At 33.3% G+C, this 72,089-nt stretch overlaps 1 protein-coding gene and 3 long non-coding RNA genes across 4 annotated transcripts; all 4 read left to right on the forward strand.

Annotated features, from left to right (window-relative positions):
* Positions 1-10,453: 10,453 nt before the first annotated feature.
* LOC120081902 (uncharacterized) lies at positions 10,454-11,802 on the forward strand. Its single transcript, XR_005482992.2, has 2 exons — positions 10,454-10,803; positions 10,907-11,802. It is a non-coding gene; the product is annotated as an uncharacterized LOC120081902 (long non-coding RNA).
* A 1,296-nt stretch (positions 11,803-13,098) lies between these two features.
* LOC150038394 (uncharacterized) lies at positions 13,099-13,569 on the forward strand. Its single transcript, XM_090312994.1, has one exon. It carries the CDS (start codon positions 13,099-13,101, stop codon positions 13,567-13,569), a length of 471 nt encoding a protein of 156 aa, XP_090169120.1.
* Positions 13,570-17,564: 3,995 nt separating this feature from the next.
* On the forward strand, positions 17,565-18,813 carry LOC150038395 (uncharacterized). Its single transcript, XR_016525281.1, has 3 exons — positions 17,565-17,866; positions 17,963-18,088; positions 18,597-18,813. It is a non-coding gene; the product is annotated as an uncharacterized LOC150038395 (long non-coding RNA).
* Positions 18,814-24,050: 5,237 nt separating this feature from the next.
* LOC120091160 (uncharacterized) lies at positions 24,051-28,387 on the forward strand. The gene is made up of 3 exons (XR_005485669.2): positions 24,051-24,228; positions 26,548-26,595; positions 27,973-28,387. It is a non-coding gene; the product is annotated as an uncharacterized LOC120091160 (long non-coding RNA).
* Positions 28,388-72,089: the final 43,702 nt, after the last annotated feature.

Genomic DNA, 72,089 nt, shown 5'->3' on the forward strand with positions numbered 1-72,089 from the left:
AATCTAAGGATAATCCCGAATAAACAGGAGTTCATAGTTAGCTCGGGATTAAGATTGAGTTACCTAGGTCATCTAAGCGAAATAGTCAGTCTTAAACAGTAAACAACGTTATAAAGTAAGAGTGACTTATTTCTTGGTCCGATGCCTTCACTCCTCATGTCAATACATGAACGAATCTGGATCACTTGGTTTGTAATATCTTTACAACAACTTGTAACAGCTACAGAGTAGGCCGCATCCAATAGTGTTACCAGAATAAGATATCCAACCTTAATCATATACTATAGACCGTTTTGGCTATTTACTCGAACTTGATTCATCTTTATGTCTCTACATAAAGTTCAAGTATTCATATAATAGTAGTGGATCTTAGTTTATTGGATTTAAACTTTATGAATGCAATTAATAGATTCAATAACAACTTTATTGAAGAAATGTTAAATAACATCTTTATTGATAATGGAATATGTTCAACTTTACAAACTACGAGTTTTAGGACATACAACCTAACATGATATATGTTTGTGGGACAGATGGTAAAGAGATTTGAAACAAAAATCCATTATATAATGCAAGAAAATAAACTATACAAGGATAGAGTACCATGCCAGAGGCAATTTTGAATCAAACATACTACTTGGTGGTTTTCCAAATCAAATAGAAGCCAAATGAATGTAGCAAAGAAAATGAAGTAAAAAAGAAAAGTGAACCACGATCTCAATCATAATTCAAGTCAAGCAGGCATGAATTTTTGTCTAAAGAGAGAAGCAAATATTAATCAATTACATTCTGATAGCCTTGACCCATCACAACAACCATCCTGTAGACTTGCATTAAGAGCCAAATAGTTCAGTATGTGCAACGGGATTCAACTCAATGCATACAAATATCATTTATCATTCAATTCAAATCTTCAAGAAGACTAATCTAGTGTTGCTATCTTGCCAGCCATACTCAAGAATTTGACTTTCCTAAGAAAAAAGACGAGTCGAAGAGAAAATTGGCATATCAAAACCATATTTGTTGCATCAAACTAAGACGATTTAAAAAAAAACAAATAAACAAGAGACAATTCAACAACTAATGTTTGTAATGATCAATTGGTTAGAAGCACGTTTGTTGGATTTGATTTACTTCTTCATCTAGTCTATGCTTTCTTCTTAAAAAGAGTTAAAATGATGAAGGGGTTAATCGCTTATCAAAATTCCATGCTTCATGAGTTCGATTCTTGTTTGGTTGTCACTTGTTCGATGATACATTATTCATGGTTTTGACACATTTTGATCCACTTCTTCCCACTTCTTTCACGAAACCAATGTGACGAATACTGTACTCAACTAAATATGATACCTCCATTTATGTAATAGAAACTTCCATTCTGCTAAAAAAAGAACAAGGCATGTTTTACTTTCACTCGAGCAAGATCCATACCTCATGATTGATGTCTCCCTTCTCTTTGCATACTTCTAAATAACTCCAAAAATGTCGTGAATGGCTTATCAACAAGATTACCATACTCTTCAAGGGTAAAAATTCCCTTAAAACACATAGAACAAAACAAAACAAAATAAAAGATTTATTAGTAAAAGTCGAGTATCAACAACCTATCAATCTATTTCAAAGTTATATCCATTCAAAATCAAAGCTAACAGACAACACGAAATAATAGAACTTAAATATACTTAGCAAGAATATAAATTGAAGAACTAAATTTTACTTTTTGCCTTCTTGTGCTGCTTCCTTAAATTGCTCCAAGGTGAGCTTAGAAGACAGATTGTGAAATATGTTAGGTAAAGTACTTCTTGCATTTGGAGTTTGCGTTAATGGTGTCCTTCAACAGATAGTGCAACTTGCCAGTCATCAAATAAATTAGGATATTCTACGAATTTGCAGTCACTGTACTCCCCATGAATATTATCCAATCAACACATTAGCTAGTTTGTCTTCTTTCTTTTCGTTTTTCCTTTTTTTTTTTTTTTTTTTTTTTAAATATGCTAGTTTGTCAATTGTGTCAGGGAATAACTTTGCACGTATAAATGACATAGTGTAAAATAGTTAAAAACAAAAACTCAAATGATCATTTTTCCTATATGAACTTTCAAGGACAATATATACTTCAACAATCAAATTTATGTATGAAGAGACATTAAGACAATCATCTTTCTTATAGTATATGCAAAAAAAAAAAAAATAATAATAATAATAATAATAATAAAAAAAAATCAGATCTTAAGAAGGTCTCTTCATGAATGGAGCCATTATTGCGTAATTATTGTTTTATTTTTAACCTTTTACCTAAACTTGGCTTAAAATCTATATATTCTAAGTTTTCATTAAATGAGAAACATTAAAAGAAGAAACTATACTAGTAATCTTTAAGAATAATTAACAAGGTACCTAACACTTTGTATGTCAAACAACATTTAAATTTTAGAAAAACACAATAAACTTATAGGCGTTATAAATCAAAGGCAATCACTTACCTCACTCATTCAAAATTAAGACCCATTCATTTATCACCATCTTGAACGGCAAAAAGCTAATCAAATCAAGGAAAAAAAATAGAAAAGAATGATTAAATCACCGGCATATGTAATCAATCACATGTTTTCCAATAGAGGCCACATAATCTTCCATTCAAATAAGAGATGTTTGTGTATGGTTTGGACTTTGTTTCAATGGGGTTGATTTTCTAGGTTTGTTTCAATCAAAAAAGAAAAAGTTACCTTGAAAGTGGTTTGGTTTGAAGAGAGAATTGGACCATTGCCTTCTTCACGCCCCACCGGTCACACTTAACAAACACAAACCCAAAAAAAAAATAAATAAATAAAACATAAAAAATAAAAATTGGAAATTCATAAATTTTCAAATAAAAGCTGTTGCGAACATATCGGGTCAGTCTGCCTGTATTGTCTTCCAAAGTTAAAAGCCAAATTTCATATAAAAAACTAGAGTTTCTGGACCATAAGAACTAAAGTTATTCTGAGAATCGAAACCAACAAAAATTTTACAAAACGCTTGAAAATAACCAGTCACCGCACTATAAAAAGTTTCTCATCCAAACTTTATGATCAGCTCCAATAAGGCTCATTCTCACAAAACAAGCCTAAAACTCGTTCTCCATCTAAAAATCAAAATTAAATTCTCCTTACCTCTGAAAATCGGAACCAACCGCAACCCACCTCTAAAACTCGAAGTTGCGGGTCTCTTCTTAAAATCGGAACCAATGCCTAGTCTTCCTCTAGAAATCGAAGATGTAACCTTGCTCCTCTAAAAGTTGAAGCCACCGCCGTAACCCTCTTCCTCAAAAACCAACAATGAAACCATTCCTGTCTTCTATATAGAAAAATATGATGAAAAAACAACAGATTATATAATCACCAAAAGCTTTGTCATAAACGTAGGTCTTCTTCTTATGCTTCTTGGCATCTCCCCTGGAACGAAGGACAAGGTGGAGACTGGAGAGTGAATTTCTTCAAGATGTTGTAGTCGGCTAGGGTTCGTCTGTCTTCTCCCTATTTTAAGCTAAAGAAGTTGGAGATTGAGAGAGTGAGACTAAAAGGGAGGGAAGAAGAGAAAACGAGAAGTCAAGTGACACCTTTTTTTCCGTAAAATTTGAGGGTTGAGCACGACTTTAATTCTTTTGAAATAAAATTTCTGCCTTTTTTCCTCTATCTATTATAGCCTATTTAATAAAAATATATAAATATAATCAGAAGCTATAGAAGATCATATTTTGTGGTGACAGTTTGTTACTTCCGAAGATATGGCTGCAAGTACTGTAATTCCTAATCAGTTCATCATCAATTCCGGATCGCTGTGTTGGAATTTCTAAGCTAATTCGATTGAGGGGACATTTTCAATGGTTGCCTTCCGTCAGGTATACTAATCTTTCACTGTCGTTTACTCTGAATACTCGAGACTTTTCTTGAAGAATGAGAACTGAGCATAAGAATTAGTTCAACTGTTAGAGCTGAATTTAGGACATGGACTGTTATTGGTTGTCGGATCCGGAAGTAATTCATTGTGCGTTGAAAGTAAATTCCACACGACCGTGGTGTAAATTGTTCCTGTCGGTTGCTCTAAGGTTTACATAGATGCACGTCAAACGGAGGAATGGAATCAAATCGAGAGAAAATATGCTCAGCTTTGGAAGGACACAGAGATCAGAATTTTTTATGAAACAAATCTGATAGCTCGCTAGGTTTTTAAAAGGAAGAAGAAGATGAAGATAGAACGGCCACTGACGTTTTTTTTCTTCTTGGAAATTAATGCCAGATCTAAAAACACTAAGGGCACACAATAAATCTTAAAACCTTTTTTAATCCAAATAATTGAGACTTCACCAGTTTAAAAAATATACAAAAAGAAATAAATCTTAAAACTTTTTTTTCTTGCAAGTGTGGTTGCCGAAGTCTGCCATCGTCTGACCAGTCTTTAATTCTCCGATGTAGGACAAATGAAAAGGAAATATTTGGGTATATAAGTTCTCAATACATACAGATGCTCTTGACTTGTGACGTTAATCTAATCATTTATACATACTAGTCAAGAAACACAAGGAATGCATGTGAAATCTTTTATCTCTAATTACAATTTTGTTTATTCAATACATACAGATGCTCTTGACTTGTGACGTTAATCTAATCATTTATACATACTAGTCAAGAAACACAAGGAATGCATGTGAAATCTTTTATCTCTAATTATTTTTTTTAAATAGTAATTTTTAGCATATATAAATAAATATTATACAATTTTGTTTATGTTACCATCAACTTTTAACTTTTAAAAATGAGATAATGTAACCGTTTTTATTTTAATGTTCTCATATTATAGTTTTCTTTTTTTTAAAAAAAAAAGTTCTTCTATCTACTATGAAGAGAGAATTGTTCTAGTAGTAAAATTATAGAATTATTATGTAAATACTCTAGCATTGTAATATATATAATGCAATATTTATTATTTTAATGTTATTATATATATCTACTGTGAAGTCCATTAAATCCTCTATTGTTTGTATTTTCTCTAAGCTTTGGATCTCCATGAAATTATTATTATTATTTAAAATATAAATGCAAATATTTGTTTTGTTTCTTACACGTGCATCTCACATATACATTGGAAGAATCGATGCCCTAATTCAAAGTGTGTCAATATCAGCTACACTTACTCGCCCTAATCCACTGTCTTTCATAACGAATACTTACACTCAAAAAATCAAAACCAGTCGATAAAGGGCAATATGAAAATTTTAAAAAATGTAAGGGGAAAAGGGACATGTTACCTAACCCTTTCTTATATACATAAGAGAAATATTATGAATATTATAATATAAAATAGATGACCATTGCTTAGTGTCTCAAAAGTCATGTGTCACTATTCATGTTGTTCATGTGCCATGTAGTTATTTATGTTTGATGTTCATGTAAATTCACATCTTACTTGCAATTCCACTTCTACCAATTTCATGATTTTTAGTTATTTTATGTTTTAGTTATTTTAATTTATAATTTTAGTTTTTATCAAATTCTTTTTTTTAGTCTTTTTATTTTTTTCTTTTCTTCAATTTTTGCTTTTTCTCTCTTTTTATTTTATTCCATTTTTTCATTTTCTTTCTCCAATTTTTACTTCTTCCTTTTTATTTTATTCTTTCATTTATCCGATTTTTGCTTTTCCTTTATAATTTCTTTCTTTGATTTTCTGCTTCTTCTCTTTCTTTTTCTTTTTTTTTTAATTTTTCTTTCATTTTTTTTTTTTGTTTTTGCTTCCTTTTTTCTATTTAATCTGCTTTCCTTTCTTCAATTTTTGCTTCTTCTCTTTCTCTTATTTTTAAAATTTTTCTTTCCTTTATTTGAATTTTTCTTCTTCCCATTTTTTTTTCACAAGAATTATGAGGTTGAATTTCGTACTCAAGACTTGAAAGTACTCAATTCATAAGTGACTTAACACCAATAAGCCAATCATCAAGTTTGATTATTATAATAAATAATAAATATAAATAGCAAATGAAATTCTTTCAGTGATAGCCACTAATACTTTTTGTCACTGATAGCTTAATCCTTGATTATATTTTCATAGTTAATAACCACTTATATAAATCTATCATTGATAACCAACTTAGTGAATTTAATTATTAAAGATGAATCTCGAATTAAAATGTAAGTGGAATGTCTAGAAGTTATCACTAATAGAATTTTATCAATGATAGAAGCTATCATCGAAAAGAAAAATGATTTATAAATGTTTGGGAAGGACAAGAAGGGGTAAACAAGTGTCCAGTGGCAATGATTGATAGAAGCTACTACTGATAGCATGTTACCAGTGATAGAAGCTAATATTAATAGCATGCTATCGATGATAGAAACTACCCGATAGCACGTTATCAGTGATAGAAGCTACCCGATAGTACGTTATTGGTGATAGAAGTTACCACTAATAATACCTTATCGATGATAAGAACTATCACTGATAGCATGATATTAATAATATCATTGATAGCATCTTATCAATGATGTTATCAGTGAAAGAAGTTGTCATTGATAACCCCAATATGAGCGATGTTAGTGATATCGGTGATAGAACTTAGGTGATATCTATATGTCGAGTTTCTTTCAAAGATGATAATAAGTTATAGAAGTCTATCATTGATAGCCTTAAGTGTTAATATTTCAAGGTTGATTCTAATTGATGAAAGTCTATCAGTGATGGCGACTAATAGCTGCTATCAACGATAGCCATGATACAAGATTATTAGTGATAACTACTATGGTATTCAAAGTTGTTAGTCTTCTTTCAAAGTTAATCACTATTTATAAATCTATCATTGATAGCCATTGATAGTCTTACGTATTGATATTTCAAGTTTGATTCCAATTGTTGAAAGTGAATCAATGATAGCTTGATCCTTGATAGCAAATTAAAAGCTAATATTTCAGGATTGTATTAATTTTTCTCAAATTGAAAGTTATCGCTGATAGCAACTATCATTGATAGAAATTGATAGAAGCTATCAAAGATAGCAGTTGATAGCTGCTATTAGTGATAGCTTTTAATTTGAGAAAACTGGAAAGAAGCGAGAAAAATAGTGGCTAGGCATGGGTTTTTTTAGTCTTTTATCATTTTTTGATCTATATATGCAATTATTTTATCATTGTACTACATATTCTATTATTTTGGGTTTGAATTTATTTATGCAACTAGCGCTTTTATTTATTTATTATTATTATATAAAAATATTATTATATTATATTTTTCATATCAATATTCCCGTTGTGCTCTTTAATTTTTATAACATCTTATCAGCACGAGCTCCTATCGTTTTCCCCGCTAAAGGTAGATCCTAAAGGTATGTTGGTTTTTCCCTCTTCATTATAATCAATAAATTTAATATTTTTCTGCATATTCAATATCTATTAAATGTCTAACATAAGTACAATATTTTATGATAGTGCTGCCATGACAAATCTCACAAAAAATAGAATTTGTCCTCCTTGATATTAACGACAATAATTATTTGTCATGGATACTTGATGTCAAAATGCACCTAGATGCTATGAATCTTGGGAAGACTATTAAAAAAAATATGACATCCAGTCATAACAAAACAAAAGCTATGATTTTTCTTCGTCATCATATCCACGAGGGATTGAAAATGTAGTATCTTATAATAAAAGATCCCCATATCTGGTTGAAAATTTAAAAGAGAGATATGATCATAAAAAAAAACAGTTATTCTTCTTAAAGCTTGTTATGAGTGGATGCACTTGAGGCTACAAGATTTCAAATCAGTAAGTGATTACAACTCTGCATTATTTAAAATCAGTTTAAAATTGTTGTTATGCAGAGAGAAAATTACTGATGTTGATATGTTAGAGAAGATATTTTCTACATTTCATGTCTCAAATATGCTCCTGTAGCAGCAATATCAAGGAAAGGTTTTAAACAGTATTCTGAATTAATTTCATGTCTTCTCGTGGTCAAACAAAATAACGAGTTATTGATGAAAAATCATGAATCTCGACCAACCGGAACAACATCATTCCTTGAAGTGAATAGTGTGAATTTTAATAATAATTGTGGTCGCAGTCGAGGTCGAGGTTGTGACCGTGGAAGAGGAAGAAATAATTATTATTTTCGTGGTGGTCGTTCTAATCATTTAAATTTCAAAAGAACCACATAAAATGATGATAAAAAATGAAAAGCTTCACAAGATAAAAGTTCAAAGAGTGTTGAAAATAAATGCTTCAGATGCGGAATGACAGAGCATTGGTCACTTACCTGTTATATGTCAAAACACTTACTTGACCTTTATCAAGCCTCCTTGAAGGAAAAAGAAAAATATGTGGAAGCAGATTTTGCATATCGAGATAATGACATATTTGACCCATCCCATATGACAATTTTAAATGTGACAGACTTCTTTGAATCTCCTAAAGAGAAGATTGACATAATTGGTGGCATCAAGTGCTTCATTTGACTTTGAGAATACTTAGACTTAATGTTGTTGTTTTCTTTTATCGATCTTCATGTTTTTTTAATGACTTTTGTGTATTTTAAGTGTTGTTTTTCTTATTGTAATTATTTTCTTTTAATGAAGAAGCATGGATCATTTTCATACGTTAGGTGTTTCAAAAATGAGCAAAGAAAATCCATGTCTGGCAGACAGTGCAACTACACATACAATACTTACAAATAAAAAATATTTTTCCAAATTGACAATGCTGAAAGCAAAAATAAATACAATATCAGGTTCTACAAATTTGATCAAAGATTTTGGAAAAGCAAATATTATTTTTCCTAGAGAAACAAAATTTACAATTGACAATGCATTGTTCTCTATTCAATCAAAGAGAAATCTTCTAAGTTTTAAAGATATACGTTGCAATGGTTATCATATTGAGACTGATAGTAAGAATAATGTGGAATATCTATATCATATCCATATCTCAAATGAAAAACATATATTAGAAGAGTTGCCCGCTTTATCTTCTAGATTGTATTATACTCATATACGAGCAATTGAAACATATGCAACAATGAACCAAAAGTTCATGAATCCAGACATATTTATAATTTGGCATAACCGATTGGGTTATCCAAGATCTATAATGATAAAAATAATTATTGAAAATTCAAATGGACACCTATTGAAGAACTAGAAGATTCTTCAATCTAATGAATTATCATGTGATGCTTGCTTTCTTCTAAGTTTTAAAGATATACGTTGCAATGGTTATCATATTGAGACTGATAGTAAGAATAATGTGGAATATCTATATATCATATCCATTATCTCAAATGAAAAACATATATTAGAAGAGTTGCCCGCTTTATCTTCTAGATTGTATTATACTCATATACGAGCAATTGAAACATATGCAACAATGAACCAAAAGTTCATGAATCCAGACATATTTATAATTTGGCATAACCGATTGGGTTATCCAAGATCTATAATGATAAAAATAATTATTGAAAATTCAAATGGACACCTATTGAAGAACTAGAAGATTCTTCAATCTAATGAATTATCATGTGATGCTTGCTTTCATGGAAAATTGATAATTAGATCATCACCATCTAAAGTGGGGACTGAATCACCCACATTTTTAAGAACGAATTCATGGTGATATATGTGGACCCATGACCCACCAAGTGGACTATTTAGATATTTTATGGTATTAATAGATGCATCTAGCAAATGGTCACACGTATGCTTATTATCAAGTCGAAATCTGGTATTTGTAAGATTATTTGCTCAAATAATTAAGTTAAGAACACAATTTCCTGATTATATAATTAGGACCATTCGTCTTGATAATGCTAGTGAATTTACATTCCAAGCTTTTGATAATTATTGTATGTCACTTGGGATAAGTGTTGAACATCTTGTAGCTCATGTTCATACACAAAATGGTTTAGCATAATCATTTATAAAACGTTTGCAATTAATTGCAAGACCATTACTTATGAGAGCTAAGTTTCCTTCATCTGTATGGGGACATGCTATTTTACAGAGAGCGTCACTTGTACGCATTAGGTCAATAGCTTATCATAAGTACTCGCCATTACAATTAGCTTATGGTCATGAGCCAAATATTTCCCATTTGAGATGTAACATCCTGATTTTTATTTTGTAATTAAGTTTTTTTTTTTTATTGTTGGCTACTTGGATAAATTATATGAGATTTATGTTTTTGGGCTAAGCTAAAATATGATTGAATTATTTGGAATTAATTGAGTTTTATTTTGGCTTATATTTTGGGAGATTTGATTATCTATGGAGATAATTAAATGTGTATATTAGATTTTTTTTTAAAGGAAAAGGAAAAAATATATATATAACTATATATATTTTGGGAGATAATTAAGGAATTTTTTTTTTAAGGGAAAAGGAAGAGTTTAATTTGGTTATATATATTTATGGAAAGGGTTAAAGGAATGAAAAAAAAAAAAAGAAAATTAAATTTACTTCTCTCTCCTCAACCCAAACGCACGCAACCTTTTTTCCTTCCCTTCTTCTTCTTCTTCTATTCCTTTCAGCCCTAGCCATCGTCCGCCTTCCAGCCACCAGCCTTGTCATTTCGATGCCGCCGCAAGCAACGTCGCCAGATCTCCTCGCCAGCGCCGCTGCAAGCAGCCTCACCTCGTCGGATATCCTCGCCAGCGCCACCGCAAGCAGTGCCTCGCCGTTCCGTCGTCGCCGCCATGAGTTCCAGCTGCCGCCGTGAGCTCCTCGTTACCGTGAGCAGCGCCGCCTCCTTGTCGTTTTGTTCGCCGCCTCTGCCTTTTTGAGATTAGGTAAGAATTGGATTATTTTGGGCAACGTTTGGTGTTAAGTCTTTTTAAAGTACCTCTTGGTGTTGGAAACGATTTTAGTGTTACCCATTGTGTCGACTTTCAGGATTTGGATTTCGAGGCGTTGCTAACAAAGAAAGGACTATTCTCTTCATCGGAGAGTTTTAGTTTGGGTAAGTTTTATGTAAGTTGGTCGGTTATTCTTGGAAAAAAAATAAGTTATTGATTTTGGAATTAATTATTGATCAGATTGGCTACTTGAATAAAGTTTTGAAATTTTTCTTGGATCAAGCCACAACTTTGGGTTGATTCAAGTTTTCCAAAGGTTTTAAGGAATTATTTGCGTGGACTTTTGTGACCAAGTTGAGATAAGTGATACTATTATTGGCAATATGTTTTGCTAGATGCATGGTAGTTACAAGTATTATGAGCATGTTAAAACTTCTAATCAGTACTGATATTATGTATGTGATGCATGAATAGACCAGTAGAGCGGTTTATTGTCTTGCTTTGACGCGTGTTATTATTATGTTTGACGGTATGTCTACAGGCCACTAGACATGCGTGAACCGATAGGTTAACGTTCATGTTATTATCATGTTTGATAGTGTGCCTACGGGCCGCTAGACATGCGTGAGCCGACAGGTTTACGTTCATGTTACTTTTATTTTCATGTTTCATGTTTTGACAGTGTGCCTATGGGTCGTTAGACATGCGTGAATTGATAGGTTAACGTTCATGTTATTATTATGTTTGACGGTGTGCCTATGGGCCGCTAGACATACGTGGGTCAACGGGTTCACGTTCATGTTATTATCATGTTTGACGTTGTGCCTACGGGCCGCTAGACATGCGTTTCAAGGCAAGATAATACGTCTTTTAGTTTTCCTTTCATCATCAAAAACCGATGTAACTGTATGAGTCACAGGCTATTTTTCTTTGCTCATGGATGATTATCTATTTATTTATTCATTTTTTTTATAAATTATTTCTTGTTAAAAAGGATGGCCCGGGTTGAACGATTTAAGATTTTGAGATATGTTAGAACATTTTTTTTATATACTTAATGCAGTTTAAGATTATGATTATTTTCTTTAATTTACTTTATTTTCTTCAATGAGAATATTTATGCATGTATGCAGTAGCGATCCCTTTTCAGTAGTCCTAGAAAGTGGGGTTGTTACATGAGAATTTTTTGATGTGCAGTATATGTTCCAATTGCTCCACCACAACGCACTAAGATGGGTCCTCAAAGGAGGTTAGGAATATATGTTGGATATGATTCCCCACCAATTATTAAATATCTTGAGCCCCTGACGGGTAATGTATTTATTGCATAATTTGCTGATTGTCATTTTAATGATACAAATTTTCCAACATTAGGGGAGGAATTAAGAAGTTGAAAAAATAAATTACATGAAATGCATCGTTATTGTCTCATTTAGATCCCCATACAGATCAATGTGAACTTGAAGTTCAGAAAATAATTCATTTGCAAAATATAGCAAATCAATTACCAGATGCATTTATAGATGTAAAGAAAGTAACTAAGTCACATATACTAGTTGCAAATGTTCCATAAAAAATTGATATCCCAACACAACAAGTTGTCACTAATGAGCCTGGAACAACGCGTGGTAGACCAGTGGGTTCCAAAGATAAAAATCTTTGAAAACGAAAAATAATTAATTGTGAAAAAGACTTGATTGAGGATGTAAATACCCATAAAGAAACTCTCGACATGACTAGTGAGGAATGTGAAATACCTAAAGATAATAATGAGATTTCAATAAACTATGTCAGAAAAAAAAAAATGAAATCAAACTAATATAATTATTGATAACAATTTTGCATATAATGTTGCTCTTGATATTATATCTGAAAATGAGGATCCTAAAAAAAATCTGTTGAAGAATGCTGACATAGAAAAGATTTGCTTCAGTGGAAAGAAGCAATCGAGACCGAATTAAACTCACCTTCAAAATGTCAGATTTTTGGACCTGTAGTCCGAACACTAGAAGGTGATAAACCTGTGGGATACAAATGAGTATTTGTGAGAAAAAGAAATGAAAATAATGAGGTCACAATAGTTGACTTCTCCCTTCTAGTGGATGATTATAGGAATATATTAGGTAACTACATGTTTAAAATCATTAAATAAATTATTTTGCCCCTATTTTTTAGCATCATAAAAGAAAAAAAATATATATAATTTTCTTCTACTTCTTAGCATCAAACGTTAATAGTATTATATATTTTTAAAAATTAGTTTCATTAACGTGAATGGTATCCTAGAACATGATCAAGAACCAAAGCATGTCAGGCCTTTCGGTGAAGGCCAAGCATTTGCGAGATTTCAAGAAGTACAACCCCAACACCTTCAATGGGTCACTAAAGAACCCGACCAACGCAGAATTATGGATATCCTCAATTGAAACGATTTTTCGTTATATGAAATGCCCAAAAGACCAGAAGGTGCAGTGTGTCGTTTTTATGCTTACCGACAAGGCTCAGATTTGGTGGCAGTCGGCAGAAAGGATGTTGGGTGTAGGAGGGGATCCAGTGACTTGGGAGCAGTTCAAGGAGCGCTTTTACGCAAAGTACTTCTCTGCCAACCTGAGGTACAATAAGCAGAGGGAGTTCTTGGAGTTGAGGCAGGGACACAGGTCAGTGGAGGAGTATGACCAGGAGTTTGACACCTTATCCCGTTTTGCCCCGGAGTTGGTCACCATGGAAGCCATAAGGGCAAAAAGGTTTGTTCAAGGCTAAAAGACAGTATACGAGGTATCATGCAAGCATTCAAACCAACCACTCATGCTGAGGCACTTTGTTTGGCAGCCGAGGTGGACCCACAGTCAGGAGATGAGTTTTCACGAGTATTCAGGGCGAGACCTTCCTTAGGTCAAAAGAGGAAGACGGATCAGAAGGCTTTCGAGCCTCACCCCCCATCAGAAGGTTCAAGGTTCAGACAGATCGCTTCGACATTTTAGGCAGCAGGTTGTCGAGGCGATACGGTAGAGAGAATGTGATCGGTGTGTAGCTCGTGTGGAATACATCACTGGGGTCGATGTTTGGCAGGCACCAGAGTTTATTTTCATTGCAAGCAGGAGGGGCACTCGATAGATAGATGTCCTGCTAGAGGCACGTTCGGTTTTGGGAACCAGTTTGTAGGTTGTGATCAGAGAAGTTTGGGTAGGCCTTAGCATCAGCAAGGTCGTGTTTACTCTACCACCCGACAAGAGGCCGAGAAAGCAGGTACTGTTGTAACAGGTATGCTCCCAATCTTGGGGCATCTTGCGCTAGTATTGTTTGATTCGAGTTACACTATGTGTTGTCGGCTTCCACTCCGTCTGGAGAAATTATGTTAGCAAAGGAGAAGATAAAAGCATGTCAGATTGAAGTAGCGAGTCATACCCTGGATGTGACTTTAGTAGTCTTGGACATGTGGGATTTTGATGTGATTTTGGGCATGGATTGGTTAGTAGCTAACCATGTCAGTATAGAATGCTCTTGCAAGGAGGTGATCTTTAACCCTCCCATGAGAGCCAGCTTTAAATTTAAAGGGGCAGGGACCGTGGTCCTGCTCTAAGTGATTTCTGTCATGAAAGCCCAGAGGTTGCTTAACCAGGGTGCCTGGAGTATCTTAGCTAGCGTCGTCGACACTAGAAAGCCTGAGGTCTCCTTGACTTTGCAGCCAGTAGTACATGACTACCCAGATGTCTTTCCAGAAGAACTCCCAGGTCTGCCGCCGCATCAGGAGATAGACTTTGCTATCGAGTTGAAGCCAGGCACAACTCCTATCTCAAAAGCTCCATACAGAATGGCCCCAGCAGAACTGAAGGAACTCAAAGTTCAGGTGCAAGAGTTGTTGGATAAGGGTTTCATACGCCCTAATGTGTCCCCTTGGAGTGCGCCGGTGCTATTTGTGAAAAAGAAAGATGGGTCATTATAGGTTTGCATTGGCTACAGGGAACTAAACAAGGTGACTATAAAAAACAAGTATCCGCTTCCCAGGATTGATGACTTGTTTGACCAGTTGTAGGGAGCTACAATGTTTTCTAAGATTGATCTTCAGTCGGGGTATCATCAGTTGAGGATAAAGGACAGTAATATTCCCAAGACAGCTTTTCGTTCGAGGTATGAGCATTATGAGTTCGTCATGATGTCATTTGGGTTGACGAACGCTCCTACAGTATTCATGGACCTGATGAACAGGGTGTTTAAGGAATTTCTTGACACCTTCGTGATAGTCTTCATAGATGACATTTTGGTTTACTCCAAGACAGAGGCAGAGCACGAGGAACATTTGCGCAAGGTTCTAAAGATCTTGAGGGCGCAACAGTTATATGCTAAGTTTTCCAAGTGCAAGTTTTGGTTAAAGCACGTGTCCTTTCTAGGGCATGTGGTGTCCAAGGAAGGTGTATCTGTTGATCCTGCAAAGATTGAGGTAGTCACGAGTTGGTCTCGTCCTACCACAGTTGGAGAGGTCTATAGTTTCTTGGGGTTGGCGGGCTATTATCGTCGTTTTGTGAAGGACTTTTCCCGTATAGCCACTCCTCTGACTCGGTTGACCAGAAAATGAGCTTCCTTTATTTGGAGTAAGGCTTGCGAGGATAGTTTCCAAGATCTCAAGAAAAGGTTGGTTACTGCCCCAGTTCTCACCGTACCCGATGGAACGGGTGGTTTTGTTATTTACAGTGACGCCTCTAAGAGAGGATTGGGGTGCGTGTTGATGCAACAAGGTAAGGTAGTTTCTTATGCCTCCCGCCAGTTAAAGAACCATGAACTGAATTATCCCACACCTGATTCGGAGTTGGCAGCTGTTGTTTTTGCTTTAAAAACTTGAAGGTACGACTTGTATGGCGAGAAGATACAGATTTTCACCGACCACAAGAGTTTAAAATACTTCTTCACTCAGAAGGAGTTAAACATGAGGCAGCGTAGATGGTTGGAGCTAGTGAAGGATTATGATTGCGAGATTCTGTACCATCCAGGAAAGGCAAATCTAAATAGAAAGGTAGCCCATTCAGCAGCCCTTATCACCAGACAGAGTCGTTTATGTAAGGACCTTGAGCGGGCTGAGATAGCAGTGGTGGTAGGGGAGGTATTTGTGCAGTTAGCACAATTGTCGGTACAACCAAGTTTAAGGTAGAGGATCATTGTTGCTCAACGCAGCGATCCTTACTTAGTTGAAGTAGCGCAGCAGGTGAAGACAGGATACGGTGGTGAGTTCTCCTTGTCAACAGATAATGGTCTTACTTTTTGAAGACGTTTATGTGTACCAGCAGAGAGTGACCTCAAGAATGATCTGTTATGGGAAGCTCATAACTCCCCATTTTCAATACATCCTGACAGTACCAAAATGTACCAGGACCTAAAATGTTGCTACTAGTGGAATAGCATGAAAGTGGAGATAGTAGAGTTTTTCAATAAGTGCTTGGTGTGTCAGCAGGTAAAGGCCCCAAGACAAAAGCCAGCAGGTTTGTTGCAACCTTTGAGCGTACCGGAATGGAAGTGAGAACATGTCTTGATGGACTTCATTGTAGGTTTGCCGTGAACGGCGAAGGGTTGGGTTATAGTGGACAGACTTACCAAGCTGACACATTTTATTCCAGGGAAGTCTATATATTCAGTGAGTAAGTGAGCCCAGTTGTATATGAAAGAAATGGTAAGATTGTATGGGGTACCAGTATCCATCGTGTCTAATAGGGACCCTCGATTTACCTCCAGCTTTTGGAAGAGTCTTCAGGCAGCATTGGGTATACGTTTGGTTTTCAGTACGACTTTTCACCCACAAACTAACGGTCAAACTAAGCGTTTGAACCAGACACTGGAGGATATGTTACGTGCTTGTGCACTAGAGTTTGCAGGGAGTTGGGACTCTCACCTGCATTTGATAGAGTTTGCCTATAATAATAGTTATCAGGTAACCATTGGTATGTCACCATTTGAGGTCCTTTATGGGAAGAGTTGTAGGTCACCCGTATGCTGGGATGATTTGGTGAGCGAAAATTACTAGGAACTAAGTTAGTACAAACCACGAATGAGAAAATACAGAAGATTAGGGCCCGAATGTTGACGGCTCAAAGTAGGCAGAAGAGTTACGCGAAGTGAAAGTTTTGTGCAACAAGAAGATAGATTTGGTGAAGGTTTTTTGGCAAAATCATCAGTTCGAGGAAGCAACATGGGAGCGCAAGGACGACATGAGGATGCATTATCCCGAGCTTTTTCAGGATTAGAACTTTCGAGGACGAAAGTTTATTAAGGGGGTAGAATGCAACATCCTAATTTTTATTTTGTAATTAAGTTTTTTTTTTATTGTTGGCTACTTTGATAAATTATATGACATTTATATTTTTGGGCTAAGCTAAAATATGATTGAATTATTTGGAATTAATTGAGTTTTATTTTGGCTTATATTTTGGGAGATTTGATTATCTATGGAGATAATTAAATGTGTATATTAGATTTTTTTTAAAGGAAAAGGAAATATATATATATATATATAAGTATATATATTTTGGGAGATAATTAAGGAATTTATTTTTTAAGGGAAAAGGAAAGTTTAATTTGGTTATATATATTTATGGAAAGGGTTAAAGGAATGAAAAAAAAAATTAAATTAAATTTACTTCTCTCTCCTCAACCCACACACACGCAACCCTTTTTTCCTTCCCTTCTTCTTCTTCTTTTCCTTCCAGCCCTAGCCGCCGTCCGCCTTTCAGCCGCCAGCCTTGCCGTTCCAACGCCGTCGCAAGCAACGTCGTCGAATCTCCTTGCCAGCGCCACCGCAAACAGTGCCTCGCCGTTCCGTCACCGCCGCCGTGAGTTCCAGCCGATGCGAGCAGCGCCGCCTCCTTATCATTCTGTTTGCCGCCTCGCCTTTTTGAGATTGGGTAAGAATTGGATTATTTTGGGCAAGGTTTGGTGTTGAGTCTTTTTAAAGTGCCTCTTGGTGTTGGAAACGATTTTAGTGTTACCTATTGTGTCGACTCTCAAGATTTGGATTTCGAGGCGTTGCTAACAAAGAAAAGACCATTCTCTTCATCTGAGAGTTTTAGTTTGGGTAAGTTTTGTGTAAGTTGGTTGGTTATTCTTTTGGATTAAGAGTAATAGTGGAAAAAAAATAAGTTAATTGATTTTGGAATTAATTCTTGATCAGATTGGCTACTTGAATCAAGTTTTGGAATTTGTCTTGGATCAAGCCACAACTTTCAACTTTGGGTTGATTCAAGTTTTCCAAAGGTTTAAAGGAATTATTTGGGTGGACTTTTGTGACCAAGTTGAGGTAAGTGATACTATTACTGGTGCCTTCGTGCTAGGCGATCTAGATTAGACCTATCAAGTTACTTGGTTGACTCTGGAGCATGATTTTTGTTACAATATGTTTTGCTAGTTGCATGGTAGTTACAAGTATTATAAGCATGTTAAAACTTCTAATCAGTACTGATATTATGTATGTGATGCATGAATAGACCAGTAGAGCGGTTTATTGTCTTGCCTTGACGCATGTTATTATTATGTTTGATGGTGTGCCTACGAGCCGCTAGACATGCGTGGGTCGACAGGTTCACGTTCATGTTATTATCATGTTTGACGGTGTGCCTACGGGCCGCTAGACATGTGTTTCAAGGCAAGATAGTACGTCTTTTGGTTTTCCTTTCATCATAAAAAACTGATGTAACTGTATGAGCCACGGGCTATTTTTCTTTGCTCGTGGATGCATAGTCTGATCCCGGTAATGGGATCACTTACTAAGTATTTTATACTCAACCTTTATCTTTATTTTTTTTCAGGTAAGAGCAAGGACACTCGGGTGACTGACAAGAGGAATCCGTGACAGTGCCAAAGGAACCAAAATTTCCGCATTTGACTGTTTATATTTTCGCATGTTTTTTTTTATCCATTCATGGATTTCTCATAATTTAATTAATTAAATCATCCATTTATTTATTCATTTTTTTTTATAAATTGTTTCTTGTTAAAAAGGATGGCCCGGGTTGAACGATTTAAGATTTTGAGATATGTTAGAACATTTTTTTTTATATACTTAATGCAGTTTAAAATTATGATTATTTTCTTCAATGAGAATATTTATGCATGTATGCAGTAGCGATCCCTTTTCAATAGTCCTAGAAAGTGGGGTTGTTACATGAGAATTTTTTAATGTGCAGTATATGTTCCAATTGCTCCACCACAACGCACTAAGATGGGTCCTCAAAGGAGGTTAGGAATATATGTTGGATATGATTCCCCACCAATTATTAAATATCTTGAGCCCCTGACAGGTAATGTATTTATTGCATAATTTGCTAATTGTCATTTTAATGATACAAATTTTCCAACATTAGGGGAGGAATTAAGAAGTTGAAAAAATAAATTACATGAAATGCATCGTTATTGTCTCATTTAGATCCCCATACAGATCAATGTGAACTTGAAGTTCAGAAAATAATTCATTTGCAAAATATAGCAAATCAATTACCAGATGCATTTATAGATGTAAAGAAAGTAACTAAGTCACATATACTAGCTGCAAATGTTCCATAAAAAATTGATATCCCAACACAACAAGTTATCACTAATGAGCCTGGAACAACGTGTGGTAGACCAGTGGGTTCCAAAGATAAAAATCTTTGAAAACGAAAAATAATTAATTGTGAAAAAGACTTGGTTGAGGATGTAAATACCCATAAAGAAACCCTCGACATGACTAGTGAGGAATGTGAAATACCTAAAGATAATAATGAGATTTCAATAAACTATGTCAGAAAAAAAAATGAAATCAAACTAATATAATTATTGATAACAATTTTGCATATAATGTTGCTCTTGATATTATATCTGAAAATGAGGATCCTAAAAAAAATCTATTGAGGAATGCTGACATAGAAAAGATTTGCTTCAGTGGAAAGAAGCAATCGAGACCGAATTAAACTCACCTTCAAAATGTCAGATTTTTGGACCTGTAGTCCGAACACTAGAAGGTGATAAACCTGTGGGATACAAATGAGTATTTGTGAGGAAAAGAAATGAAAATAATGAGGTCACAATAGTTGACTTCTCCCTTCTAGTGGATGATTATAGGAATATATTAGGTAACTACATGTTTAAAATCATTAAATAAATTATTTTGCCCCTATTTTTTAGCATCATAAAAGAAAAAAAATATATAATTTTCTTCTACTTTTTAGCATCAAACGTTAATAGTAATATATATTTTTAAAAATTAGTTTCATTAACGTGAATGGTATCCTAGATTCATTTTTTAAAAAATAAAACATAGTTTCAATTTTTATTTATTTCCAATAGTTTCAATTTTAATTTATTTTCAAAATTTAGATTTGATTTAAGATCAAATCAAATTTTATCTATAAATTCAATTCGGACACTCCAAAATTTCATTCGATTATCTATTTCTCTCATTTTTCCTTTTTTTTTCTCTCTCTCTCTTTTCTATTCCTTTGTCATGTTTTCTTTCTCTTTTTCTATTTTGTTAATAACTTTTTGTTTTCTTGTTCTTCACTCTAACTCCACTCCAACTCCACCCCAACTATCCTTCCATAATTGATAAGGTTTTTTGTTATTCCATAATCTATTTCTTTTTATATGGTAAAACAATTGAGTATTAAATAATTATGAGATTTTCTATTGAAACGAAATCTCAATCCTCCACCCATGATTACCTTCCACTCCGTTTTTTCCCTATTTATGAATATTTTTTATAATTTGGTGTGAAATTAAATTTGATTAATTGTATACATTGAGTTTTGATTTTAGATTTAGACTAGAATGAACAACAAATTGTAATTTTTCCAAACCAAAGAAATTAAGGTGTTAATCAAATTATCCAATAAAAAAGTAATATTTGTTTGAAACAAAGTTCAAAATTAAGAAGAAACATTATAAATAAGTTTTTAGGATTTATGTCAACGCAGTATATATATATATATTAGTTTAAAATAAACCTTGAAATTAGAAGATAATCATCTTTACTACGCAAATTATCACAAAATAAAGACATTAATAAAATTAAATGATAATCAAATCATCGCATTTCAAATAAATAAATAAATATTTTCTGAGTGAAAATTGTGTATTCTTTCTAAATTCAAAGAAGATTATATGAAATTAAAAAAAGAAGTAAATAATGGTATTTTAGTTAAAATTAAAGTTTGAAACTAACAAATTAATAAATCATCCAAACCAAAATAAATAAATAAAAATATTTTTTAAACTAAGAGATGATTATCACGAATTTAAAAAAAAAATAATGGAAAATATTTTTATTTTGTTCCTATAAAACACAAATGAGTCAAATATTTATTTTATTCTGGTAAAACACGTGCACCGCAGGTAATATTCGGCTAGTTTTTCACAAAGACCTGATATTGATTTTAAGGAGACGTATTCTCCGATGGTGGATGCAATTATACTAAGATATTTAATTGATTTGATTGTATATAAAAGTATCTGAAACATATACATTAAATTCCCATGAATGGTATTCAATAAATTTACAGAGATTGGATTGAAACAATCATGATGTGGTACAATCGCCTGAATGGATATTTATTGAAAAAATGATATCAAAATAATCCAATATGTCTGTGTGTTCTTATAAAGAAATCACAATCAGGATTTGATATTATAATTGTATATGTTGATGACTTGAATATAATTGAAACTTCTGAAGAGCTTTCAAAGGCAATAGAATATCTTAAGAAAGAATTGAGATGAAAGATCTCGGAATAAAATTTGGCCTTAGTTTGCAAATTGAGCATTTAGAAAATAAAATATTTATTCATTAATCAACTTATATAGGAAAATTTTTTAAAAGATTTTATATGGATAAAGCACATCCATTAAATATTCCAATGTAAGTCTTTTCATTGGATATGAAGAAAGATATATTTCAACCTCGAGAAGATAATGAAGAACTTCTTGGTCCTGAAGTACCATATCTTATTGCAATTCGTGTACTTATGTATCTTGCTAATAAAACAAGACCAGATATTGCATTTTCAGTAAATTTATTAGCTAGATATAGTTTTTCTCCTACAAAAAGACATTGGAACAAAATTAAGCATATATTCCGTTATCTCCGAAGAACAATCAGTATGGATCTGTTTTATTCAAGTAAATCAAATTGTAATCTAGTTGGTTATGCAGATTCTGGATATTTATCTGATCCACACAAAACTAGATCTCAAATAGGTTATTTGTTCACATGTAGAGTAACTGTTATATCGTGGCGATCGGTGAAACAAACTATAACGATCACTTCCTCAAATCATACTGAAATTCTTGCAATTCACGAGGCTAGTCGAGAATGTGTATGACTAAGGTCAATGATTGAACACATTTGTGAAACGTGTGACTTGTCTTCTAATAAAAACCTTCCAACAATATTAAATGAAAGCAACACAACTTCCATAGTCCAAATCAAAGAAGGATATATTAAAAGAGATAGAACAAAGTATATTTCACCAAAGCTTTTTTATACTCATGATCTTAAAGAAAATGACGATATTATTGTACAATAAATTTTTTCAAAGGATAACTTGGCAGACTTATTTACAAAGGCATACCAACCGTAACTTTTGAAACATTGGTGCACAATATTGGAATACGACGACTTAGAGATCTTAAATAATGTTTTCATGAGGGGAATAAATATATTGTATTTTTTTTAGGAGTATGTATTATATGAAATATGTACTCTTTTTTCTTCACTAGGGTTTTTCCTAGTATGAAATATGTACTCTTTTTTGGGTTTTTCGTATTAACTAGGCATATTTCATATATATATATATATATATATATATGGGCATCTAAGGGGGAGTGTTATTAATATTATAATAGAAAATAGATACTCATTGCTTAGTATCCCAAATGTCATGTGTCACCATTCATGTTGTCCATGTGCCCTATAGTTATTTATGTTTGGTGTCCATGTAAGTCAACATATATTGGTGAGAATTCCACTTTCACCAATTTTCATATTATCCAATTTCATAATTTTGGTTATTTTATGTTTTAGTTATTTTAATTTATAATTTTAGTTTTTATTTATTTATTATTATTATATTATATTTTTCATATTCGTACTCTCGTTGTTCTTCAATTTTCATAACAAGAAACTCTTTAATGAAGCTTTCTGTTGGTGTGATGTAAAGAGCGAGATGGAATAAACAAGAAGAAAAATAATTAAAAAAAATCATGAAAATAAAAAACAAAAAAATAGAAAAATGAAAATTGGAAATTGGAAAAATTAAAAAGTCACACAATAAGGTTGGAATACTTCTAGAATAGTAAAAAAAATCTATACTAGCTAAAAGGGGCTATGGAGAAGCATTCACCTTCTCCTTTTGCCTATGGTTGGTTATTTTGGGTAATTTGACAATTAAAGCAACTAAAAATCTCATTTTAAATACTTTACTTTTATCATTCACATAGATTTGGTTTTATTTATTTTTTTAGTAAAAAAAAAAAAACTATCAAATTTGGTTAAACATCCATTTTCTATAACATTTTATCAAATTTTGCTTCAAGAGATATATTGGTTATTAACAAAAATATAGAGCAAATTTGGTTTCAAGAGATTTACTGGTTTTTCTAAATTTAAAAGAAAAATCATGTTATCTAAAAATTCAAAATTTATCCCATTTTCACGATTAATTCACATAGATTCAAGAGATAGATCGGTTTTTCATTTTTTTTTCTAAATTAAAAAAAAAAATCATGTTATCTAAAAATAAAAAATAAAGAAAAATCAAATCAAATTAAGACTTTAAATCTAAATTTATTCCATAAATACCTAAATTAAACCATCAATTTGCATCAGGTATCTTTTCTTTATTTTATTCTTCTTTATGTCTTTGTGTTGGTTTTAGTTTTAATTTGTTAACATGTTCTCACTAGGATTGTGCAAGAACCGACCCAAACTGACAAACCAAACCAAACTGAGCAGAACTTACTGGTTTCATTCAGATTCTGATTTAAAAAAATAGTTCTTCGATTCAGAAATTGAAAGAACCGACAGGTTCAGTTCAGTTCACAGTTCAGAATCTTAAAAAATCGAGATAAATCAAATCGAACCGAACTATATATATATATTATTTAAATCCTACGCAAATATCCAACTCATTAACCCAAGCCCATTCTCATTACCAAAGCCCATTCCTAACTGGCTTACACTCAGTCCATCAAATCAGCTAATATTGGTAATTTAGAATTTTTTTATTATTATCTTGAAGTACCCTAATAACTAAAGAAGCATCTTATGCTCTTCTTTTCTCCCAACCCAACCACAAGCATTCTCCATCTCCCTCTCTAATTTCTTCAGCTTTTCACCTCTGCATATTCCTTTCCTTCGCCTATGCCGCCTTAAAATCTATTTTTCAGGCTCTCATCAGTCATCAGCTCGTAAGTATTGTTAGTATTTGTGTTGGTTTTCTCTCTAACTTCTTCACTCTTCCAACATTAAGGTTGATTTTCTCTCCATCTAGTTTTGTTAATATTTGTGTCAATTCTATTCTCTCAGCTTCCTCCTTTTCTCTCCACATCGTCATGTTTTACTCTATCGAAATATTTAGGGCTTCCTTATGGTATCGTCGGTTTGCTCTCCAAATGGGGAGGATAGCAACCATGGTTATAACCAAATATAACCCAACCGGAAGAAGGTTGGTTTGGTTCAAAAATCGAAACGGATGCATTTTCGGTTTTTTAGGTTCAACAATGTTAAAACCCGAAAATTTCAGTTTGGCCCAAAATCGGACCAAACCGAATCGTGCCCATCCCTGGTTCTCTCTAATACTTTTAGATTTTTGTAGCATTGTATATATATTTTTTTAATTTGGTTCACAATTCTCCCACATTTTTGTGTTGTTTTTCTTATTCTTAGACATTGTCTACAAATTTTCAACTTTAGCTATGTACTTTTTTCCAATTTATTTCTTTCTTTCCGTTAAGATTTTTGTTTTTTAGCTATCCTTTTTTTTTTTCTTTTTCTTTTTAGTAAAAAAATCATTACCAATATGTGGCATCACATTTATTTTCTAAGCTTTAGATTTTTTTCCAACTCCATATGTGACTTCTTTTCAATTTTTCATTTGTTTCACTTTTTTTTGACAAACAATGAAGTGGGGAATTAAGAAATGAATTTAGCATTGTCTTGCCTACAAAAACTCATTGAATCCACATTGGTCTATTTCTTCACTTCCTCCAAAACATAGGTAGCCCTTGGGGCTCAAATCTAAAACACAAGGTTGGAGCACATAAAGTAGACTTTCAACACCAAATTTTCCAATGTGGGATTCTCCAACCAAAAAAAGTTGGTTCCTTCTAATTTTGAAAGTTAAATTTTCACCCAACATAATTGAATTATTGTGTTAATTATCAAATTGTGTAATATTTGTGATATTTAAGATTTAGGATTAAAAAATTAAAATGAGTTATAGTTTGAGATGCCAACAAGCCTCTAAAATTGAATAGATAAAATTGTGAATTTTGTACAAAAAATTTTATTTTATTAATTAAAATAAATGAGTTTATATAAGAATTTTACAGTATTTTAACGTGTGGAAATAACACTTTTTATTAGGTTTTAGATTTAATATTTTTATCTACTAAATTGTGATTAAAAATATTAAAATAATTCAAATGTATATTTATTTATAAATTAAAAAAATATTTTGAACTACATAAATTAAATCATTTTTAACGACTTCTATCAATCTATTGAGTTGGATAATATTTGCAACTAAAAAATTAAATAATATTTAAATAATTATTTTAAATTAGAGATCTTTCTATCTCAAATTAACAAAATAATGAAATAATGCAGAATAAATATATTAACAGGATAAGAGATTCTCTATTATATTGTAATTAATACATATAAATTAAAGGTTGTAGATGACCAATCTCTTTTTTGTATTAGCATTATCATAAAGCTTTTAAATGAATCGAAAGTTTCAGTATGTCATATTGTGATTAATACTATATTAAAGGTTATAGATCATTGATCTCTTTTTTATATTAGTATTATCATAAAGTTTTTAAGTGAATGGAAAGCTTCCATATATTAGTGGAATAAGTGAGAAAATTATTTTGTCTACTTCTCATAATTATTAATAGTCCTATATAAAGATACAATTAAATTCATTAAATGAACATAATAAACAATATTTAATAAAATCACATATAATTTCTATAAATGAGGTTATATTTTAAAATTTTATAACATGTGGATCGTTTGTAGCTATAAATTAGTAGTATCTAAAAAAGTTATGAGGAGAAACATTCAATTTCCCCTTTTTAGCGGATGATTATAAGAATATATTAAGTAATTTCATGTTTAAAAATATTAAATAAATTATTTTGCCCCTATTTTGTAGGGACACTATCAAAGGAAAAAAAATCTAATTCTCTCCTAATTTTTAGTATCAAATGTAAAAGTACTATATATTTTAAAAAATTAGTTTCATTTGAATGTAAATGGTATCCTAGATTCATTTTTTTAAAAAATAAATCATAGTTTCAATTTTAATTTATTTTCAACATTTATATTTGATTTAAGATCAAATCAAATTTTATCTATAAATTCAATCCTGACACTCCAAATTTTCATTCAATTATCTATTTCTCTCATTTTTCCTTCGTCGTTTTCTCTTTTCTATTTCTTTGTCATGTTGTCTTTCTCTTTTTCTATTCCGTTAATAACCTTTTGTTATCTTTTTGCAGCGCCTAGTTCTTAACTCCAACTTCAATTATGCTTCCATAATTTGTAAGGTATTTTTTTTCTTCCATAATCTATTTCTTTTGATAAAACAATTGAGTATTAAATATTTATGAGATTTGTCATTGAAAAAGAATCTCAATCCTCCATCCATGTTTACCTTCCTCTCTCACCCTTTTTTTAATTTTCCTATTTATGAATACTTTTTATAATTGAGTGTGAAATAAAATTTGATTAATTTTATATATTAAGTTTTGATTTTAGATTTAGATTAGATTAAATAACCAATTGTAAATTTTCCAAACTAAAGGAATTAAGGTAATAATCAAATTATCCAATTAAAAAAGTAATATTTGTTTGAAATAAAGTTTAAAATTAAGAAAAACCTTATAAATAAGTTTTTTAGGATTGATGTCTACACAGAAAAAAATATTTTAGTTGAAAATAAACCTTGAAATTAGAATATAATCATTTTTACTATGCAAATTATCACGAAATAAAGAATTAATAAAATTAAAAGATAATAAAATCATCCAGTTCCAAATAAATAAATAAATATTTTCTGAGTGAAAGTTGTGTAATCTTTTTAAATTCAGATAGGATTTTATGAAATTAAAAAAAAAAGTAAATAATGGTATTTTAGTTAAAATTAAAGTTTGAAACTAACAAATATAAAACACGCGATTAGTATTCGGCTAGTTAAGTAGAAAGTTTTAAAAAAAATCTTAAATAAAGAAAAAAAAGAAAAAAAGAAGCAAAGAGGGGAAAAGATACATACTTCAAGTTGAAAAGTTGTAGATGATGTCTACGAATAAGGAAAACAACATAAAAACGTGGGAATAATGGTGGACCAAATTGAAAAAATATATATACATTGCTACAATAAAAACTATAAAAAAAATTAAAACAAAAAAAGTTAGGGAGAACAGGTTAATAAAATTTAAACCAAAATCAACACACAAAACAAAGAAAAGTAAAAAAGTAGAAGAAGAAAATGAAGAAAAAAAATACATGATGGAAATGGATGGTTTAACTAAGCTATTTATTGAGCAAGCTTAGATTTGAAATTTGAAATTTTAATGGGTTTTCTACATATATATACCCTTAATTATATAATCTAATATTACACTAGTCTTTTACATTTAATTTATTTTAGAAATAGGTTAATAGAATACAAATTTTCAATAATGTTGGTGTCTATTTACCATTAAGATCTCATCTATGTTTTTTGTGAAACAAAAAATAAAATAAAATATTTGGGGTTTTGATTCTCTCTCCCCCATACGAAGCCTTTGGGCTTCGTGCCTATTGAGGTTCCTTTTTAAAAAAGAAAAAAAAACTTTGGAAACCTTATTCTTTCTCCTTCTAATTAAACCATTCTTTTTCTTCCCTCTCTTTTTCTCTTTCCCTGCAACGTGAGTTGCAAGCAGTTGGCAATGAGAGATGAATGGCGTGGGGAATCTTCCGACGTGGGGCGAACAGATCCGACACCGAACGACCAAATCGGGGTGAGCAGATTTTTTGACGACGCAAGGTGACCGCATTCTAGACAAGATGAAGATATGACACTACTACAGAAATTGGATTACTTGACAGACATTTTTTCAATGTCATGTATACCCGACGCTTAAAAAAACGTTGGGTATTCGACTGTCAAGTATAATGTGATAACTTGGCTCCGAAAAAACGTCAAGACAAATATTTCTTGATACAATTTTCGCATCAAGAAAGATAATACACTCAACATTGGTGGTATGTCAAGTTTATTGATTCTTGACATTGATTACGTATCATATATGATAACTCTTGACGTTTTTTATTTGTCAAAGTATATGTCTTTTTTTTTTCAAATTAAATGCCCCAATTGATATTCTCATTTTCTACCTTATATTCCAACAATATAAATACATCAACTAAATAAACATTATACATTTAAGATCTATCAACTCAATATATTCACTAAAAATTCCATATGTTCAACTATGACCTTTCATATGAACACTCTTCACAAATTACAACAATATTTCTCTTTCACATGTACATGCAAAAATAAAATCTCAACTATTGCTTTTGTATACAAAACTCAACTTTCAACAAACACAAAATCTCAACTATTGTTTAATAAGTAACTCTCAACAAAGTACATTATTAAATCTATACATTGAGCTAACAAGTCAATCTGCAAAATAGAATGGGCGATAACATCAAATTTCAAATTTCAAAATATAGAAATAAGTAATCCAATCTTATATACAAAATTTCATTCAAAACTACATAATATTGGAAGCCCAATTCTTCAAAATTTCATTCACCGATTAACTCCAAATAGATTGCCCAAAGTGTGGCTTGATTCGAATGTCACTTCAAAACTACAACAAAGTAATCCAACCTATGAGAATTCAATAATAATAGTTACAAAACGCAAATTACAGCAACTATATAACAATCTCAAAAGAGTTTCAAGACCTTAATACCTATCAAAAACATCGTTAACTTTGCTAGATAATGGCTCTAATCCCTTGAAATCTTTGAATTAAACATAAAAAATTGAAAATAACTCAATTATTAGACCAATCCCTTGAAATCTTTGAATTGAACATAAAAAATTGAAAATAACTCAATTATTAGATCAATACTTCAATAGGTAACAAAGAACTATTAATACTAACCTCCAAACTTACCAAAACCTTGCCAAGATCAGTCTCATACCTATTGGATAGCAACTCAACTCCTTCCAACCCTTCAAAATCAATCTCATCATCAAACATTCAAACAAGAAAATCATTACAGAAGATGCTACATTATAGCCCAAATCACGAAGTATTTGTTCAAATGGACGCTTCACTCGAGCCTCGACCAACTTGCCTGAAAAGAAAAACAAAAGATGAACAAGAACACTCATAAAACTATAAGAAGCTCTTACTTGACAAGGGCAACGCGGCTATACGGCGAATCCGGTGGAGGACTGACCAGATCTAGTGGAGGACTAACCAACTCTGGCACGAGGACTGACCGAATTTGGTGCGAGGCTAGGCTGGGCGACTGGTGCAGATCCGGTGGAGGACTGACTGGTGGGCGCTGTATGGTGACTTGATCACGGATTACAATTTTAATTTAGCACCCCTGGCTTAAAACAATAAATCCAATGTTTTCAAATTATTCTTTGGGGTCTAAATCGAATTTAACTAAATTACCAAAAGTCCCCAAATTAAACATACCAAAGTGGTGGTTTGGTTCAAAATCAGTTCCAAAGCTTGATTTATTTGTCCAGTCAGAATATACATCAAACCAAAGTTTAATAACAAACAATTAGCCTTAATCCAAAAGGGCCCAAGTTACAAAAACTTACCAAAATTTGCAAAAGACAAAACTTCCAATCTTCAAACTTCGCTACAACCTTGGCCCAAACATAATGGGTTTTTATCAAAACTAACCCAAAATCAAACGATAATCAATATTATGCATATAAACCCATAAAATTACCCAACCTTACCCAAAACAAGGATTTTGGCCAAGATTGACGTCTGAACAGTGCAGGTGGATTGAACGGCAGTTAAACGACGACCCAACAAAACCGGCAGTTGAAGCGACTAAGATCAGGGGGCGAGCGACAGACGACCGATCACTAGCGAAAGCGACGGAAGCGGTTGGGGGCATTTGGCTACAGATCTGGGCGGGGCTGAAGACTTGCGAATGACGTGCATAGCTGAGCTGGCATGACTGAGCTGACGGCGAGGGAGAGGCACTCAGGTGTGGAGGCGCGAACAAAGGCGAGGGGAGAATGGAGAGCAGCCGGCAAGGACAGCGGTCCGAATGTGAAGGTTGACGACGGCTAGGGCTCTCGGGCGCACGAAAGAAGAAAAAAAGAATTCGGAGGGAAAGGGAGGGTCACGTGAGTGGAACGGTGAAGGAGAAGAGAAAGAGTTTTTAATTTAATTTAATTTAATTTAATTTAAAAGAAAAACATAAAAAGATTATCCTTTCCTTTCATACACAAATATATATATATATATATATATATATATATATATATAGTTAAAATCCTTTCCTCTTCCTCTTCAAAACCCAAATTTCAAAATAAAACAATTCTCCCAATATAACTTCAGGTTTTTTTACATTAACTTAAAAATAAAATTAATTCAGCATAAAACCCAGATTTTTCTATAAACGAACTAAATTTCAAAATTGGATTTTCTAATTTAATAATTATTTTTTTACTTATTTAAAATAATAAGTTAATTATTTTTTTATATTTTATTTGATAATTTTGGTAGGAGGGAAACCAAATTTGAGAGAGAAGTGAAAATGGGGAAGGAAGGGAGAAAAAAAATAAGGATTAAAAAAATATTATTATTTATATTTTACTTGACATGAAAAATATGTCAAATAAGAGTTTCTTATACTTGACACGAAAAACGTGTCAAACAAGACTATATATTACTTGTCACGAAAAATGTGTCAAGTAATGGTTCGCGTGAAAATACTCGAAACATTCTGTCAGTCTTCGTTTTTTTAACCCTTTTACTTGACATTTTTATTCCTAAAAGGTCATTACTTGACGCTTTTTCTAAAGAAATATTAAGTAATTAAAAACTACAAAGGTAATATAGATTTTGTAGTAGTGGGAGAAGAAGAGATGAAAATGGGAAGGGTTCTTGTGCATACAAACCAAGGAATAAATGTACATATATATACTGTGATATATAATCATTTATTTTATATAAATGAGGATGATTTTTTTTACTTTAGATTTATTGTTTTATGATATATACGCTTATATGTATATTCTATGTTGAGCATTAAATCCATCTATGACTTATATACTATGGTAGGTATTTTTGTTTATTTCTGACCACTTTGAATTTATGATGTATAATGTGATATAATGAAATTTATGATATATATACTGTGATTTATATTGTAATGTCATATGGGTCAGTTATATCAAAACTTTCGAATGGTACAACCATCTATTTGATTACATTTATATTTCATATATTAGTTATTTGTAAGCATAAGGTATATTTAAAAATAGCCATGGATCCGCAAGTAAAACCAACAAGTTGCCTTGAAACTAGTTGTATTTGAGTACATATCAAATATATTAAATGCATTTTCTCACTTTAGTTGAAAATTGGAAAAAAAAACATACTAAATGCATTTTCTCTCCCTATGATAAATGCATCTTCTCTCTCCAACATTTAGGAGTTGTTTGGGACGTTAAGTTAAGATATGATATTTTGAGTTCATATATTTGTGGAGTTCATATGTCTCCAAAGTTTATATATCTGTGTTTGGAGTGTAAAGTTGTTTTATCTGAGTTCACATGTCTGTGTTTGGGTGCAGAATTAGTTCATATGCAATGACATCTGGTGTAATTTTTTGTATTCTAAATAATCCTTTTTTATGATGATTATTTTTGTTTTAAACATTTTTATCCAATAATTCTACATATTTTTATTTGAATAAAATATGGATTGCATTTTTTCTTTTATTTTTTAAATTTACTTTTCATTCTTTTTGGTAATGAACAATTAACCCACTACATTTTCTTGCATGAACATGGATAAATAAAATAGGAAACAAGGAGAAATCAAGACTTTTGATTCCTAATTTTTCTCCATGAATTTCATCATCACCATTTTCTTATTTTTCTTCTTCCTAATGTTGCTTTATATTTTTCTTCTATCATGAAAGTTTTTTTAATTGAATATTTCTCAAATCGAATGCCAACAAATTTTTTTCAAGAATTCTACATTCAAATCCTTCAAAATTTGGAGAATCATCAAAGAATATATTTCTATTTTTCAGTAATTCTTGCCAGAAAATGTTTTAAAAAACAAATTTTCATTTTATGAAATTCTTAACACTTATTTTCTATGTGAATTCAATTAAGTATATATATATATATTCATGACTTAACTTTTTGATTATCGGAGACAATAATTGGTCGTCAGAGTTCATCGTGCTAAGGTGGTCATTGGAGTTCATCGTTGGAGGTGGTCGCCAGAATTTGTCGTCAGAGGTGGTTGCTTGAGTCTAGATTTGGGCGTCGGATTTGGGCATATGTAAATGGTCATCGAAGTTGATCGTCGAAGGTGATTTTCGTCAAAGTTTGTTGTCAGAGGTGGTTATCAGAGCCCAAAATTAGTTGTTGGAGTTGATCACACTGAGGTGGTCGCCAGAGTTTTTGTTTGGAGGTGGTTGTCAGAGCCAAGAGTTGGTCATCTAAGTTAGCCATGTGAACGTGGTCTTCGAAGTTGGCTCTCGGAGTGTGGCAATGGTAGTCGTCGACGAGGGCCTATGGGTGGACCCATTGAAAACATTAGAAGAATGAAGAGTTGGGGTGAGTTGGTTTAATATACTAACTCAACTCTACCAACATTTAAAGTTAGTGGGTCAAACAATGAGTTGGTATATTATGCCAACTCAACTCATCTCTTATTGGTGAGCCAAACACCCCAGCTTCGTAAATATGAGAAAAAAATATAAAAAATAGATATAAAGAAATGGGAAAAGGGTAAAATTGTCCATAATTAACACTAAAAGTCTTCTTTGAACAAAATTTAAATTTAAAGATATTTATGAAATATATAGTCCGAGATGACTTTTAATGTAAAAATTTTCTTTTTAATTTGATTTGATTTTTTAATTTTTAATTTTTAGATAACATGATTTTTTTTAAAATTTAGAAAAATCGTGAAAAACTAATATAACTCTTAGATCTATGTGAAATTAAATGTGGATTGGGATCAATTTTGAGACTATTTTATTTCTTTATTTTTAATTTTTAGAGAACGTGATTTTTTTTCCTTTTAAATCTAGAAAAATTAATATATCTCGATTTGAAATTTGAAATTTTAATTTCATTTGATTTTTTATTTTTAATTTTAGAGAACATAATTTTTCTTTTAAATTTAGAAAAATCCTGAAAAATAAATGCATCTCTTGAATCCTTGTGAAAATTTAGAAAAATCTTAAAAAACCAATCTATCTCTTGGATCCATTGAATTAAACCTGAAAAGAGATAAAATTTTGAGATTTTTTTTAAGTTTTTAGATGATATGATTTTTTTCCTTTTAAATTTAGAAAAACCAATATATCTCTTGAAATCAAATTTGATATATATTTTTTAATAACCAATATATCTCTTGAAATAAAATTTGATAAAATTTCATGAAAAGCGTTGTTTAACTAAATTTGATAGATTTTTGATTAGAAAAATCAAATAAAAACAAAATTTAAAATCAAATCTACATGAATAATAAAGTAAAGTACTTAATATGAGATTTTAAAAATTAAATTTAATAATTTAAATGTAAAATTATCTAGGATCTCTATATCCATCAAGTAAAAGGAGTAAAAGGAAAAATTAAATGTTTCTCCCTTATTGTCCCTTCAGTATAGATAGATTTGTAGGTTATGAATTTTCTATTCACATGAGGTAAGAGAGAAACTCTTAATTTTTACTTCTGCCTCGTTTATTGGATGGTTATAACTATCAAAATGAAATATACTAGGAAAATATGTTTGTAATATATGCAATTGTTTTAAAAGGCAAAAGTTAAGCAACCAATGGTTACATGCCGAAAATTGTAAAGTATATGCAAATTTTTAAGTTGAGTGAGGATTAAAAGTTAGGAAAAACATGTGGGTAATTGAATAATTTTTTTTTTTTAAAAAAAAAAAGTTAAGCAAAGAAAAACACAATAGAAAACAAACTTCTTTTTAAGTCACAAAAAACTGCACCAAATACTATTACCAGTATATTTCAACTCAACACTCAATTTTTCTAACTCAACTCAACTTACCCCTCTTTAACTTCACAAACTATTTAACTATAAACAATTATTATCAATTGCGTTGAAGTTGACACGTGTATATGTACTTTTGTTTACACCTTTGTAGACACGTTTTTAGGAAATTACTTCAATTAATCTTCTTTCTTTTTACCATTCTTACAGACATGCAAAGGAGAAGAAAGAGGAGGATATGGCGATTATGGGAGCCTTTGAAGATGATGAAATTGTATAGATGATTTCAATTCAAAGAATAAGGAAAGAAGAAATGAGACAGAGATTTTAAAGTGGTTTGATCACAAATGATCATGAAGGAATGGAATTCCTTGTGGAAGCATATGAACGCCATGACATTAGCATTCAATTTTGAAAACAACAAAATACAAAGAAGTAAACATACATATTTTCAGGATAAACAATTGCACTTAAATCATGCTTCTACTAGAGTGGAAAAGGAAGAGAAAACTCAGACTTGTGAATCATTTGTCTTCACGTATTTTCCTGATCTTGAGATCACAATCTCTTCTCTACATGAACAACAAGAACTCTTTTTAAACACATAAACACCAAAAACCAAACCTCTGAACACTACCACTCAGGGGGTGTTTGTCACGCAGAGTTGAATTGAATTGAGTTGGTAATAATTATAGGGGGAGTTAGATTGCCTGTGTTTGGGGTGCAGAGTTCGGTTGAGTTGAGCTGGAATGTTTGTGTTTAGGGTGCAGAGTTGAGTTGAGTTGAGTTAGAAAATCTGTGTTTGGGGTGCTAAGTTGAGTTGAGTTGAGTTTGAGTATCTGGTGCAGTTTTCCTAAATAAATGTATTTTATATATGTATGTATATATATATTGGTTTTTTTTCTGTTTGCTTTTTTTCTTCTTCTTGTTTTTTTTGGTATTTTTATCTGTTTGCTTTTTAATTTTTTTTCGATTTTTTCTTTTTGCTATTTTTTTCTATTTGCTAGTGTCTTTTTTTTCCTTGTTTTTCTTTTTGGTATTTTTATCTGTTTGTTTTTTTTTGTTTTTTTTTTATTTTTTCCTTTTTGCTATTTTTTTCTATTTTTTTGTTGGTCTCTCTCTCTCTTGTTCTCTCTCTCTCTCTCTATCTCTCTCGTTTTCTCTCTTTCGCTCTCTCTATCTCTCTTGCTCTTTCTCTCGCTCACTATCTCGCTCACTCTCTCGCTCATAACACTCAATTGCATAATCATTTTGTTCATATCTCCAAATACATACCATACCTATTTAACGTGAACAATTTATGAATCTTATTTCGCAATTTCTTATCTTCTTGATAACTTATAAGGTGTTTTTTTTTTAAAAAAAAAAAAATCACTATTGGTCCCCAAACTTTAGTAATTATGAGTGAGGAAAGGAAGCATTCTTTTCAATACTTATAATATATGTATCATAATACAAACACATAAATTACATGTCGTGACGTATGCAAAAGTTATTAGTCTTTTCGACATGGCAGTTCATTGTCCATTTGCTATTATCCAAAATAACTATAAATAAAATACAGGGGTACTGGTTCAAATATCAGTGGTCAGTCTATATGTTTCTTCCTAGTAGACGGAGGCAGTACCTCTTCCGTGCGTGTTCGAGTACTGTAAGGAAACAATCCGTCTTTTGAATGTCTGTGACAGGGAGGTCAATAAGGGTGACCTGATCATCCTCATTCAAGTCATCAATGTTGTATATGGCGTTTACTACTTCCTTCCGATGCCCGAACTCCAACTCATACTTCTCTTTCTGCCATGATGCAAGTCTACCCATGTGTGTGTTCTACATTTCAACAGTTGATCTCATGATGTCGATCATTTCAGCTTGGAATGAAGACCTCTTCTTCTTGCTGCCTCGAGATGACTTGGTAGGTACACTCACTCTACCTGTAGATTGCTCTGCTGGCTCTTCATCCATTCCATCTTGATTTAATGGTGATTCTATCTGGCGAACCTCGGGTATGTGACAGTCTTGTGATCCAAGTCGAATCTCATCTCCAAACTCTCTGAATGCATTCGTCGCCATCACGTATGGGTCCTTACTTGATTGTCCTACTGCTCTGTCTTTCCTAAATAAAGTGGAGAGGTCATCGCAATGGGGGAATGGCTTGTTCGACATCCCCTTCGCATTGGGATTACTCTACATTGATACACATACACATTATTGATATTTATATTATAACACGTACCCGTACATTTTTTTCTAGAATCTTACCCAAACCCAAAGATAAAAAATCTCCCTCTCGACCTAAACACATTTGAACTCCTCGTTCTAGCCGAACCCCGACTGACTTAACATCTCTGATACTACGTTGTATTGTTTCTCTAAACTCCTCACCTTGCACTCAATGGTGTTCTGATTCAGTGCGCACCTGGGCACTTTCTCATGTAGAATTCGCTCCAAGTGTTGTAGGTATCTTGGTCGAAACGCCCCATTTTTAGACCTCCAGTCGATCTCTACCAAATACAATGAGGCTTCCACCAACTTAGCGCCCTCCACCTTTGACCATACGTGTTTAGACCTCCTACCATCACCTACCATTATGATGCATGCATACGTTTGTTGAATGAAAAGATGCTATAAATTAAACACATGCACAAACGGACGATAAACTACTAAAATTATATGTTCCAATTTAACTTGTTCACACAGAGTCTTGACACAAAACATTTTCACAACATACTTGGAATGATCCATAATTAAATTCCATTCAGTAGTAAAATAAAAGTAAGCAATGAACATCAAATAATCAGGCTCTCTACCATTGAATAAACATTTCGACTGCCAAGTCATCCCTGAACTTGGTCCATTCATTTGATGATTCAACAAATTCAATATGATCCCCATCAAGACCAACTGATGTTGAATTCTCCTCATCGGGCACGTCAAGCATTGCATCGATTCCCATCTCCCTTGTGATCAAGTTATGAATAAGGCAACATGCAGTTATTATTCGACATTGGACTTGTATTGGGTAGAATAATTTTGCCCTAAGAATAGCCCACCGCCCCTTTAGCAACCCAAATGCTCGCTCGATAACGTTCCTTGCTGAAGAATGTTTCATATTGAAAAATTCTCTTCCAGTTGTCGGTGCATTTCCTGCTCCACGCCAATCAAAGAGATGGTATTGTTTCCCTCTGTACAGCGCCAAGAATCCTTCAGCATTGGGGTATCTAGCATCAAATAGGTAATAGTATCATGTACATGTTTCGAAATGCCATGTACATGTGTTGTGGCATGTACGCATGTTTAAATAATGTATACGATTATTATAATACCCTTTGGAACCTTCAATCCATATGGTCACGAAATCACATCCTTAAGAACCCTTGAATTGGTTGCAGACCCTTCCCAACCTAGCAAAACGAAGACGAACTTCCCATTTTGATCACACACCGCAAGAACGTTTGTGGCAATCTATCCCTTTCTTGTACTATATCGAGGTCGATTGATGACACTAACATTCATTTTAATGTATATACCGTCTAACGCACCTAGACAATTCTATTTCTCTCTAGTGATCATAATGAATTTAAAAAAATCTATCATTGCATGCATATTTATGACGTATTCATATAAAAAATAGTATTTTTTGTACCTGAAATCACTTTCATCTTCCATCAGTGCATGTATTTGTGATCAATTCTAGTTTTTTTCAATAAAACAGTGTAAAGTTATAAGACTGCCCTAAGAACTGCATTGAAATATCTCGAAACCGTCTCTTCGGACCTCGAAAAGTTTCTACGTATCACTCGATTCTTGACATCGTGTGCAAGAATGTGTAGGAATATAGAAACCATCTCTTCGACGTCCACACATCTTGTTGGTTCCAAATAACCAGTCGAGCGTAGCATATTACATTGAACCGTAAAGGTACGTCTATCCATTTGGGTGGTTTCTCGACATGCCAAGTCACTCTTGTAAATGAGACGGAAGAAGGTCAACTGCCTAATGCAGTGCCTAGCATATGTCGGTTGTCTCTTTATCCTTCGGTAGTTTTTCAGTAACGTGGTTAGTGTTATGAACAGCTATATTTGAGAGTGCAAAATAATTCTCATAATCGAAAAAAGGTCTTCAACAGTATCCATCTTTATAGGGAAAGGGATACACAAGTTGTTCCTGAAAAGGTAAGGTATTTGGCGAATTAAGTTTCATGATTAAGAAAGAATAGCAAACGATGTCAAGCGCTGGTACTGAGCATATTGGGTTACAGTTTAGTTTTATAGTGTTATTCCCAATGTACCTATAATAATCTAAAAATACATGTTTTCAAGGGCTGAGTGAGTTTTTTCCCTAAGGATAGGGTTAAGGGTATTTTGGTTAAGTATTTTTAAGGGCTTGTGGGTTTTTTTTAAGGGTATTTTGGTGAAGTATTTTTAAGGGCTTGTGGGTTTTTTTTTTTTCTCTTTCTTATTCTTCTTATTTTTTTTTTCCTAGATTAGCTTATGAACAATTTGTATCAGCTTTTAAACATTGTTGCCATACTCCTAGTTCCTAGGACAATTAGCTTTCACCGAAAGGTGTTAAAACGATGTATATAGAAAAGATCTACATTTTTCCATACTTTCAAAACTCGGTGAACCGATTGTATAAATATTGATGTGTATTTTTTTTAAAATTCTTATATTACTGATTAGAAACTATATTTTTCAAAAATTAAACATTGGTTATAATATTAAGACCATCGTTTCATTACAATTTTTTAATTTAAAAAAGAACATTAGTTTTCAATTTTGATTGTGAAACGATAGTAACACGTACTAAAATTAATCCTGAAACCAACTTGATAATAACACACAAAAATGTATAGAATAGGTTCTTATTGAAGTTGGAAAAAAAAGAATTGAAATGAAGGTCTTCTTAGATGAAAAAAAATTACATAACCAAGAAAAATATGAAAATATAATGTCGGCAACAATTAACAAAAAAAACTGAGAATTAGTATTCCCAAAAAAATGTGACCAACAATTAACAAATAACATATTTCCATAAAAAAAAATAATAAGTCCCCAACTCAGTCGAAAAGGAAGATACTCCGAACATCAAAATAATGAACCTCAAAGTAATTAGGAATTATTTGTGCAATTAGTTTGGGCTTTACAAGAAACACAAAATAATGATTATTTAAATTGAACTAAAAGTAACGTATGAGGGGGTGCATTTAAGTGCACCTAACCTCATTAATTACAAAGTGAAATTAATTAAAATAAATGTCAACTATAGTTTAAATAAAGTCAAGTAGATTGCAGTTAGGTGGTTTGGCCAGAGTAAATATAAATATGATAGTATAATGAATTTTAACATAAAACAGTGAGGGCCCCAAATAGAACATAACATAAGATAGATTGGTCCTTGGAAGAAATACAACTAAAATAGTGAACCAAATCATCATATCAAATTTTCTTAAAACTAAAAAGTAAGCTGAAGACAATTTTAAATGAACTAGAAAAAAAATATTTATATAATATAACACAAAAAAATCTATTAAATTAGCTACCAAATTTAAAATGAAAATCAGATTAAGATGTATAAAGAAAAATAAATGTAAGTAGAGGACAAGATAAATATGAAAACATGAGGGAAGAAATCGAAAAATAGAACAAAAATCCGAAAAAAAATAGCAACAAAAAGAAAAATGGAAGAAGGAAGAGGGACGACGAAATAAGAGATAAGATGAGAAAAGAAACTGAACAGCGAAAGAAGAGAGAAAATGAAGGAAGAAACTGAACAGCGGAGCATCAGAAGAAGAGAGAAGGAAAAATGGCAAAAGAAGATAGAAGAGGGGAGAATCCAAACGACGGAAGATGAGGAAAGAGAGAAGGAAATGAAAATAAAAGTCACCAGTTTTTAGGGTGAGTTTTGAGTGGGTAAAAACGGTGGGTTATTAAACCCACCATTTTTCTTTATGGGTTTAACAAACATGGGTAATAAATACCCACCCAACCTAACCCAACCCACACCCATTTAACAAACACCCCCTCAGTGACCTTGCTATTCTCTGACAAAGAAAGAAATGGTGGGATTTCTTTAGAGTTTTTGGGAGAGGGAAGGTAAATTGACAGAGAGAATTTTTTGAGAGAAAAATGAGAGAGAATTTTGTGTTCTACCTTTGAACCACTTCCTTATTGGGGTGAATGCCTTAAATCTCGCAAGGTCCTAGAGTTTGTAATTGTAATGTACAAATATCTTATTTATTTAATAAAATATATGATGTTTTATTTCAATTTTAGTTGCATTAACCACAAACCAATAAACTAAGATCCAAGGTTATCTTGTAGCTTAAACATGTATGTAGAGACATACGGGTGGATCATGTTTAAGTGATAATCTAAATGGTCTGTAATAGATGGATAAAGTTGGATACCTTATCTTGGTGATACTATGAGTATGGCCCACTTCGTAGATATTACAATTTTTGTAAAGTGCTACAAACGATATGATCCCGATCATTCATATGAAGACATGTGAGCAGAGATATTCTATACAAAGGAGTTTGTATAAGAGTGGACCACGAAATGTTTAGTCTCGTAGAAACTTACATTTCACCAGGATAACCATAAGTAATATGACCTGAATCCTTAGTGAATTATGAATACTTGCCTGTGAAGGCGGTCCTTTGATTTATATGGGTGAGAGTGGTCAGATCGCCGACTCAACAAGCCTACCATTTTGGGGATTCGTCTGACTGAGGAGTTGAGAATACATTTACATAAGAAGAAATTCATTCCTTCTCTAGCGTTGGGGTAAGTAGATAAATTACTCCCTTAAAGGTTGATTCTGAGGCTTAAATAATGTGGCGCCACACCTTCTCCTGGCCCGAGAGAGGTTTGATCATAGTTGGATTATGATTTATTGTTAATTAGAGGGATCAGTGGTACTTAAGAAGTTAGATGTAACTACAAGGGAAAAACGATAATTTTGGCCTACCTATACTTACGAGTAATTTGTGAAGAGTCATTGTACTGTTGATTGGTTTATCTAATGGACACGAAAATATATTTGTAGTGCGAAAGGTACAGCTATCGGTCTTTAGTAGAGTGCCCGACAGTTAACAGATGATGAATAATTTAATTAAAGGAGTTTAATTCATTATTCACATACTATTGGAGCTTCAAGCTATAGGTCCATGAGGTCCCCTCTATAGCTCAATAAGAATCATTGGGAATCAATGTTTGGATTAATTTGAATTGTTCAAATTAATTGAGTGAACAAATTATATGTGATATAATTAATTTAATCTAATTATATATGATATAATTAGTATAATTTATTTGATACATTACAATATAAAGTTTATTTGAGAGGAAATAAATATTTTAATATGATTCAAATATTAATTATATGAATAGTCATATAATTAAATTATTAAATTTAACACAAATGGGATTTATATTAAATGTCATTGATGAGAAAAGTAAAACTACAAGTTATACTATATTTGATACAATATTAAACCATAGGCTATATGTTTTATGTCATATAACCTATGGTTATATATATATATATATATATATATATATATATATACACATATATACACACACACTAAGGTAGTTATATATATATATAATATATATATATATATATATATATATTATTTATAATAGTTTTATGATAAATTAAAATTGATTTTTTAATTTTAATTTTTACTTTTGATTTATGGTGAGGGAGGGAAATGACTTCCCTCCCCATTTTTCTCTCAACCCACGTACAGTGTATGAGTGTGGTGATTCTGATTGGTTTTTATTTTTCCTTCTTCTTCTCTGGTTGATAAGAGAAACCAACAGAATACAGAGAGATACAGAACAGTTCTGATCTTCATCTCCTCTAATCTCTCTCAATTCCCTCTTTCAAAATAGCTAAAGCACAAACTCTCTTGGATTTTCACCCAGAGAATACAGTGGTTTCTTTGTGGTGGTGTTTTTCAGTTCGAAGGGATTCCATTGAAAAACAATCTTCAAAGGTAAGGGTTTTCGAAACCCAATTTTTATTTTTTCTGCATTTTCTTCCAAGCATGTTGTTTTTAATTAGATGCTTAATTCTATATGATTGCTGTAAAATTATGATTATGTAAATTTTGGATTTGGGTTCGATCCCACCACTCAAGAACCTTCAATGGTTCTTACAATCGGTATTAGAACGAGATTTTTTGGCCCAAAATTTTTCAAAAATTTCATAATGATTTTACAGTTTAATGGTGGGATTGAACATTTTGTATATTTCATGCGATGGTTGTTTGTGAGTATTGTTTGCAATAATGGATGTTTCGGGATTGGGCATTCAGGTTTAATTGCTTTTATTTACAAAATTAGTTTATAAGGGCCCATGTTTTGGGGCATTAAATCGATATCGAGTCTATATTTTTATGTTGTGGAGTCGTCCGTAATGTTCCCGGTCGAGTTCTGGAGAAATCAAGGCGATATTCAATGAAGTTTCAAAGGAGTTCGAAGTAGTACAGTGGGCGACTGTACTCCAACGCTACAACATTGTGCCTTAGCATTGCAACGTTGTGATGCAGCAGATGAAGAAATTCTCCATAGCGTCGCGACGTTAGGACACAGCATCGCAACGCTCCGAGATGGAGAATTCACGTGGTTTAGCTCCAGTTCACGCGCTAGTTCAGTTCATGGGTTCTCCGGTTCGAGGTGTTTGGGTTCATCTGGACCGATTCAGGGTTCGGTTCAAGCGGTTCAAGGTCCGGTTCACCTGTTTCGAACCTTATGAATTTTTTTTTTTTGTAATAGTTAGATTTAAATTTCTTTTAGATGTCCAATCCCGGTCCATTAATTATTGTTTAAATTATGCATGTGATGTATGATTTATAATTTTTTATTTATGCTATAATGTATGCCATATAGTTTTAAATCCCACCATAGGTTATGCATTTAATGCCATGCATCATTTATATTATAAGTGTTATAATATATATTTGCAAGATTTAATTTTATAACATGCTCATACATCATATAGTAAAGATGTTATAATATATGCATGCATGTATTAATAACATATACATCATCATTTATATTATAAGAGTTATAATATATAGTATGAATGTATGTTTGAAGTATGTTATTAATAATTTCATTATTTTAGTATATAATTATTATATATGTTAGTAATGAAATGAAATTGCATGAAGCATATCACCACTTTAGGGTAATTTATAATTGTTATAAATTTACCTAATTATGCTTTACTTGCAATATATGGTTTTAATTTACTTCTTTTGCTTATAATAGTTATAACAAAAATAAATTAGGAATTAAGATCAATAAATCAGAATTGCATGCAAACCTTAGGTTAAAATTCATTTTTAAAATAGTTTTAAAATATGAATCATATAGACCTAAGATGACTTTTCTAATGAGATTAGAAATTTAGTTTAATCTTTTAATCGGTTTAATAGGATTAAATTGGTTATAATTAAAAGATTAATATTGTAACAAATGTATCTATAAGGGACCTTTTGTCTAAGGTTAATTCTATCTAGGCTGGGGTATTTAAGTTGACGGAAACGTAACACCCCTACTTAGAAACTTACCTGGAAAGGTGAATTAGATAGATTTGTTACAAACATGCAACTATTGGTTAACGTTTGTTAAAGTGTTTAATAAACTTTAATAAATAATTGTTTAACTATCCAAAGCAAATTTTTTTTTTTTTGACAAATTAAACATTCACTTAGTTAAAATCAGTAGTAGGATTCTTCTAAGTTGATTAACCCTAGATAAAATGCTCAGTGAGAGGAAAATGGGGTATATGATACTTCATTTTATCCTCTTCATATTTCTCCCTAAAAGTTCACACTATGAGATCTATACTTGGCCTCGAGGCACCTTGAGTGTCCCCCTACAGATGGTATTTGTATAGATCAATAACAAGGTGAATGGAGAGAATGTTTATAGTAAGTGGGAGCGGGACTTGTGACAACACATCCCTCTGTCTCTCTCATTATTTTGAAGTAAAGTCTCATGCACGGTCTCGTGGCACCTTGAATGTCTCCCTACGAATGACATTTTTGCATGATGCTTTATTCAAACTCCAGAAATGGATAAGGGTTACTTTAGTTTTTCCCCATTCAGCCTTTTTACTATGATTGGCTCATTAGGGTGAAACTCTAGAATCTAAAATGAGGGGTTACACTTACAAGAAATGTTAAGCGAGTTTAACAATTTCTGGACGGAACAAGGGTGACTGATAATTTCTATGATGGGGCACCTGATCACCCTATGGTGGCTTTTGTCCTATCTCACTTAAGCATCATTGCAAAATAGATGTCACTTATGGTACATTGGATTTTTTTTGCTAAAATTGATTGGTTTTTCTAAATGGTTTAATGCAGATATACTAATATAAATAATTTGTATGGTTTCAAAAAATTTATTCATAATGACTTCCACAACTCTTAATTTACTCTCGCTAACAAATTAATGGGCGAAAATTACTCGTGTTGAAAAAATACGATCAACACATTCCTAATTATCTATGACCTTTTTTTTTCCTAATGAAGGACTGTCCTCTCATTCCAGCTCCAAATGCTGCTTGAAATGTTCGAGAATATACAAGTGATGGACACGGACAAACGAGAAGACTCGAGCGTAAATCTTGGCAAGTCTTTCAGAAGTCTTAGCCAAGAAGCATGAGCCCATACTCACGACCCGTGAGATTATGGAATCTTTGAGGAGAATGTTTGGACAACTGTCCGCACAGCTCAGACACGACACTCTCAAACACATCCTCAATGCCCGTATGTAAGAAGAGACATCTGCTCGAGAACATGTTCTCAACATGATGATCCACTTCAATGTGGCAGAGATGAATGGATCTGTCATCGATGAAACCAGTCAAGTAGCTTCATTCTAGAATCTTTACTTGAAAGTTTCCTATAGTTTCGTAGCAATGTTTTTATGAACAGGATTGACTATAACTTGACCATCTTGCTCAACGAGCTACAGTCCTTTCAGTCCTTAATGAAAACCAAGGAACAAAAGGGTGAAGCAAATGTTGCTTCATCATCTAAGAAGTTCTATAGAGGTTCGACCTCTTGGACGAAATCTGTGCCTTATTCTTTCGACACCAAAAAGTGGAAGAAGATGAGAGATGGAAAGGGGAAAGCTAACCCACTGGTTGCTGCCCAAAATGGCAAGAAAGCCAAGGTTGCAAAGGGAATCTGTTTCCATTGCAACCAGGAGGGACATTGGAAGAGAAACTGTCCCAAATACTTCGCGGAATAGAAGAAGGCCAAGCAAGGTAAATATGATTTGCTTTTTTTGGAAACCTGTTTAGTGGAGAATGATGATTCGATCTAGATAATTGATTCGGATGCCACTAACCATGTTTGTTCTTCATTTTAGGAAATTAATTCTTGGAGGAAACTGGAAGTTGGAGAGATGACGATGCAGGTTGGAACTGGGTACATCGTCTCAGCTGTGGTAGTGGGAGGTCTTCAACTGACTTAACAGAATAAATATAGTTTACTAGAAAATGTATATGTAGTTCCTAGTTTGAAGAGGAACTTAATTTCTGTAAAGTGTTTGTTAGAACAATTATATTGTATTAATTTCTCTGTAAGTAAAATGTTTATTTCAAAGAATAGTGTTAATATTTGTTCTGCAAAATTAGAAAACAATCTTTATGTGCTAAGACCGTTAGCAACTAAAGCCCTTTATAACACTGAAATGTTTAAAATTGCGGTAATTCAAAATAAAAGACTTAAAATTTATCCTAAAGAAAATGCTCAAGTTTGGCACCTAAGATTAAGACACCTCAATAGGATTGGGACGTTGGTGAAGAATGGACTTCTAAGCAAGTTAGAAAAAAATTATTTACCAAAGCAAGTTAAAAAAAAATTATTTACCAGTGTATGGGTCATGCCTTGAAAGCAAAATGACTAAAAGATCTTTTTATTGGAAAATGTCACAGGGCCAAAGAACCTTTAGAGTTAGTACATTCAGACCTCTGTGGTTCGATGAATGTAAAAGCAAGAGGATGGTTTGAATATTTCATCACCTTTACTGATGATTATTCAAAATATGGGCACGTTTATTTGATGCAACAGTCTGAATCCTTTGAAAAGTTCAAAGAATTTAAGGCTGAAGTTGAAAATACATTAAATAGAAAAATTAAGACATTTCAATCTGATCGAGGTGGAGAGTTTTTGGATCTTACATTCTAGAACGATTTGATAGAGTACAGAATTGTACCCCAACTCTCAGTACCTGATACACCTCAGCAGAATGGTGTATCAGAAAGGAGAAATCAAACCCTGTTGGACATGGTTTGGTCCATGATGAGTTACTCTTCCTTACCTGATTCACTTTGGGGTTTTGTAGTACAGACTGCAGCGTATATTTTAAATTATGTTCCATCCCAGAATGTTACTAGAACACCTTTGGAGTTATGGAATGGTCGTAAAGCTTGTTTACATCATTTTAGAATCTGGGGTTGCCAACAATATGCTTGAGGCAAATCCTAAGAAACTAGAACCTCGTTTAAAATTGTGAATATTTGTGGGCTACTCCAAAGGAACGAGAGGTGGTTACTTCTTTGACCCAAAGGAAAATAAAGTGTTTGTGTCAACAAACGCTGCTTTTTTAGAAGAAGAGCACATGCCCCATAGTAAGATTGTGTTAAATGAACTCTCCAAGGAATCTAGTGAACCTTCAACAAGAGTTGTTGAAGAACCTCTTACCTCAACAAGAGTTGTTGAAGTTGGATCATCTAAAAGGTCAAATCGCAAGTGTTGAAGGAGCCTCGATCTAGTGGGAGGGTTGCGAACCCGCCTGTCTGTTATATTGGTTTAACAGAAATCCTAGCTATGGTAGCTGATGGAGATGTTAAGGATCCATTGTCTTACAAGAAGGCAATGGAGGGTGTTGACAAAGATGAGTGGATAAAAGCTATGGATCTCGAAATGGAGTCTATGTACTTCAATTATGTTAGGGATCTTGTAGGTCAACTTGATGAGGTTAAACCTATAGGTTGTAAATGGATCTACAAGAGAAAACATGGTGCTAATGGGAAGGTGCAAACTTTCAAGGTTAGACTTGTGGCAAAGGGTTATACCCAAGTTGAAGGAGTCGACTATGAGGAGACTTTCTCACCTGTTGTCATGTTGAAGTCTATTCATATCCTCCTATCCATTGCCTCATATCATGACTATGAGATTTGGAAAATGGACGTCAAGACTACCTTTTTGAATGGAAATCTTGAGGAGACCATTTATATAAAGCATCACGAGGGATTCATAACCCAAGATCAAGAGCAAAAGGTTTGCAGGCTCAATCGGTCCATTTATAAACTGAAGCAGGCTTCTCGATCTTTGAACATAAGATTTTATATTGTGATCAAATTGAAGGAACTCTTATACAATAGTACCTATGAGCGGAAACGGATCTTCCCAATTCATTGTGACCAAATTTCCAAATATACATTCACACATACAAATATGCATTAATAACACTAAATTACTGGCATGCTTAAAGGATAAATAAACAAGAGAATGAGGACTTACCAGTTGGAGACTTTCTTCAGAACAATTCTCGCTTTCACACAAACAGACTCCTTACGCTCTTGCTAGAACGTCAGGCAATCGTTCAGCAACACCCGATTGTGTACCACGAACAGTAGGAAATGGGGATGACACCACCACTCGGAGTCCTTAGTATTCTCGGAGTGAGAATCCAAAATGTTTGCTTTGTTTGGATTTGGTAGAGGTAAGGAGGAAAGGCTATCGTTACAAAGATCAAGAAAGTGGGAGAAGGGAACGACTATCGTATAGTCAAAGTGCTTGATCGTTTAGGCAAGGTATATGATCATGTCAAAAAAAGCTAAGCAATCATTTAGAGAATGAACGCGCGGGTGTGTGATCGTTTAGTAAACGCAATATGCTATCGTATAGGCTCTCAGTTACTATGCGATCGATTGTAAATCACTCTGTGAGCAATTATGCGTATCTTTTGCAAAATGAAACCAATTTTCATTTTATTCTTCAGTTATGAAAACCGAATTGAACTTCCCCTAATGCATGGTTACGAAGAAAACACTGGCCAATTATCTCATAATTTTCCAATTAATAAATAATAAATATAATCATATTATATTCATAACCTATAGTTTGATGTCATATATCAACCACAGTGTTTTCTCCTTTACTTGATATAAATCATATTTATATCCAATTTCCTCCAAATTAATGTATCTCATACATTTAGTCAATCATATCATATACAATTAACTAGTTCAATTATATCATATATAATCGAACTCCCTTTTATCAATTTGAACATTTCAAACTGACCCAAAAACTTATTCTCAACTTGTATTCAAGCTACCAAGGGGACCTTATAGACCTATGGCTCGAAGCTCCAGTGATATGTGAATAGCTGAAAAAACTCTTTAGCCACGAGATCTACCATCCGTTAACTGCCAGACATTCCACTAAAGACCGACAACTGAACTCTTTTTACCGCAGATATATTTATGTGTCCATTAGATATAACCAATCATGAGTACGATAACCCTTCACAGATGCTCGTAAGTACCGTTGGGCCAATTTACCATTTTGCCTCTGTAGTTACATCTCACTCCTTAAGTACCACTGATCCCTCTAATGAACAATACAACATAGTCCTACAATGTGTGAACACCTCTCGAGCCATTAGAAAGTGTGTGGCACCACATTGTTCAAGCCCTGGGATTAGCTCTTAAGGGAGTTATCTATCTACTTACCCCTACTTCGAGGAAGGAGTGAATTCCATCTTGTGTAGTTGAGTTCCCAGCTCCCAAATCAGACGAATCCCTAAAGTGGTAGGTTTGAGTAAAAAACCTGGCCACTCGTACCCATGCAAATCAAAGGAACGCCCTCAATGGCAGTAGTTCCCAACTCACTCAAGATTGAGGTCATGTTACCTATGATCATCCTAGTGAAGTGAAGTCTCTATCATGAATGACGTTATATAACGAGACGTTAACACTTCATGGTTAGGTCTTATACAAACTCTTTGTATAGGACGCCCCCACTTGCATGTCCTCTACACGAATGATCAAGATCAGACCATCTGTGACAAGTCACAACACTTGTAACTATTTCACAAAGCGGGCCACATCTTTAGCGTTACCAGGATAACGTTTCCCTTCTATATCCATATACTACAGACCATTTTGGTTATCAATTAAAACATGATCCACTTGTATGTCACCACATACATGCTTAAGTTATATAATGACAACCAGGGATTTATAGTTTATTGGTTTGTGGTAAAGTAAATAAAACATCCAATGTGCAAAGTCAAGAAGTGAAGTAAATATCATATATTATACATCATAAGCGTTCGTACAAACTGTTTACAAACTACAAGACACGAGACTTTAGAGCATCATCCCTAACACAAATCTTATGGCTTTGATCAGAATGTTGATGAGCCTTATGTATACAAGAAAATCATTAATAGTTCAGTAGCTTTTCTAGTGTTCTAAGTGGACGATATCCTAATCATTGGGAATGATGTAGGTCTATTGATTGAAGTTAAGAACTAGCTAGCGACCCAATTCCAAATGAAAGATTTGGGAGATGCTCAGTTTGTTCTGAAAATTCAGATCTTTAGAGATCGAAAGAACAGAATGCTAGTTGTGTCTCAAGCATCTCATCGTACATTGACAGGATGCTCGTCAAGTATTTGATATAGAAATCTAAGAGAAGTTTACTACTATTCAGACATGGAGTTATATTGTGTAAGGAATAGTATCCTAAGACACCTCAAGAGGTTGAGAAAATGAGATGGATCCCTTTTGCATTGGCTGTTGGCAGCCTGATGTATGCGATGTTATGTACTAGATCTAACATTTGTTATGCAGTGGGGATAGTCAGTAGATATCATTCTAATCCAGGATTTGATCATTGGACCGCTGTTAAGAATATCCTCAAGTATCTATGGAGAAAGAGGGATTACATGCTCGTGTATGGTTCTAAGGATCTGATCCTTATAGGATACACGAACTCTGATTTCTAAATTCATAAGGATTCTAGGAAATCCACATTAGAATCAGTGTTCACTCTTAACAGAGGGGTAGTAGTCTAGAGGAGCACCAAGCAAGGGTACATTGATGACTCCACCATGGAGGCTGAGTATGTAGCAGCTTGTGAAGCTACTAAGGAAGCTATTTGGCTCAGGAAATTCTTAACTGATCTAGAAGTCGTTCCAGACATGTCAAAACCAATCACATTTTATTGTAATATAAGTGGTGTTGTGGCTAATTCTCGAGAGTCTAGGAAAGTACGGGAAGCACATAGAGTGGAAGTATCATCTCATCTAAGAGATTATGCATTGAGGGGATGTGATCGTCATGCAGATAGCTTCAGAGCATAAGGTTGGTGATCCATTTACAAAGGCCCTCACGACTAAGGTGTTTGAGGGTCACGTGTAAATTATGGGTCTATGGGACAAGCCATGTTTAAACTAAGACAAGTGGAAGATTTATACTGGGTGTGGTGTTATGCCCTAATTTATTGTTTGGGTACTTTGTATATTAGTTTGACTTATATATTGTACACCCCGTTAGCTTTAGGTCAAGTGGGAGATTGTTGGTGTTGATTCCCTAAATCTCATAGGATCCTATAGTTTGTAATTGTAATGTACAAACATCTTATTTATTCAATAAAATATATGATGTTTTATTTCAATTTTAGTTACATTAACCACAAACCAATAATCTAAGATCCAAGGTTATCTTGTAGCTTATATTGAAATTGTAATCATGAACCTAATAAACTAAGGTCCTGAGGCTATTTAATGTAGACTTGAACTTTATGTGATGACATAAAACATGGATCAAGTTCGAGTATATACCCTAAAATGGTCTATAATATAGAGATATGTGAGTAGTTTGTTGGATTTTATGTCTTAAAACTCGTAGTTTGTAATATCATATTCTTGTTCAATAAAGCTATTATTGAAAATCTTTAGTAAAATTAAATTCTATATTCATGAATCCAATAAACTAAGGATCCGAGGCTATTAAGTTTAAGTTTGAACTTTATGTAGTGACATAAATGTGGATCAAGTTCAAATATATAGCCAAAATAGTCTATAGTATATGAATAAGGTCGGATGCCTTATTCTGGGGACACTATGGATGCGGCCCATTTTGTAGTTAGTACAAACGATGTGATCCTAAACCATTCATGTGGAGACATGAAAGTGGAGGCATCCTATGTAAGGATTTACATAAGACTGAACCATGAAATAGTCATTTTTTACGTTCTAATGTATAAAACTGACTATTTCGTTAATTGATGATCTAGGTAACTTAATCTTATTCCTGAGCTAACTATGAACTTCTGTTCACTCGAAATTATCCTTAGATCTGCATAGGTGAGGGTAGCTCATTATCGCTGGCTCAATAAGCCTCCTATTTCAGGGGTAAGATCAGGTAGATAGCTGGGAACATAGGGTGCAAGATGGAATTCACTCCTACCCATTATAGGGATAGTAGATAGGTTGTTCCCTTTAGTACTGAATCCAGGTCTTGAACAAGGGGCCCCTCTCCTTGGCCCAGGAGGGGTTCGGTTTATAGGTTGGACCTTAAACCAATTGTTCATTAGAGGATCAGTGGAACTTAAGGAACAAGATGTAGTCATGGGGGTAAAACAATTTTTATGACCCAACTGAGATTACGAACAACCTGTGAAGGATTAACTTACTAATCATGGTTATATCATATGAACACAAATATATCTATAGTGAGGGGAGTGCAACTACGGGACTATAGTGGAATGACCCGTTAGTTAACGAATATTGATTAGCTTCGTCTAAAAGAGTTTAGTCAGATAATCTCGGATCGTTGGAGCCCATGATCTATAGGTTCATTAGGTTCCCCTACTAGCTCATATGGAATAAACTTAGAATAGTATGATAGAATGATTCGAATTGTTCGAATTAGGTGAAGAGAGAAAAACTGACAAGTATATGTGATATAGTGGTTGGTTTTTAGTTTAGAGATACAACTTTAATGATTAAATATGATTTAAATATCAAGAATATGAATACGTTCATATTCGGAAGCTCGAAAATAATGGAAATGGTCAAAGAGGTAAAAATTCAAAGAATTGACTTTTGACTTTGAAAAGTCAAACTTTGAACGACCTTATATTCAAATGTGATTTGAATTTCGAGAAAATGAATCATGCTCGGAAGGTCAAAATTAATCAACACGAAAAAAATCATAAAAAGTCAAAATGTTGACTTTTCGTCAAAATTTGACTTTGACAAAATGACCATTTTTTCCTTTGACTAAAGTTAGCGGGAAAATCCAAACTTTTGTTGGATAATTCCACTAACAAAATAGTGGACTAGGTGTTGGCTTATAGTGAAGACATCAAGCCCACTTAGATAGTGGATTTTGAGGTATTGCGTTTTTATGAATCTGTTTCATGCAATTTTTACATGGTTTTTTTTCTATAAATTTGGGCTTTCAAATTGGATAGAAAACTTTTGACAATTTTGCCAAAATTAGTTTCTAAATTGGGCTTAAAAAAAAACCCAACCCAAAACCAATCCATCTCCTATTTCCATCTCTTTTTCTCTCTCGGTTTCTTCATCCATCGGGTCCCACAACTCGATTCTGAGTCCAGAGGATAGTAGGTCAGCTCTAGTGGTTGTCCGATTCGTATTCTGGCAGAGATAGAAGCGTTTCGAGAGCTACAAAGGTTGTATTATATCCCTTTTAATTTACTGTTTTTCCTATATTTGCATGCTTTTTTTTCCTTTTAATTAGAAGCAATTAGAGTGTAATTAGATCCTTATTCCGCTGTGTATGTCTCGTGTTTTATCAGTTTAAACATGTATGTAGAGACATACAAGTGGATCATATTTAAGTGATAACCTTATTGGTCTGTAGTAGATGGATAAGGTTGGATACCTTATCCTGGTGACACTACAAGTATAGCCCGCTTTGTAGATATTACAATTGTTATAAAATGCTACAAATGATCTGATCGTAATCATTCATGTGGAGACATGTGAGTGGGAATATTCTATACAAAGGAGTTTGTATAAGGCTAGTCCAGAAATATTAAGTCTCATTATATAACGTCGTTAATAATATAGACTTACATTTCATCAGGATGACCATAAGTAACATGACCTGAATCCTAAGTGAGTTATGAACTCTTGCCTATGAAAGCGTTCCTTTGATTTGTATGGGTGAGAGTAGCTGCCGACTCAACAAGCCTACCATTTTGGGGATTCATCTGATTGGGGAGCTGGGAATATAGCTACACAAGAAGGAATTCACTCCTTCCCTAGTGTCGAGTTAAGTAGATAAATTGCTCCCTTAAGGGTTGATTCTAGGACTTGAACAATGTGGTATTACACCCTCTCCTGGCCCAAGAGGGGTTCGATCATAGTTGGACTATGATTTATTGTTCATTAGAGGGATCAGTAGTACTTAAGAAGTTAGATGTAACTATAGGTGCAAAATGGTAATTTTGGTCCACCTTTACATACGAGCGATTTATGAAGGGTAATCCAATGTTGATTGGTTATATCTAATGGACACAGAAATATATTTGTAGTGCGAAGAGTACTGCTATCAATCTTTAGTGGAGTGCCCGACAGTTAACGGATGGTGAATAATTTAATTTAAGAAGTTTAATTAATTATTCACATACCATTGGAGCTTCAAGCTACAGGTCCATGAGGTCCCCTCTATAGCTCAAGAATGAATGAGAATCAATTTTTGGATTAATTTGAATTGTTCAAATAAATTGAAGGAATTAATTATATGTGATATAATTAATTTAATCTAATTATATATGATATAATTACTATAATGTATTTGATACATTGTAATATAAAATTTATTTGAGAGGAAATAAATATTTGAATATGATTGAAATATTAATTATATGATTTTGGTTCATATAAACAAATTTAATATAAATGAGATTTATATTAAATGGCATTGATGAGAGAAGTAAAACTATAAGTTATATTATATTTGATACAATAATAAACCGTAGATTATATGTTTTATCATATAATAATTATATATATACACTAAGGTAGTTATATATATAATAGTTTTATCATAAATTAAAATTAATTTTTTAATTTTAATTTTTACTTTTGAAAAACTTCCCTCTCCATTTTTCTCTCAACCCACGTACAGTGTGTGGGTGTGGTGATTCTGATTTGTTTTTGTTTTTCCTTCTTCTTCTATGATTTATAAGAGAAACCATCATAATATAGAAAGATACAAAATAGTTCTAATCTTCATCTTCTCTGATCTCTCTCAATTCCCTCTTCCAAAATAGTTAGAGCATACACTCCTCCCAGATTCTCATCTAGAGAATATAGTGGTTTCCTTTGTGGTGGTGTCTTTCAGTTCAACAGGATTCCATTGAAGAACAGTCTTCAAAGGTAAGGGTTTCCGAAATCCAAATTTTATTTTTTCTGCATTTTCTTCCAAGCATGTTGTTTTTAGTTAGATGCATAATTCTGTATGATTGTTGTAGAATTATGATTCTATAGATTTTGGGTTTGGGTCCACTCTCGTGTTTTATAAGGACCTTCAATGGTTCTTACATTCCCTCATCTATAATTCCACAAAATATTGAAGGAAGATTAGGGAGGGGAGTTTACAATAACTCCCTTCCACATACAAAATCTTAACTCCCCAAGATTTTATTTAATTATATAAAATATAATATTATTAATATATGATTAATTACCTAACCATTAATTATTTAACCATATATTATGCATCTTAATCATATTAAAATGCAACTCTCTTATGACCTATAATTTTATATGAATCTCATTCACATTAATTTTAACCTATAGGATTTATATGAACATATAAATAATATTTGAACTTTATTCAAATATTTATCTCTTATATATTATATAGTTCTAATTATAAATCATGTTTATAATAACTATATATTATAATGTAACAATTTATATTATACTATATATTAATCATATTAATATTATTAATACCTTTAATTTTCTTAAATAATTTGAATAATTCAAATTATTTCAAAAATAATTGTTCCTTGTTTTATCCTTAGTAAGCTAGTAAGGGGACCTTATAGATCTACATATTAGAAGTTCCAATGATACGAGATTAATTAATTAAACTCTTTAATTAAATGAATCAATATTCATTAACTGCAGGTCACTCTATTAAGGATTCACAACTGTATTCTTCGCATTATAGATATATTTCTATGTCCATGGATATAACCAGTCGACAATAAGTCTATTATTCATTAATTAATTGTAACTACAACTGGATCGAATTACCTTTTTACGCATGTAGTTACATCTAACTTCTTAAATATCATTGGTCCCTCTAATGAACAAACAATTTATAGTCCAACTATAAACTAATCACTCTTAGACCAGTGAGAGGGTGAGGTCTCATTATTCAAGATTCAGAATCAATCATTAAGGAAGCAATTCATCTACTTACCCTCAAGATGGGAAGGAGAGAATTCTATCTTGGATAGCTGTGTTCCCAGGTCTTCACTCGAACAAATCCCCAAAATGGTAGGCTTATTGAGTCGGTGAATTTGGCCATTCCCATCCATATAGAATAAAGGATTGCCCTCATAGGCAAGAACTTACAACTCATTCAAGATCAAGGTCGAGTCACCTACGATCATCCTAGTGAAATATTAATCTCTTCAAGTAATGACATTATAAAGAGATATTAATCATTTTGTGGTTCAGTCTTATACAAACTCTTTGTATAGGATACTTCCACTCACATGTCTCTACATGAACGATTAGGATTACATTGTTACTTTATAACTATTTTAACAATTACAAAGTGGATCGTATCCATAGTATCACTAGGATAAGGTACCCAATCTTATACATATACTACATGCCATTTAAGTTATTACTTAAACATGATCCAATTGTATGTCAACCACATGCATGTTTAAGTTACATAAAATAACCTTGGATCTTAGTTTATTGGATTGGGTTAATGCAATATAAATGTCGAATAAACTAGCATCTTATTTTATTAAGTAAATAATTCGTGTATAAATTTACAAACTACGAAACCCATGAGATTTAGAACACCAATCCCAACAATCTCCCACTTGTCATAAAGCTAGTGGGGTGTACAATATAAAATACAAAACAAAGTAAGGTACACAATACAATAAACTAGGGTGTAGACTATACTCAGTAACATCTCTCACTTGCTGTAGACAAGATGATGCATGTCCCGTAGACCCATAATCTCTAGGTGATCCTAAAAAACATTAACCATGATAACTATTGTAAATGGATTAGCAACATTATGCTCTGAAGTGATCTCCATGATAATCACATCTCCTCGATGCACAATCTCTCATATGAGATGATATTTGCGCTCAATATGCTTTCATCTTTTCTTGCTCTTAAGCTCCTTGGAATTTTCCACAATACCACTGTTATCACAATAAAGGGTGATGGACTTTACCATATCAGGAAAAACATCCAGGCCTATCAAAAACTTCTTGATTCAAACTATTTTCTTTGCAGCTTCACAAGCAACTACATACTATGCCTCCATGGTAGAGTCATTTATGTAGCCTTGCTTTGTGCTTCACTAAACTACAACTCTTCAAGAGTGAACACTGAACCTGATGTGGATTTCCTGGAATCCCTATCAATCTAAAAATTAGAGTCAGTGGATTCTGTAAGGATCAAATCTTTAGCTCCATACACAAACATGTAGTCCCTCATTCTTTAAAGATACTTGAAGATGGTCTTAAACTGCAATCGATTGATCAAATCTTGTATTGGTCTGACATCTACTGATAATCCCTACTGCATAGCCAATGTCAAGCCTTATACACAACATGGCATACATAAGGCTGCCCACAATCGATGTATAGGGAATCCATCTCATTTCCTCAACCTCTTGATGAGTATTATGGCACTGTTCCTTAAACAATGCAATTCCATGCCTGAAAGATAATAAACCCTTCTTAGAATTGTGCATCGAATATCTAACAAGCATGTTGTCAATATACGATGCCTAAGACAAAGCTAGCATGTTGTTCTTACAATCCTTGTGTTCGGGTTGATGCCCTAAATCTCGTAGGCTCTTGTAGTTTGTAACACTTGTATGAACAAACATTTTGTGATTTATAATATTTTGTTCACTTCAGTCTATGAAATATTTGATATTTTAGTTGCATTAACCACAAACTAATAAACTAAGATCCATGGTTATCGTTGTAACTTAAACATGTTTGTGGAGACATACAAGTGGATTGTGCTTTAAGTGATAACCTAAATGGTCTATAGTATAGTGTGCACCGGTAGGTGTTACAAAGTTGTAATGTGCTACAAATGATCTACTGATCTGTATCAGACATGCAAGCGAGGATATTCTATACAAATGAGTTTGTATAAGACTGGACCACGAAATGTTTAGTCTTGTTATATAACGTTGTTATGACCTTAATCTTGAGTGAGTTGTGAACTCCTGCCTATGAGGGCGATCCTTTGATTTGCATGAGTAAGAGTGGTCTGATCGCGGACTCAATAAGCCTACTATTTTGGGGATTCGTCTGATTGGGGAGTTGGGAACTCAACTACACAAGATGGAATTCACTCTTTTCCCGAAGTAGAGGTAAATAGATAAATTGCTCCCTTAAGGGCTAATTCTGGGGCTAGAACAATGTGGTGCCATACCTTCTCTTGGCTCGAGAAGAGTTTAGTCATATTGGGACTATGATCTATTGTTCATTAGAGGGATCATTGGTACTTAAAGAGTTAGATGTAACTATAGGGGCAAAACGGGAATTTGGCCCAACTGTACTTACGAACGATTTGTGAAGGGTCATCGTATTGTTGATTGGTTATATCTAATGGACATAGAAATATATCTGTAGTGCAAAGAGTGTAACTGTCGATCTTTAGTGGAGTGCCTGGCAGTTAATGGATGATGGATAATGTGATTAAAGAGTTTAGTCGGTTATTCACGTACCGTTGGAGCTTCAAGCTACAGGTCCATAAGGTCCCCTTGGTAGCTCAATGGATTCAAGTTGAGAATCAGTTTTTGGGTTAGTTTGAAATGTTCAAATTAACAAGAGAGAATTTGATTATATATGATATAATTAAATTAATTAAATTATATATGATATAATTGATATGATGTATTTGATACATTATTATTGGATTAGAGGAATTAATATAAATAAGATTTATATTAAATACCATAAAAAGAGAAGAAGAATTATGGTTTATATATTGTATATGATGCAATATTAAAACTATAGGTTATAAATATAATATGATAAGTTAGTTATTGTATTTATTTATAAATTATTAATTATATGATAATTAAATTTATTTTTCTCTAATAACTGACCTTAGTGGGTGGTTATACAGTTATTATGGCTAAGTGGGATAAAATGAAAAATAGTTTTTCAAATTATTTCTACAAAACGTCTCAAATAATTAACTATCGAGTGACTACACAATAAGATTGAGTTTACTATACGATAGTACTCTTTTCTAAACGATCGAGCGTCGAGTCTATGCGATAGACTTCTTTCTTCTACACGATAGTACAACCTATTACTTGATCATCTCATAATTCTCCATTCCTCTTTCTCTCTATCTAAAATAAGCTAGAGCCCACAACTCCTAGATTCTCACATCAAGAATACCAAGGAAATTTTGTGGTGGTATATAAGTGTTTGAGGATCGAGTTGATACTCGTTGGTGGTATTTGAGGGAGTTCAAGTACGAGTTGATCGTTGCGTTCGAGTTTGATCGAGGGATACGCTTGAAGAAAAGTTCTTCAGAGGTATTGTTTTCTTGGTCCTTTGTATTTATTTCAAGAAGCATGTTGTAATTTATTGATTAATGCATAATCTGTTTAATATGATTGTAAATATTTGAGTTCTTTCACAATGGAGTTTGGAACGATCCGCTTCCACTTATAGGTCCTCTATAAAAAGAGTTCCTTCATTATATCCACTCGATATAACCATGATTAAAGTTAACCCTTCACAGGTTGTTCATAGTGACGGCTGGGTCAAATGGTTGTTTTATCCTTGAGATTATCTCTTGTTTCTTAAGTCCCACTAATCCTCTAATGAACAATTGGTTTGTGATCTGATCAACAAACCGAGTCCCTCTCGAGCCAATGAGAGGGTGGGGTCCCTTGTTCAAGACTCGAAGTCAAACACTTAAGGGAACAACCTCTCTACTATCCCTGAAAGCGTGTAGGAGTGAATTCCGTCTTGTATCCTATGTCTCCAACTATCTACACGATCTTACCCCTGAAATGGAGGTTTATTGAGCCAGTGCTGTTGAGCCAACCCTCACCTATGCAAATCTAAGGATAATCTCGAATAAACAGAAGTTCATAGCTAGCTCAGGATTAAGGTCAGGTTACCTAGGTCATCGCTTTGAAATAATCAGTCTTAAACAGTAAACATCGTTATAAAGTAAAAATGACTTATTTCGTGGTCCGATCTTGTACAAACCCATTGTACATGTCATAACATGTTCGAATTAGGATCACATCGTCTGTAGCACTTTACAACTCTTTGTAACAACTATAGAGTGGGCCACATCTGATAGTGTTACCAGAATAAGACACCCAAACTTATTCATATACTATAGATCATTTTGAATATTTACTCAAACCTGATCCACTTTTATGTCTCCACATAAAGTTCAAGTACTCATGTAAAAGTCATGGATCTTTTAGTTTATTGGATTTATTTCTAAAACAAAATAAGAAATTCATATATTCAATAACAACTTATTGAATTTTTAGAATAAGTTTTATTGTTTACAAACCATGAGTTTTAGGACAAAAACCCCATCAAACTCCCATTTGGACTAAAACTCCAGTGGTAACATATATATCTGAATATATAATATTGAGTTTTTGAGTTTTACAGAGAAATACAATAAACTAGGGCAACACATACCCATGGTTTACATTTCGGTATCCCATACTTGGCTTTTCTCCCACTTGCCCTAGGTTATATACATGGTAGTCCTAGTCTTTACTAGAAGATTCTCAAACACTTTGGCCGAGAGAATTGCTGTAGATATGTTAATGTATAATAGACTTCTTATTAAACTATATGGGGAATGTATTTTATTACCACAATACTTGTTTCTCAATAATGTTTAGGAAGTCATACATTCCTCCCACTACATCAAGGTACTCTTAATTCTTTAAGTAAGATGCATCTGACCTATCAAAACAAACTTTTTTTTACAGTGTCAGTTTTAATCAATAACTCTTTATTGATATAAGCAAGCTTTTATGGAAACAAATAATACAAGGTGATCTCGAACAATATTCCAACACTTTTATGAGTTCTTATATTGATCTTTTCAAGTTTCTGAATAATGTAAACAATTTTTACATATCATAAACAACTTTTATGAGTTCTTCATATCTCATATGGATTTCAGAAACATTGAAATGATGTTCGAAAATAATTAAGGCAACTAGGCGCAGAAAGTTTTCACTGGATTTCATGTTCTATCAAATAGTCCTAGAAATCTCAAACTTTCTATACTTTGATCCAATCGAAGTATTTCGGTTTTATTTTACCTAACAAGTTTTGTACTCTTTGAACTTTTCAAGTGATCTACTTATCACTTAGGTTAAATAACTACTTGCCTTTATTGATTTCTAGTCGTTTTAAATATCTAAATATTTGTAAATGGCTTTTAACTAGGTTGGTTCTAACAAAAGTTGCTTTGCAATAGAACAAACATAACTTTTGCTAATGACATTTCATTTACAAAAATATATACGATTTGTTCTTTACAACAAGATAAACTAACTTTTATTATAATAACAAAAGTAGATAAGATCATGTTCAAACAGCAACATCTCCCACTAGTTATCTTGAGGACAACAAGCAATCTTTAGGAACTAGTTTTCCTGTTTTGCTTTCTCTACTTTCTTCTTAGCAACGTACTAAAGGCAGTTTCTCTTCCAATCCCTTCTTCGTTGAAGTGGAAACATGTTCCTTTATCTACAACATTATAGTATTCATATTTGTTTTCAAGGTGACATAATTATCCCAAATCAGTTTATCAGATGCCAACAATTGTACTAATGAACTCGTCATTCTAAAAAATATAAACAAATTTTATTAGTGAATTACTTTTTAAACCCAATCAAGTTTTAGCAAAGTTATAATATATCTAAAACTATACAGCAAGACATTCTTGACTAAATACTATCTCCAGAATAAATCATATTTCGATAGTCATTTAGCTACCGTTTTTTGTCAGAGATTACTAACTCTTTAGTAATTCTGTAAGTGTAACCCTCTGTTTTCAGACCTCAGAAGTCAGCCCCAACGATGCTCCTAAATTTGGAAAGTCAAAGTTGAAATTCTGTAAGTGTAACCCTCTGTTTTCAGACCTCAGAAGTCAGCCCCAACGATGCTCCTAAATTTGGAAAGTCAAAGTTGAAACTGACTTTGGAAATTCTATCCTTTTATGAAGTTTGAGTTGTTACGAATCCTATGTTAAAACCTTCCGAGGGGATAGTCGTCGTGAAACGACTAGCGAGGCCGACTTAAAGACGACAAGCAGGTGCAACATAGGAATCTCACGGTCCAAACCAACAGAAGAGACCGTAGGATATGTTGACACATATCTTTCACCCATTTACTTTGAACTACTTCCCCCATTCGCTTTGATCTTGATCTCATGACGAACACTTTTCGAATGGAGGTCACTCCCAAGGTGACACGAAATGTTGCACAGATCTCACGATGGGAATTATCTAGGGATGTGAGAATTTAAATCAATATATCGTATATTTGATTTTCCATTGAATAGCTTCCCCTCATTCATCTTGATTAATTCACGCAAGCACTTTCTGAATGGAGGTCACTCCCAGGGTGACACGAAGTGAAAGATGAATTTCGATCGTCGATTCTTAAGGACATGAGAGCTAAAAATAATCATATTGTATATGTTTATTAATCTCCCACTAAAACGTTATAACATATCATATATGATATTTTTTTTCACTGAAGTGTTCCAATAACATATCATATTTGTTATTAAACTCCCACTAAAGTGTTCTAACTTTAAATGGGGTATACATTTTCTTAGGTTTGTTCCGACTAACTAAACAACCCAAGTCTAGGTGTTTATCCAAGTATAACGTTTATATTTGGATTTAACCTATGATGTCTAGGTGATAAACCATTTTTAAAACCTCACATCGCTTATGTATTACTCATAAAACCGGTTAACAACATTCAATTATTCGGCCATAATCCCTAGGTAGGCGGTGTTCTGTAGACCTCAACTTAAATACCTCCAGCCTTAGACAGGATTATATACCCTTTGAGTTTGTAACCCTAGTTTTACAAGTTTAACGACTTATTTTAACTATTAAAACAAGTGGTTAACCTACGTGAGCATGCAGTTGTTCTTTGTTATGGATTTTAAATGTCTAACCCAATTTTATAAAAACTTACAAAATTTTAGACATGTTAAAACATCCACAACATTCATCAAAGGCATTCAATATTTATATAACACTTATATTAAAGAAAAGAAACCCTAAACATGCATACTATATATTATAACACTTTATAACATACTTATAATGCATGTAACATGCTTCCTATAGTGGGATTTTAAATCTACATGGCATACTTTATGCACATACAAGAATTATTTAATTATATAAATAATTATACAAATACTGATATGATTTTAGTTTTGGCATTTTCAAGCAAGCAAAAGCCTAGTTATTATAAAAACAACAAGAAACGGCTCCAAAATGCTTTCGGATCGCCCGAACCGCCTCAAACCGAACCCAAATAGCTTGAACCAGACCAGAATTGACTGAATCGGACCAGTCAAAACCAATTTGAGGCCGAACTGAACCGAACCAGAAGAAAACCAAGCAAACCAGTGAATACTCGTTCATCTTCGCTCAGTCAAACCAGTTCAAACACGATTCCTCGCTCGATCAATGGTTCAAACTCAGTCGCTCGGTCAAAATTGGTTCAAACTCGATGCTCGCTGCTGATTGGTGGAAAACTCGCTCCTTGATCCTCGATGAAACTCGATCCTCGCTTGAATATTAGCATTGCAATGCTCAAGGGCAGCGTTGCAACGCTGCCTGGACAGAAGCTCACGAACAGTTTTCTGCAACTCGATCTTCTTCACTTCTTTCTTCAATTACAACTTAATTTCAACTCTAATGACTCCAAATAAATTACTGACTCTTGAACACACATATAAACTCATCAATCAAGAGCCAATTACAAATTTAACAGAGAAATCAAAGAGAATTTAAATGCCAAATCTCAGAAAACCATATCAGTGCAGCATTTTCATATACCTCATGAAAAACACCCACCAAACCAAAATTAAACCAAATTGGATGCTTAAAAGATGCTCTGATACCAATTATTAGAACCAAAGAACGTGCAGCGGAAGTACAACGGATCAATAAGCATTCTAATTTGTTAATTTTGGCTTTAAATTAAACATGCTCATAAACTAATAAGAGAGTTTCATGACATACCTTTGAAGAAACACTTGAATCTCGATTCCAGCTGCAAATCATCTCCAAATAAACTCGTGAATCATCTCAAGGCCTTCCCTACTATTCTCTTGGTGCCTTAAATTGAGTAGTGGGACTCAAAATAAGCTTGAATAAAGGGAATTTGAAGAAGAAAACCACTGCTGTATAGGGTTGGCAAAAAAACCTGTAGGGGCGGGTCCCATTCGGGTCGGGGATTCCCTGATTTGACCGGGGATGCGGTCAAACCGAAAATTTTTTTCGGAGCCCCATTCGGAGACCGGGATAGTATCCCCACCCTGACCCTGACTCCGATTAATCTCCAACCCTGAATTTATATTTTTTTTTATAAATATATATATATTTAAAATAATATAAACGTATTAATTTTTATATATGTTTATAAAAAGGCCCAAAAATAAAAAGTAAAAAGCTCAAAAGCCCAAAAACCCAAAATCTTCTCCTCTCCTCCTTCCTTTTTGCCAAAAATCCCTAAAAAAACCCAAAATCTTCCCTTTCCCTACCCTTAACCCTATTGCTCTACTTTGCCTTTGCTTGCGACTGCTACTACCTACTGTCGCCGAATCCAGTGTTCTGAGTTCCTCTTCTTCTTTGCTTCTCCTTCGTTCGACTGCTACTTCTGTTCTAAGTTCCATTGAAGACAAAATCGTTCCACCCAAATCCAGCCCGCGTCCGCCCACTTCCGATCTGAGTTTCTAGTTCCATTTTGAGTGTGTATCAACATGAAAATACTATGAATTCACTCCAGTTCCATCTAAGTTCCATTAGCTACGTTAGCCCGAATCTAGCTTCACTTTCGTCCGAGTTCCATTAGCTACGACGCCGTTTTCGCTCTGTGAAGACAGATCCAACGTCGTGTTAAAGACTGAGTGTGAAGACTTGTTTAGGGCAGAGGAATAATATGAAATAATTAATTGTTTAGCTATATCCAAAATTTGTTTAGATGATGAGTCTTTGTTTTATATATTTTGACTGTTTTGTGTTGTTTTTCTTTTGGAAAAAAAAGACTTTGTGCTATTTCGAGAGGCGAGATCTGTTCGTTCAACTTTCAAGACTTCAAAGTTCAAGCCGGTGCCGGTAAAAATTTCCTTTCGTTCTCCTATTTGACCGTTTGATATTTTTGAAAAATATGCTTGAAATTAGTAAATAATATGTTTGAAAAATATGTTTGTGTATGTTTGATATTTGAATGTTTTGAATTTTAGGCTTGAATATGTTTGAAAAATATGTTCGTGTATGTTTGAGATTTGAATGTTTTGAATTTTAGGCTTATGTTTGATATTTGAATGTTTCAAATTTTAGACTTGAATATGTTTGGAAAATATGTTTGTGTATGTTTGAAATTTGAATGCTTTCAATTTTGGGGTTGAATGATTTAAATACGTTTGAATGCTTTGAAAATGAAGTCTAAGTCTAAAGAAGGGTTATTAAATTAAATTTTTGGTAGGTTGAAAACAATGTTTTCATCACCTTCTACAAATAAATATTCTCCAAATCCAATTCCAAGTCAAATCTCAAATCCAATCCCAGATTCAACCCTAAATCTAACTCCATGCTCATCGAATGATGAGAATCCCCACGAGGAATCCCCGCAGGAAAACAGGGAATAGGGCCCTGCGGGGACCCCGGGGACGGGGGAGGGAATGAGGGATAATTTCCCCCACGGGGCCAGGGATGGGGGACGCCCCCCGCCCCGCCTCGGCCCCATTGCCAACTCTACTGCTGCACCATGGAAGAAGACCTTTTTCAACCTTAAGTTTTTCAGCAAAAAACTCAACAAATGCATCAGTTGCATGCCCGATTCTTAGCCCAATCTTCTCTATTTATTGCAACTTTATTGCAAGACTATTATGCAAAGAAAATTGCTACATGAAGAGCCGCTCATGCTTGGAATATTGAATCATGAAATTGGTGGAGAATGAGTGAGCTACTAGAAATGGAAAGTGGAGAAATCCAAACTTTTCATTTTCCATCTTTTCTTCAATTTTTGTTTTTCTAAATTGATTTCCATAATCAATTTTCATAAATGAAAACTTTATTAATTTTACAAAATTAATTCAATAATTATAGTTAAAAAATTTAACTAATTCTAATTAATTTAATATCAAATATTAAATTAATTTAATACTAGTTCTATTATCATGAATCCCTATTCATGAATTTAATATTTAAATTATATTTAAATATTAATTGATTCTCCAATTCCATTTAATTCTAAAATTAAACGCGTAATTATATAACATATAATTACTTATTTTCTTAATTCTAATTTGAACGTTTCAAATTAACTTATCACGTTACTATAAGGCTGATCCATTTATGAGTTAGTAGGGGGACCTCGTGGACCTACAGAACATGGGCTCTAACGATCCGAGATTAATTGATTAAACTCTTTACATTGAATTAACTCACATTCGTTAACTACTGAGTCATTCCACTAAAACCCAGAATTGCACTCCCCTCACTGTAGATATATTATGTCCACTCAATATAACCATGATTAGTAAGTTAACACTTCATAGGTTATTCGTAATAATGGTTGGGTAAAATGATTGTTTTACCCCCGAGATTACCTCTTGTTCTTTAAGTCCCATTAATCCTCTAATGAACAATTGGTTCTGATCAACAAATCGAGTCCCTCTCAAACCAATGAGAGGGTGGGGCCCCTTGTTCAAGACTCGGAGTCAGTAGTTAAGAAAACAACCTTTCTACTATCCCTGAAAGCGTGTAGGAGTGAATTTTGTCTTGCACCCTATGTCCCCAGCTATCTACCTGGTCTTACCCTTGAAATGGAGGTTTATTGAGTCGCTGCTATTGAGCCAACCCTCACCTATATAAATCTAAGGATAATCATGAATAAACAGGATTCATAGTTAGCTTAGGATTAAGGTCAAGTTACCACTTTGAAATAGTCAGTCTTAAACAGTAAATGGAGTTATAAAGTAAGAGTGACTTATTTCGTGGTCTGATCTTGTACAAACCCATTGCACAAGACGCCGTCACTCCACATGTCATAACATGTACGAATTAGGATAACATCGTCTGTAGCACTTTACAAATCCTTGTAACAACTACAGAGTGAACCGCATCCGATAGTGTTACCAGAATAAGGCACCCAACCACTTTTATGTTTCCACATAAATTTTGAGTACTCATGAAATAGACATGGATCTTTTAGTTTATTGGATTTATTTCTAAAACGAAATAAGCATGTACGAATTAGGATAACATCGTCTGTAGCACTTTACAAATCCTTGTAACAACTACAGAGTGGACCGCATCCGATAGTGTTACCAGAATAAGGCACCCAACCTTATTTATATACTATAGATCATTTTGATTATTTACTTGAACTTGATCCACTTTTATGTTTCCACATAAATTTTGAGTACTCATGTAATAGACATGGATCTTTTAGTTTATTGGATTTATTTCTAAAACGAAATAAGCAATTTATATATTCAATAACAACTTATTGAATTTTCAGAAAAGTTTTATTGTTTACAAACCATGAGTTTTAGGACATAAAACCCAACAAACTATGACCAATCCACTCTCGGGCCAAGAGAGGGTGTGACAACACATTGTTCAAGCCTCAGAATCAACCCTTAAGGGAGTAATTTATCTACTTACCCTAACATTAAGGAAGGAGTAAATACCATCTTGTGTAACTGTGTTCCCAGCTCCCTAATCAGACAAATCCCCAAAATGGTAAGCTTATTGAGTCGGCGATCTGGTCACTCTCACCCATACAAATCAAAGGACCGCCTTCATAGGCAGAAGTTCACAACTCACTCTGGATTCAGATGATGTCACCTATGGTCATTCTGATGAAATGAAATAACGAGTAAGTCCTCTTATAACTTCTTTGTTAACAAATGTCTTTACATGAATTATTAGGATCAGATCATTTGTAGCACTTTACAACAATTGTAACATCTACAAAGCCGACCGTATTTGCAGTCTCACCAAGATAAGATATCCAGCCTTATCCATCTACTACAGACCATTTAGGATATCACTTAAACATGATCCACCTATATGTTTCTACATACATGTTTAAGCTACAGAAGATAACCTTGGATGTTAGTGTATTGGTTTTTTGGGTTAATGCTACTAAATGTTGAGTAAAATATCTCATATTTTATTAAATAATAAATCGTTTGTACATTACAATTACAAACTACAGGACCCACGAGATTTAAGGCATCAACCCCAACATATGTATCGCAATAATAAATTCCAAATGGGGTATCGTCCTCAGAGATTGGTGTCGAAGAAATTTTGGTTAGCAATTGCGATATACTAGCTAATTTTATTATGATAATCGACAAAGAAGGTTCGTTGTTGAAGCTATGTAAAACAAGAAAATTAATCTAACAGTTCAATGGGAAAATGATTTCAGGGTGTCGTTCCGCTATGAATTTCTAAATCTTCATTAGCAAATGAATCAATTAATTAGATCTAATGAGCCTAAAAGTCTAAATTCAGGATATTCTTTGTCAAGCTCAACCCGTTCTAGCATTAATGTACCAATTCAAAATTCTTCCTAATGGTTACACCAATGCCGCATTAAGACTTTTCAATTTTAGCCCCTATTATTATCTAATCATTCTCATGCATTAGTAAATAACAATTTAATCACTCAGACCTAGCAAAAATTCTCTTTTAGAAGTAGAAATTTCAACCTAAAACACAATTGTTTAATGGCCAATCAAACAAAGGAAATTGCACAGAGAGATTAAAATCCAATTTTCAATTATTGATCCAAATGCTAACAAACAGTTTAATATAAATTCATAATAAGAACACCCCCCTAGAATTTAGAGACTTAGCCACTCTTGATTGTAAACAAAGTGAATCTATACAGAAATTCATCATGGGAAACAAGGAAAAAATCTTGATCTCTTAACTTTTGTAATTGAGCCTCGGATTGATCTCCAATAGTGGCTACCTTGCTCAGACATCTCACTTCTCATTTAAGTTAAAATCTCGAATGAAAATTGATGCATCATCGTGTAAACAGCAAGGGTTTTAAAAGAGATATAAGTAGGAGCGTCACAGCGCTTGTAAGAAGCGCAAGTTGAAGGAATACTCAAGCATGCAACAGAAGCAAATAGAATATTTAAGCACTCTAATTACATTTAAATTGAGTTCTAAAAACAAGTTTTCACAAGATGGTTTGAAATAAACATACCTTTGATGAATACTTCCAATCCACGCTACTATTCACTTCAATTCAGCTCTAAATCCGTCCGTGAACCACCAAGAGGTATTCTCTACTATTCTCAACCTTGAATTTGAGTGGTGGAACCCAGATTTTAGTGAATTTGGTAAATGTGTTTGTGGGTTTGAAGAGGAAGAAGAAGATGTAACAGAAACTAATTTTTCAGCTTCCAATCTCTGTCAATCTCCTTCATCTTAGAGAAATGGAGGTGTTTTATACTTCAGCAGCATGCAAGCAACATCAATCATGCATTTGGCCAACAGCTGCTACACTTTTGAAGTGGGATTTGTGTGAGCATGGAAGAGGAACACCTCCTCCTTGCTTCAAAAGTGGGAAAAAAAACCCAATTTTGGGTTCCAATTTCCAATTTTTTTTTCCTTTTTTAAATTCAAATTCAATTTAATTAATTCATAATCAATTAATACTTTAATTTAATTAATTCATAATTAATTAAATCTAAATCATTCAATTTCTTAAATTGAATTTAAAATTGGAAATTGATTTTTTAATTAATTAAACATATTTAATTAATTAATTTTTAATTTAATATCAAATATTAAATTGATCACACACCTAATTTTAAACATGAATCCTATTCATGTAATTAATATTTAAATCAATATTTAAGTATTATAAACTCTCCAATTTCGTCTAATTTCAACAAACTAAACGTTAATTATATCGAATATAATTAAGCAAACCCTAATTTCTTTTTGAACTAATTCAAACTCAAAACCCTAATTTCAATTTGAACATTCTCAAATTGAAATTCAATTTGAACAATTCAAATTGATATCATTCCAAATTCACTCAATTTAATAATTCAAGGTGTTCATGTTTTACGAGCTAGTAGAGGGACCTTATGGACCTACAGATCATGAGCTCTAACGATGAAGATTAATTGGCTAAACTCTTTAGACCAAATTAATCACCATTCGTTAACTATCGAGTCACACCACTATAGCTCGATAGTTGCACTCTCCTCACTGTAGATATATTTGTCACACAATATAACCATAACCAGTAAATCGACCCTTCACAGGTTGTTCGTAATACCGACTGGGTCAATGTGTTGTTTTACTCTCGATATTATATCTTGTTCCTTAAGTCCAACTCATCCTCTAATGAACAATTGGTTTATGATCCAATCACTAAATCGGATTCCTCTTGAGCCAGCAAGAGGGTGGGGCCCCTTGTTCAAGACCTAGATACAGTACTTAAGAGAACAACCTTTCTCCTATTCCTAAATCGGGTAGGCATGAATTCTGTCTTGCACCCTATGTCCCCAGCCTATCCGGTCTTACCCATGAAATGGGAGGCTTATTGAGCCAGCACTGTTGAGCCAACCCTCACCTATGCAAATCTAAGGATAATCTCGAATAAATAGGAGTTCATAGTTAGCTCAAGATTAAGATCGAGTTACCTAGGTCATCTAAGTGAAATAGTCAGTCTTAAATAGTAAACAACATTATAAAGTAAGCGTGACTTATTTCTTGATCCCTTCTTATGCAAACTCATTGCATAGGATGCCCCTACTCCTCATGTCAATACATGAACGAATCTAGATCACTTCGTTTCGTCACACCCCGCCCCCAGCCTACCTCTCGAGCCCGAGGGGAGGCATGAAGGACCGCAGATACCACCCTTTTGTGATACCTACTGCCCATCTGGATCTTTTTACTTTCAGTAAACTTTAAGTCAAGAAAATAAACAACAACTGATTGATTAAGCTCATTTTATTACAACAGTGTAATGTTTATACAACTCCAAGACTTAACTATAAAGTTTACACCAACAACTCTTAAAACCGGAAGTGTTACTGCAGCTGTGGAAAACCTTGACCTTAGCAGCACCCTGGAACTCCTCACCTTTTGTTACCTGGAAAGAAAAGCATGAAAGAAAAGAATGAACTTCACAAAGCTCAGTAAGTGGTAAGCAACTTCTAGAGTCTATTTTAACTCATAATAAAACAAGCATATCACAAATACAAGGTTAATACTTAAACCTCAGCCGTGAATGAGTCTGATCTCAAACTCTACCTACACACACGGTAGATAGTTAACTGATACTAATCATAAACGCTTACTCTCTTGCGTTCCCTTTGTTTCCTATGTCTTCTATGTGCACATAGCTCCCTGCTTATGGGCTCAGAAGCTAGGCTTGCCGGCCATCTGACCATCCCACACGAGGTTCCTCCCACAGGCTACGGAACTAGACCTCTTAGTCCCCTGACCATCCTGTGAGGTTCTACTCGGGGCTTAGGAACTAGGTCTAATGACCCCCTAACCATCTCAATCACATAATCTCATTCTCATGCTAATTATTCATTCATAACATAAGAATATACAATTTACTCTAATAGGTATGCTTAATACTTAAAGGAAATTACCACTCACCTTGGTAGGGTAGGAACCTTTCTCTCTAGAAGTTCTTTGGTTTTCTCAGGCTCCCTTTTGAACCCTAAAATCTAGATTCAACTTCAAGCTTAGATTACTCATAGTTCCAGAACTTATTTCAAGATACTTCCTTCTGCAACGTTCTAAATTGTCTCAGGAAGCTTACCTTAAAATCTTAGCTCAGAAATCCTCGTGATTTGGCCGGAATCATCAAAACATCAAGACTGGTCCAAGCTTACCCTACAGCTCGACCTTTCTATCTTTTTCTCACTCTTCAGTCTGATTCCTTGGAGCTTCTTCTTTGGCAACCTTACCCTGAAAACTAGACTCTCAGAGCTTTCAGGTGGGTTTGGAATCTCTTAAAACACAAGAGTATTGTAGGAGAATTCTTTGTCCCAAGTTGATGCTACTTCCAGACCTCACTGTCTGACAACATCTCCTTCTCTTGGAACCTCTTGATCAACGCATGGTCTTGCTACCAATGCATGCCCTTCATGATCAATGCATGGTCTCCTTCAAATCAACCTTCTAACACTCTTCCTTAC

This window comes from Benincasa hispida, chromosome 1 (assembly GCF_027475165.1).
Source record: "Benincasa hispida cultivar pf3 chromosome 1, pf3_genome.v1.1, whole genome shotgun sequence".
NCBI classification, from domain to species: Eukaryota; Viridiplantae; Streptophyta; class Magnoliopsida; order Cucurbitales; family Cucurbitaceae; genus Benincasa; species Benincasa hispida.

Bases quoted from the DNA above. Each gene is read 5' to 3' on its own strand.
- LOC150038394 (XM_090312994.1), top strand. From the start codon at position 13,099: ATGATCAAGAACCAAAGCATGTCAGGCCTTTCGGTGAAGGCCAAGCAT.